The sequence below is a fragment of the Poecilia formosa genome, unplaced genomic scaffold (genome assembly GCF_000485575.1).
Source record: "Poecilia formosa unplaced genomic scaffold, Poecilia_formosa-5.1.2 Scaffold235, whole genome shotgun sequence".
Lineage (NCBI taxonomy): Eukaryota > Metazoa > Chordata > Actinopteri > Cyprinodontiformes > Poeciliidae > Poecilia > Poecilia formosa.
Window position 1 is genome coordinate 842,698 of NW_006800174.1, and position 70,664 is coordinate 913,361.

The window sequence follows — 70,664 nt, forward strand, 5'->3', positions numbered from 1 at the left end:
TTGACATTTAGATTGGACATGTGTCTGCAGTAGTCACAACTTTAATGTTTTTATTACTGACTTTAGGTATCCTAAAATCATTGGATCTCACCTGTGTTATTCTGTCTCATTCGTTTCATCAATATGTCGATGTTGACCTTGAACCATTGCTGCTTGCTCTTTCTGGACTGGGTGCCTTTATCCCAGTACTCTGGTTCAAGATGTTTTGCCATCCAGTCCTGTTTGGGAACTTTAACTTGGTGCTCACTGTCATAGTAGTCAATCATATTGTTATCCAGTAAACCCATGGCAGTGAACTCATGCAGCCCCGGGAGATTCACTGGTTTGGAGAAAGCCGTGTAAATGTAGGTGAGGGAATGTTTTTCTGTAAGACAAAAGACGGAAAAATAAATTGTGTAAGCCCTTGAAATTATTATTTAGGTGAAACTGGGGTCAAAATCTTTGGCTTAAAATGCTCCTGGTATTTAGTCTTTTTTTCAATTTGAGTTTAGACATTCATAATACTTAATATTTTGTTTGTAGTTATTGTTAAAAAAAGTTTATTCTTTCAGAGAAGGAGAGAAAAAAAAAGTAAAACAGATGTACTATACTGCTGGGACAAAAAAAAACACACACACAAAAACCCCAGTCTTGATGGTGCTCATGTCAAAACCATCCCAGTAATGCGGTCTGACCACATTCAGCCAGGCTGCCCCACCTTTAAGCCGTTTACCTGAAACTATCAAAAGGACTGATGCCTTCCTGGAACAACATTTTATGTAATGGTGAAGTTTAAATGTATATTTTTTAGTCTCGTACATGACAAATCTGCCATAACCATTTTGGGCGTCTTAATGTTTCCATTTTCCAAAACATCATTAAATAAGTCGGAGATTAGAGCTCATTAACTAATTTCGTTTAAAATTTTCACCTTTGAAAAATTTTAGGCTATTATTAACCATCCACCGTCAGCATTCTTAACACGTTAACATTTAACGATAACAAAGGCAAGGTTTAGATGAACTTTCTGGATATCTGGGATGATAAATCCTCCACATATGATTCTGGTTTCTAAATTATGAACTAAACACACAAAGCTAAATATCAACAAACATATATTCCAAGTTTAATAGAACAATATATTGAGTTACTAAGACAAATGTTACAAGCCGTTTTACTTTCACTTTAACAAATGCACTAAAAATTGCCAAATTAAAATTAGAAGAAGAAGAAAACTTACCGCAGTTGACCATCATTCCCGTCCCCAAAAGGACAAAAACAGCCAGGAGCGACATTCTGAACCCAAATTAGGTTCCTCTCCTCGGGGTGAACTACTTATGTTCGGCTGTAGGACGTTTCTCCTCAGTGTTTGTCCCAAAAGCTCACCTGTTAGACTGGTTCTGTTTCTTGATGTTGCGTTACTCCTTCAGCTCTGTGCCTTTAGGGACCGTCGTAAATCAGAGAACTTTTTTACTTCCTTTAAAATCAACATAATTGTCAACCACTTGCACATCTGCCACAAAAATAAATAGCAATAGAAATTAAACACGGTAGAGCAGATGCTTTTCAACACATGCCACTTTGATCAAAGACGTCAAGATTTTGCATTAAAATATTTTATTGAAGATATACAACCATAAGTCACTCCAAACTGTATATATTTTTCTAGCAACATTGAAATTCCTGATTTTGTAGAAGTCAACTAAACCACAATCAAAAAAAGCTAATTCACAGATGACAAAAATCATAAAACTGCAAATCTTAAAACATTCAGATTCAAAGCTCAATTTTAAGCCTAATTTAGCAAAAATTATAATTAAAATTAGAATCATAAATAATTATAAAACAAAAAATGGCAGTTTGCAAAATGTTTTGGGTTTGTTAACTGCTACAATATTTCAGTTCTCCAAAATTGTATTGCTACCAATTAACAATCTGTGGATATTTTTCCTCATTTATCAACATAAAAACAACTAAAAAGACAAAGAATCCCAAACACCCAAGTAATCTACAGTAAGATACAAGTAATTGAAAAACACACAAAATTAAATTTATAGTCAATTAAAAACATTTTTAAATATCTCCGAACAAATAGATACATTTGAGTTTGACAACTATTTTTTCAAAATCCTTTTCTAATTGTTGCCTTATTAAAGTGTATCCAAAACAGGCTTGTATTCATTTCTTTACAAGGTCACATATATTTGATGCGCTTTCATTTTATAGCCATTTTGGAACCAGATTCATCTTGATATGTACAAAAATAACAAGAGAGAAACTTATTAAAATGGATAAAAAGCAAAAATATTTTGTGATAATTAGGGCAATATGACTTAAAATAGGATCTCAGATTTTTGTCATACACCATCCGATTTTAATGTATTTTTCTAATTTCTTTTATTAAAAAGGCATTACAAATTAAACTAAATATTTTCAAAAACTTGCTTTTATTTCAATCATCTCTTCTGGGACTGGACCTGACCTAACTAAAATACAAGCAGTAAATCATGCTTGTAAAACAAGATGTTTGGCACTCGGTGGGCTGAGTTCATTCAACTAAAGAAGCCCAAAGAGTACATCGATTACACAAAAAAAAAATCCAGATTTTCCAAAAATTAAATCTTCAAAATAGAAAATCAGATTACTCAATCACATCGATTTATTGTACAGCCCTAATAACAATAATTAAAATTAGCTTTCTTTGGTACTTAAATATCATTATGATTGGATATGAAGACATAAAAATTGTAAAATGTGGCTCATTTGCTTTCATATCAGTTATAGTTTAAGTCGACAGAGTTCAGGCTCAGAAGAAATGTTCCGATTTACAGAGAGCAGTGAACGCTCCACCATGTCTGAAGATGGGGTTGTTTTTACAGTTAGCTACTTCCTTGTATTGTGTAGCAATAATAAGCTCATGGCGCACGTTTAATTTCTCTGTTTTTGTGGAGAACTTTAAATGTTCCTAGAAACTAAAGAGTTTATTTGAAATGTTCCACCCATCTAAACCAAATCGGATTTTACTCCTCTAATCTGGCTGCCAATATCAGTCATTAGTCATCAATACAGTAAGCCAAATTGTCTCTTTGTCTGCTACATTTATCATATTTTACATCTGAAATGCATGACCTCGTTAAAAAATATATAATTAATAAGCTTATTAAAATTTTAGTACTTTAAAGTTTCCAGGAGCCCATTTGAATATTTAGCATTACTGTATTCAACATAAACTGCTTCTTTCCTTGAGTTTTAGTTTCCTCAATTGTATGTACTGACCAAGTTACTTATCTAATGTAACAAACCTCAACCTATGGAAACATAGGTTATTCAATTATGTGATTGACCTTGAATTTCTTTATATATCCGTAACACATTTACTGTACATTATAAAGTGATCTAAAACTTTCTGAGCTACCATCACAGAGTAATGTTCTGAATTTTCACTCGATAGTAGAAAAACCACAACCATAATGAAGGATGCATTCCTGTTAGTGGTTCTGCATTTGAATATGTTTGAAGCATATATACCGTATTTTCTGCACTATAAGGCACACCTAAAAACCTTCAATTTCCTCAAAAGCCGACAGTGAGCCTTATAATCCGGTGCACCTTATATATGGACCAATATTGAGCCACAACAGGTCTAACAATTACGGTAAGCAGACGCCGACTTCATTTTCGTCTGTAGAAGAAGTGCGCGGTGCATGCTGGGATAGTTGTCAGAATGCTGGTTTGTAATCTATTAATAAAGTTTGACTGACCTATCTACCTACCGACCGTCTATAATCAGGTCGTCTGCAGGTCATTTGGCACAACGTTCTCCATGAACATGCTGTGGGCGAATGGAGAAGGGTGACCATCGTCCGGCCACTCCCTGGCCCAGTTGCGGAAGGGTCTCTTCGCCGACCTGAGTCGGACTGTTTTGTTGACATTCCCGTTAGTGCAGCTCCATTTAGTGGATGCATAACGCAACTCCAGCCACTACTGTAGCGTCTATTCTATGCGGCTTATAATGCGGTGCGCCTTATATATGAAAAAAGTTTTAAAATAGGCCATTCATTGAAGATGCGCCTTATAATCCGGTGCGCCTCATAGTGCAGAAAATACGGTACATGTAGAAGTGAAATGTAGCCCCATAAAGAAGTGAAATGTAACCCTATAAGCTTGTGCTTCCCCTGCTGTTTAGAAATATCTGCTATGAAAAATACCAACACCTCAGAGGTTCTCCTACTGATCTTAGAGACAAATGAAAAATCTACTGTCTAGTACAAGTTCTGGTATCATTTCAAGTCTAGGCATGATTTGTCTACTTTCTACATTCTACTACTCTTAAAACTTTTTCTGGAGGCTTCAGTCAGGTATTTTGAATTATTATGAACAAATATTTTGCATGTATTTTCATTTGCTGGTCAGCTTGAGAGAGCATTTTAATCTAAATTCATAATTTTATCTTATTCATTAAGTTTTTAAAAGAAATGGTTTGTGTTTTGTAAGTTTCAGTTGATTTTTGTAACATTTTCACTTTGAGACAGTTCCTAATTAGTAACACATATGGAATTTAGTAAGCTTCCCATTTTTAAAATGCTGTTACAGCTTTAAGGAAAGTTTTTCACAGGAAAAGCTCTACAGTCTTATAGATTTGAATGCAACAGCCCACTCGAAATTTGGTGGTAGTTGAAATGACGCTCTGCTAAACTGAAGTTGAACAACAAATCCACCTGCTAAGGTATCCAAGTAACATTTCAAGCATCAAATTAACAGAATGATTATTGGCCTACATGACAAAGCAGCTTAAAGAACAAGAAGCATGTTTTTTTAAACACACGTAAGAAAAATCTATCGAACTGCAGCTTCCCTAACTACAAAGAGCCTCAGAGGCAAACCAACAGAATAAAAGTGCTCCAAGTTTCCGTGTCATGGGTTAAAAATATGCGCCAAACTGGTTATTCAGGCTGCAGCGACGTTTGCAGTCATCTAACCAGGGTTCAGATGATCATCACTTTCCATTGAACGCTGAATTACTTGACTGAGGAGTCTGCCTTTAATCGCTGGATTCTTTGGCTGATGGGACAAAATAATAAATCTTTGCTCAGTAAATGTGAATTTCCCTGATTTACATAAATACATGGTTTGAATTTTTTAGGTTTTCAGCTACCAAACTAACAGAACTGCATTTAAGCATGAATACCAACAGACTCCCCTTTTACTTTTGGATTACACCATGAAAAAAGACAGGAAGGTTTTCTGTTCTTTCAGAAATTAAAGTTCATGCAGCACAAGTTATGCTATGCCTGTCAGCATTGTGCAGTACTTACAACCAGCTCCAGAGTCATTCGTGTCAAGAGATCCGTCTGAGCCTGAAAACAAGCAGTCAGAATAAAATTCTGGTTTTACTGGTTTGATTAAAAACTTTCACATATCTCTCTGTCTTACAAAGCTAGGACAGATACCCAAAACCAAACTTCATCATTATATGTGTAAGGGCACTCCTGAAGTAATTCTCTCTCATCAAGGTTTGCTGGTACAGTTATTTTCTGTAAATACTTAATATGGATCTGTTACATGCCTGCCAGGCTGTTTGTTTCTCTTTCCCCTCCCCCTATTTTTTGTTCTCTTCACACTACCTGTAGCTTCCCCTACAGGTAGTAGGGGAAAGACTACCTGTAGGGGAGGTAATTTACCTCCCCTACAGGTAGTCTTTGATTGAGCCCCTGAATCAGGGGCTCAATCAATCTCCCCTGATTGAGCCTCTCCAACCAAGGGCCACTTAGCATCCAGGGAGGCCTTATACAAGCAGCTCAGCTGGGGAGCTTAGGAGATCTATCCAACCTGCTGGCTACCTGACACATGTCTTGTTGTTGCTCTTTGTGTGAGGGTTTGTGGTGGGAGTTAGAGGGCGAGGTAAGTTTGGGGTACCCTGTACATGTCATCACGTAGGTGTTTTTCTGTTAGCTACACTAGGTAAGTAGGTGGGTGCCACCCATGTAAAGTTTTGGTGGAAACTTTTGTTAGATTAGGTAGGTAGGGTTTTTGTTTTCTATTTCTTTTCTTTAGCACAGACGGTAGTTGGGTCCTGTTTTTATTTTCTTTGATTTGGCACCACCTAACCGTCCCTTTCTCCCCCACAGTTTGTACGAGCCTTCTGGGATTTTTGTTGCCAATAAATCCCTTTTTAAAACATTCACTTGGACCCTGTCGAATATTTGTGGTTGTCGCGTTACTTCCCTCCTCCTCACAAAGAGGGGGCCGTAACAGCATCTTAGTGGTACTTACTCTTTTTATCCGATTGTCCAGATGAAATCCCACTTTCTGCAAGCAGAGAGAGAAATGTTGAAAGAAACACCATTTGTGTCAGTTTCCCCTTTTCTTTTATTAACTATTATTAAATTGCAACAATGGTTAGAATGTTCCACTAGAGCAGAGGTTCCCAAAGTGTGTGTGGGGGCGGGGGGCGCGTGCCATTGCAGGGGGACGCAGGAAGCCGTCTGGATGAAAAAAAAAAATAAATAAAAAAATAAAAATTCACGCTGTATGCGCTGGGTTTTTACCTTAGAATGGCCAACTCTCTGTTATTCCTATGTCAATTTGATACAGTAGAGGCTTCCACACTTCCCATATTTGTGTCCTCTGTCACTTTTATCAGCAGTTAAAACTGTTTAATCCGTTGTTAACATGTGGTAACCTGTTTTCCGAGCCGCCTTTAAACGCAACATGAGTGTTACGACGCTTATGCTGGGTTTACACCTGAATGGCAGTGAAGGAGACCTGCTGCTGTACAGAGCTACGCAGGTGTGTTAGAATCATGGCAGCAAAATGCAAAGAACTTTTCACAGTTTTTCCCCCAAACTAACAGACTGTTGAGTAAAGCTGCTGGATGCAGGTAATGTTAGCTAAAAGAGGACTAGCTAATATCAATACAGCACCTTAAGCTTGTTAACAAGTAGCTTGTAGGCTACCGATGTTGTCTATGTTCAGCTACGTACATTCTGCCCCAAAAAAGTCGACCTCTCCGCCCCCCCAACCTGTTCTTAGAGACAGGGAGTTTCTAAGAATCCCCCCCTCACACGCATCGTTTCAACCAGACAGCCATTTGTAATCCATAGGGGAGGCCCAGAAAATTTTTGGAAACCACTGTGGGGGCGCAGAAGAAAAAGTTTGGGAACCACTGCCCTAGAGTTTGATAGGCTTACGCTATAATGTTTGACTACAAACTTTATATTTTATATATTTTTGATTTGGTCTTTCATTTAGATAAAGTCATAGTGAGACATAGGGTAGAATCTCACAAAACAGGTAATGTTATTGAATTATTCAACCTTGGCTGCTGTTGTCTCCCTCTCCTCCAGCGTTTCCTGTAAAGAAATAGTTTGTAATGATTTAAGACTACAACATAGGTAGGACAAATAATATTAATGAACTTTATTGAATTATTCAACCTTGGCTGCTGTTGTCTCCCTCTCCTCCAGCGTTTCCTGTAAAGAAATAGTTTGTAATGATTGATAACTACAACATAGGACAAATAATATTAATGAACTTTAAAATAGCCTGTTCAACAAAAAGGGTTGTTTTTTTTTAAAGGTAATCTTCAAAGGAAAACCTAGATCAAAAGCTTCATGAAAATTATATCATTTAATGTCACAATTTTACTTTTGTAGGTTTTACAAATTGTGATTTTAGAAAAACTGCCCAGAGTTTAGTTTATTTGACCAGAATTGGAAGCAAGTTGATTTGAAATGGACACGTTATATTTCACCTTCAATATAAACTCAAATTATGCTCAGAATTGATGCTATATAAGTAAAATGAAATGAAATATACTAAAGGGAATAAATTTACCTTCAGTTTCACTCATGAGGGGTATGATAGTGCTGTGATCGCCTGTACCTGCAGACAGATGTACCAAGGTATATGAAGATCAAATTGCGTTAAAATATTTTTAAACACTTCTATTCTTCATTTTAATTCACCCAGCATTGTCTACCCTCAATCATCCTTTTAGAAGTGCAGGGGAATGGTTCCTATCTCCAACGGTCATTGGGTGAGAGGTGGGGTTCATTTAACACCCCACCAATCCATCACAGGGAAACACAGAGACAAACAACCATGCACACTAACATTTAAAGGCAGTTTACAGTGACCAGTTAAGCAAACGTGTGTCTATCGACTCAGAGAAAGCTGGAGTACACAGAGAATCCACACATGAATGGGGAGAACCTGCAAACTCCAGAAAGGGCCCAGGCTAGGATTCGAACCCAGCACCTCACTGCTACTACGCAACAGTGAAAATACTGCGCAATAAATTCATTACAGCTGAAATTTATTTTTAGAATAAAAGTCTAAAAAATTATCAGGATATTCAATGGTACAAATTATCATTGAATTAAACAATACAAAATGACACTTACCATTGCTATGGGTCATGTGACCATTGGAGCCTGCACAAACAGAGACACAGGTTTATTAACAAGATTGAACTGCTTCACAAACTTGTATATTTTTATTAAATAATCATAAACTAGCAGTATGAGCATAAAGTAGCATTGGTACCCAACTAAAGTAAACATGTTAGCTACGTAATGTATTGCTTTGCACTCCAAGAAATTTCTAATTTCAAAGTACTGGTGAGTTGACATTTATTTAATGTCTATGGTTTACTTAACAGTTGTAACAGTGAATTTATATCTCTACACAAATTAGAAAGAGGATTGGATTGGTTGAGTATATGATGTCAATATGATGTTGAACATAAATGTCTCGGGAAAACTTTCCCATTGTTACAACTCACACAGACACTACGCCATTGCATTTACAGGTATGGTAACTAAACTTCTTTTAATATATTATTTTTCCCCAGTTCAGCATGCCACTCTAAGATGGGATTCAGTTGAATTTTGAGTGATTTCAAATCAAAGCTAGTTACAATAGACTATAACTTTGATTCATATTGACATTTTGGCTTCTAAAGTCTGATTTAGACTTTCACATTATCCACACAAATTACGCAATTATAAATGGATGCAGAAAAATGTATTTGGACATTTGTATAAACTGACTTGGATTACATTGACACCATTGTAGCCTGTACAATAACAGAAATTAGCAGAAATAAAGAGTGAATTATTACAATTTCTTTTTTAAATAACATACTTTAAAAATATTTTTGCTAGGTAACGCATCGCTAAAAATCACTAAAATGTAGCCTATAAATTTCAATGCACTGTTCACATTTTCTTGATTTATGCTTAATTTATCTTTAAATGTATTTGTCCTCTTAGATAACATTTCTGACACATCCTTGTATCTTCTGCACTAGGTGTGAAATGACTAGCCAGATTATAAAGGGGGCTGTGATTGGTTGTATAAATAACATCGGTATCACGTTTAGAATAAATGTCAAGGGCCCACATACACTAGACCACAAGAGGTCCCAAGATCCTGCTTGTATTAGGTGTTTCCCTTCTGCTGCACACCCGGTTTAAATAAATAGGTGATTAACAGGCTTCTACAGCAGTTAGAGCCATGCCAAGGAGATGGTGCAATAATTTGAGTCAGTACAATAATAAAAGACACAAAGATACCCGTTTTGCAGAATAATTTTTGTTTCAAGTCTTTCTCCACTGGTTTTCCACAAAATGCCTACATGTCATATAAAAGAACTAAGCCAATTAACAAAATAAAGAAAAACAAACACCTACCATTGTTTTGGGATTTGGTGGCATCACTGTTACCTGCACAAACAGAGATACATACATTTAAGGTATAATGACTAAACTTATTTTATACATATTTTTCTAAGATTTTAATGCCAATGCAAAGAGTATTTTTATAAACTCCATTATATAGATATACTTACGAAGTGGGCATCTCATCTTTTTGTACCCAAACAGAAAAACAAGAACTCCGCCGACAACAAACAGCAGCATAGATACTGCAACAAATATGATGATGTTAGGACGTTGTTCATCTTCGTTGCAATTGTGATCTATAACAGAAAATTATTTTCTATTATTTTTATATTGAATTCACAATAAACACTGGTGTGATACATGTAAAAAATAGCTGGAACAACTTGACAAAGAACACTTAAGTGGTTGAATTCTTACTGAAGTACTTAAGTAAGAATTCAACATCAAATAATTACATTAAGAATGATTTGGATATCTAAGGCTATATTTTGACAGTTACAAGTGGCTTTGATGCTGCAAGCCAAATTTGACCAGACATACTCAAATATAATGATTAAAAGAAAAAACTAAGTTAACCAATTTTATAAATAAGAAAGAAAGCTACCAGGCCTAATTTATACAAGACTCTCCTTGGACTGCCACCTTATTGTGGTAACCCAAGGATAAGATGTGCTGCCACCTTATCCTTGGGTTAATTTATTTTGAAAATTCATTTGTTTAATGGATTTTTTAAAATCTTTTTATCACAAAAATGGGCAACAAATCTACATCTATATTGTCACCAGTATGTTGCAGACTTTAGTGATAATGTCAAAATTAACAGTAAAGTTAAAAAGTCTGAAGAATGTCAAAGGATAAAGTATGTTAAAGATTCTTCCAAAACAAATCTGACAACTGAGATTTAGGTGACTAGCAATTCTTTCTTAATCATTAAGTTCTTCAGCATATAAATGACATTTAACAGAAACACTCTTTTCAATTTGGATACTGTGCAATTACAATAATACATTTGCAGTATATTGTGTAGTCGTAATTATAAAAAAATAATAATTGAAAAATAAACTTAAAAAAATTATAATTTACCCCATTTCTTTTCAACCTTCATGTGAGAGGCAGGATGAATGACTTCACAGGTGTAGGCGGCAGCATCAGACTTCAAAATCTCCACATGGTCTTTTCTCTGAAAGGTGTCATCCTCATTTGGGAGAACTCCAGAGGTCTGAATCCCGTCCTCTTTAGTTAAGATACGCCCATTTCTTTTGATCTGCAGAATGATGTCTTTTGGATAGAAGCCCGTAGCCAGGCACGTCAAAATTGTGTTAGTATCCGCCTTGGCTTTACGAGTGAACAAATGCACTTCAGGTCTCTCTGGAGAGAAAAGTTCAAATGTCCGTTGTTAAGCACGTAATATTGGACTAATGTAAACACTTATTTTTTATAATAGTGTCCTGTCATTCATGAGATCATTTGAATATTAAAATATGTTTATTCATAAGCACACATCACATGTGATAATTTGTATGTACTAGTTTAAAATGATAGTTTCATTATTTTTTTTTTTTATAATTTTAAGGCCATTAACACACAAATGGCCTCATTAATTGTAAACTGCATAACGCCAACTACTACAACCTTTTATAGTAAATACTATTGTGTTTTTTGATTGATTTTGTTAAATAAGTTATTTTTTAGTTAATCTAAACAAAGCATATTGTTGGCACTGAGCATTTGAAAAAAGAATGCTAAGAATAACTTATTTTTGCAAGAAGCAAAAAAGAAAAACTACCTAACATCATACATACTGGCATTTAAAAGCTGCTCTTCCCCAAAGCCTCTAAACTTGGTCATCCATTCCATGCACTCCTTCTCCAGGTAGCCCTTGGTGTATTCCTTCAGCACCTGGACCTCATCCCACTTCCTCTTGGTTTCTTCTGCTGCATGAATGGGAGCAACCCAAACCTGATGGTTGTCATCAAAGGACAGAAAGTCGCTTCCATCATAGTTGTACATGTCCATCCCACGGACAAACTTCAGTGAGCCATCAGGCTGAGTTTCACCCTCACAGCCATGCATCCACTGAAGAATATGAGTGTCTGTAAGAAAACACAGGAGAAAAAAAAAGTTAAAAACTACGGAATAGAAAAAAAATATTTGTTGGGTTTTTAGACAAGTAAATATTCTGAGAATAAATAGGATGTATTTATCTACCGTTGTTATTCTGTCTCATTCGTTTCATCAATATGTCGATGTTGACCTTGAACCATTGCTGCTTGCTCTTTCTGGACTGGGTGCCTTTCTCCCAGTACTCTGGTTCAAGATGTTTTTCCATCCAGTCCTCTTTGGGAACTTTAACTTGGTTCTCACTGTCATAGTAGTCAATCATCCGGTTATCCAGTAAACCCATAGCAGTGAACTCATGTAACCCTGGGAGATTCACTGGCTTGGAGAAGGCTGTGTAGATGTAAGTGAGGGAATGCTTTTCTGTAAGACAAAAGACAGAAAAATAAATTGTTAAAATCCTCAAATTAGTGTGTGTATATATATATATATATATATATATATATATATATATATATATCTTGGTCAAAGTCACTTAGGACTTGGCATGGGCCAATTACTGGTATCAAAGCTGTCAAATATTTATGGCACACCATAACTGAGTTGTAAACTAGATAAAGTGCAAAAGTGACTGGGGTTTAAGAAGCCTTTTACAGTTTTCCCTCAAATGACAGAAAAAATTCAATCATGTGGAAATATTACCAGCTTTGGTGTTAAAACTTAAAGTACCAAGCATAATACAAGTTCCCCCTCTCAAAGACCAGGTTACTTTAACCTTGTAAAGAATACTACACACTGAAACTAGAAGGTGTTTTACATATCCAAAATAAATAAATAAACTAAAAACAATAAATAAGACAGAAATAAAAAAACAACATACAACTGAAACCATAAATAAAATGGATTATGATGTCGCTCTAAACAAAATTTCCTTTCATAAAATATTAATAATCAGAATTGGAATTACTGAGTTCATTTTAATTGATCGGAAAACTGATGGATTAATTAATTAATCATTTATGGCAACAGGCTTAGTAGCAAACGCATCTATGAAAAAAAGTATTCATTATAACATGAAATGCTAGTTTTCTCTTTACTTTGTTTCAGCTTTCGTCTGTTTCCAATGAGGAAGTTCTACAGTCACACCTCATGTCAGTTATCTAAGCAATGTTGTTTGTCTACATGTTGACTTTCGATGTTAATCTATTAAATACAGAACGTCATTTAGTTAGGTTAAAATAATTTTAACAGTATATCACTAAAGTATTTAATTAGTAAAATCCCTTTTGTTGTGTGTTGAAGTAGATAAGGTGCTATCAGTTACTTAATTTGCGCTAGTGCTATAATTACACAACTGGCTGCACAACCCCCTCAAAACAGCATTTTTCTATTATTGTTTGATGTCTTCTTGTTCCAAAGCAGAATATTCAGGATTTTGAACCATTACAAACCGATGGGTAGATATTTATTTTCACCACTGATCATAGTGGCTCCTTGTTCAGAGACTCACACTTTTCGTCTTTTTGGATAATAGCTTCCCACTGATTTCAATGTGAATTGAAGAACATAAATTGCCCCCAGACTTATGGTTTTATTCACATTCTACATATTACATTAAAATGTATTCAAGGTTCTTTAAATGCACTTGCAGATTAAATTGTTTTGGCATATTTATAACTTGAAAGTAGCTAACATACCCCAGTGACGCATACGTGTTTTCTAACCTTGTGTCTTCCGCATACTTCAAATTGATCTTTGAACACTTGATTTACTGGTTATAAATGACCTCAGTGTGAAAACAGTAGTGCTGAACCAGACAAAAAAAATACCTGAGATATGTTGGGAAGAGCTTATAAAAGGACAGGACGGCGAACGCAGCGGCTTTGTGTGCTGATGAATATGCGCCAGACTTACCGCGACAAAATTCACCTTAAAAGTTCTGGTGTCGGTTTATTTTAAACTGGGTCCACACAGAACAATTGGATTTTACTTAATATTAGCAAACGGGTCTAGTTGTTCGGTAAATAACACAAATTTATCGACAGAATACTTTTTTTTTTTTACGACGTCATATCTGTTTTTAGTTTCACTTTTAACAACCGCGTCAACATGTCAGAAAAAAACAAGGATATTACCGCTGTACACCGTGACTGCTGTCCCCAAAAGGACAACAAACGGTAGAAGAAGCATTCCGAACCAGAATCAGGTTAAGTTCTTCAGCTGAAATGTATTTCTTTTGGATTTTTTTGTTATTTCTTTTGCCCGGGATGCCTCGTTGTACTCAGCTTCGAAAGGCTTTCTTCCTCTGTTGAGATGCTTTTAGGGTTCCTCGGACTTTAGACATTTTAGTTTTTACTTCCAATCGTGGTGCAATTGATTGCAAAAAATAAAATAAAAGTAGTCAAATGCCTTATTTTCAAAACAAGCAAAAAATAAAAAATAAAAAAATTAATAAATAAAAGAGAGCGAGAAAGACAGGGGGAAAAAAGCCATATAGTTAAATAAAGCTTATGTTCTGTTGGTCTTCCTAAACTTAACTGAAGTCTTTCAGAGATTTCCTGAAGTCCATGACCATTTTAAGATAAGCTGCTTTTGTTTTGCTTGTTAAAACTTTTGAAGATCCTTAGAAAGTCTAATCAAATACGTAGACTATTTTGGAATATTAAAATAATTTAATTAATGAGTTATTTGTTTTTAATGTTTTTGTAATGTTATATTTGGAATAATCTGGAAGAAACAGACATCAGATTTCACTCTACTTCATTTTCTTTTTATTGCTGTGTTTACTCTTTGTAGTGCAGTCTTAAGGGTGCAGTGATTTCTCAGCCGCACACTCAAACCTTTGTTTTTAATCTCTGTGATGTGTTTATTTTACCAACGTTACACCTTCCATTTTCTTAAATATAATTCAATATTAAAAAATTTAAACAAAATTTGAAATGGTATTTGTTTCCTTTTCAGAATTATTTTCTTTGTGTGCCGGTTTCGATTAAATTTATCTTCATCATAAACCTCCTATCCATCAGTCGGTGCCAGTTCATGAAATTTTCTTAAATATAAATTTTTGAAATAAACAATATTGTAAGGAACAAACACTACAAAGTTGAATCTGGACTTTTTAATTGTTTTTAATGTAGTGCATTAACATTTTAATGGGTGAAAATATTTTAGGAAACAGATTTGATAGTTTGTTTTTATGACTTCTTCACAGTTTTTTGCTCTTTCCGAAATGAATGTCTGTTGAGCTATGCTGTAATCATGGTTTCTCCATGCTTTCTGTGATTGAATGTTGGTTATTCTATAATAGCCCGTGTGCGACAAGCAGACTTCTAAATTTACAAGGATCCGTGAACGCGACATATACTCTTCCGGATTTCTTGTATGTCATCAGGCTTGTTTTTTTTTTCAGGTGAGGCACTTCCTCTTTTGTTCAAACGTTTTGTGGAGTTTCAAATTAATTTTGAATGACAACGAAGTTGACAATGCAAATAAACCATCGTGTTTTTACTTTTTATTATATGCAGAATTAAATACCTGCACTTCGTGCAGAGTAATGTGCGGTAGCTTTTGTTTTGTTCCTTTAATTGTAAAGTATTAAAATTTCGAGTCTGTAGGTATGAGCTGCTTTTGTTCAGGATCTCTCTCTACTCTCATCGGTTTTTAGGACTGGCAGTGACTAGTTAAGGTACAGTAAACACACCTAAACCCATAAACCGACCTGCGTCAGCCTCAGTGTCTGGCTTCATGTTCAGCCAATCAGATAAATCGTAGTCAGTTGCTAGGCAGATAACAGTATTATGGGTTTGGCTGAAAGACTGAAAGCAAGTAGTAACGACGGTTTTGGAAATGTAAAACCGAAAAGCAAATAAGATATTGCGGTAACCGACAAAGGCAAATTTATTTCTATTTATTTACTCATCCATTCATTGCCTTTTTAACACTCTTTAGCCGAATTACTGGAAGCTTCTGATGTTTAATATATCTGTTGGATATATGTCCTCTTTATTGAAGCAGACTAAAAGTCAAAATATTGCTTTTTTACGATATAATATTATCATGTATGCACATAAAAAATGTCCCCTTCACTCATGGAAAAATGCTGCAGAAGTGGCCATGAGAACAACAGGGAAATAGAAGAAGTTGGTGAATGATTTCAAAATTATATTCTTAAATGCAGGAAAGACAGTTGCAATATTTTTTCAGATAATTGTAATGAATGTCACCCTGTTCCATTTGTATGACGTAACATTTGATCATTTTCGGCATTAAGCCCATTTTTATTCTTAACCAAATCTCATTATTTCTCAAAGTAATGGCTCTGAGGAGTTTAATGGTCAGTTCTTCAAAATGGTAAATGGTTACTTTACAAAATTCTTAATGATATTGCTGATCCAAGAAGTCTGGGAAGGTTTGTCACACAGAGATCTAAAATGATTAGTCAGTAGGGCGCCATCAAGAGGTGAGTGCAGCGTCCTAAAGTTTAGCATGCTGCACTCGTCTTAAATTGGTTCATCCAAGCAGATTTACACTTATTAATGATGGTAGTGAGAAAAGCAGTAGTTTAACTGGTTTTAATGAGATGTGAATCATGATGTATATGTATAGAATGCAACAATATGTAGTTATTTTTATTCTTGTTTAACATCAGTTCACAACCTTTGTTAAATTGTACTTGTACTACAGGTGGAAATTAGCCATTTTTGCTTTGACCTGGTACCATTCATATTTCATTTGAAAGGGTCGATGAACTGCTGTACATTCTCCCTGTGTAAAATAAAAAAGGTCAAAGGCTTGAGAGACAGATACAACTGATGGAAGTGAACTTAACAGTTTGTTTTCATTTGTGCAATTTCATGAAGAGTTAATATGAATTTTAAGGCATGTAAATTATGTAATGTTAAAAGTTTATTTATTAAACAAAAATCTCCATTATTGCCTCGTTTCTTACAACTATAGGCAGTAATGCACAGAGCAGCTTCCTGCAGCTTCTCACTGTGTAAATGCATTAGATGCTACTGGTTGCTTTCTGTTGACAATAAAGTAAAGATAAAAAAAAGAAATCCTGTTTAACCCCACACTTCAGTTATGAAACCTCTCTTCCTGCTTTCTCTTGTCCTCCTCTGTTTTCCAACTCCTTCAATTACCACTCCATCCTTCCTTCTCTTTTCCAGTCGTCTCTTCCTCCCAAAGCGGAAACCAAATCCTCCTTTCTCTCGGCTGACGGCTTGAAGCCCTCCGGCCATAGATGTAAGAGCGTCGTTTCTTTTCCAGCCTTCTTCGCCTTCTCCTCCCTCCTGATAGTTCACGGCCTCGAGAGAGTTATCAGCAGCGAATGGGGAGAGTGGCAGATCCATAACGTCCCCTCTCTGGTCTCTCAGCAGCTGCTCTTCCTCCCAGACACCACCCACTTCCTCGGGCTCTAGAAGAGTTTGCAGAGAGTCTTGAAGCCAGTCAGACCACATTTTAGGGACTTTGGGGTCCTGCAGTGGAGCACTGAGGTCATACAGGCTGGACTCCAGCTCTTGTCTGGGATAGAAAGCAGCAGATGATGGGGGATGCGTGGAAACTGTGTGTAGGATTGGGCAGAGGAGGTTGAGGAAGAGGAGGGTTACCTGTGAGGCACTGATATGGAAAGGCAGTCTCATCTGGACAAAAAGAGCAGCAATGATCATGTTACAGGGAGTTTAAAATCCTTTATTAGATTTCGTTTGCTTTAAACATATTCAATTATGATAAGATATTTAAGGCATTCATAAGATGTAAAAAATAGAAAGCATGCGATCAGATTGTAGAAAACTTAAAACAAAATTTGGATTATTTTTTATTCCTTAATTAATTTTGAGATGGATAAAAATAAAAGCTGTATGTAGCCAGTGTTGAAGGTTTTCAACCATCATTAATATGAATTTATAGTTGTTACTATAAACAAAACTATCAGGTAAAACAATGCCTCTCTCTAAGTATTAAAGTAAGAAATGCAAGTTCTAGATACTTTTCTAACTTTCATGGAAATACATTGAATTTCCACAACAGAATGACACTAAAAGTATCTGTAACATATTTTTTTACATAAACGTTTTTGCCAATAGGTTGGAAACAGTTTTTCTGCCACTATTTACATCCCATACAAGAAAATGTGTCTAACTTCTCTTTGTAAAAAGTTCTTTATTTTAAAACCTAATAGTAAAACCACAATTGTGATTATTCAAAAATGGCATTTCTTGTACTTGATATTTATCAAAAGTTATAAATTGTATTTTTTCAAAAGGTCAGGTAGCATTTGTGGCTGATAAATTTTATTTTGCTTAACTGAGTAAAAATGACTAAAGGTTGCAGATGCTGGTCTAAATGTAAACATTAATTTCAGTCAGTCTTTCAATTTAAAACTGACATGTACACTTTTGAAATAACAAAACACTTCACATAAAACTATAAATATCACTGTTATTCTCTATGAAATATAAAGCGCTAATAAAAGTTTGACTTGGTTTAAATAGTTCATCAAACAGACTTAAGTTTTTACTGTTTATTCCAGAAGATACTCTTAACTTAGTAGAAACCAATTATTTTTTTTATCTTAATTTGAGGTTTTGTCATTTAAACTCTCATGCCTTCTGGCTGTACGTCGTAGCTTCTCTGGACATACACATTTTCTATTAATACAAAAAACTAAAATAATTTCCAAAACATACAAGAAGCTCTCCTCATATCAGATATTTCTTACCTTGTTTCCTGTCAGGCACCTTGTGTCTTCTGTAACATTTGTTGCTTCGGACCTTTTTAAAAACCGCCAACTTGTGTCCTCCGTTCTGCCATCACACATTGGTTGCTCCGCCCTCTGACGCACTAACATTTTCACAAAATACCTTAAACTTCATTCTTATTAGCTCAGCAACATTTGCCTGTGTTAGCACTGAGGCCAATTATGACTGCTTGTTTGGCAAGAGGTGAAATGGATGCAAAAGATTAATTAAGATGTTTCTGATTAGAGAGAGTCTCCGGGATTTCTTTTATGGCTGTGCTTGTAATTAGCATTGTTTCGATAGGATAGCACAAACATACCTGAAAAATGTCATAGTAATCCCGTGACAAATCCAAACCGCAAACCAAATGAGGCCTTTGCTTGAATGAAAATAACATCAATTATGTTCCAAAATATTTGCGGACCCACAAGCCTAATTTAACTGTGAATCAGGTGGTAGCTTCAAGACTGATTGTAAAAAAAAGGCCTTTTTTAAAATCTAAAACCACATTGTTACAGAGGAAATGTTTCCGTGGTACCAGGAAGTTGAGCATGTAATTGAAATATACAAATCACAAACAGGGTTGGATGTAGCCAAGCTGCTAATAAAGGCACTGAGTTTTGTGCCAAACATATTTCACAGAGTCATTATTTATGAAACAAAAACAAAACCAGAATGAAAATGTGTCTGAAAAGCTGCGTACACCCAATAATTCAGGAGCTTGTTTTACCATCATTAGCACAGAGGAACTTGAAGCAGCTGTTTTCTAAACACATTTTTGCCTCTCCATTTTTTTAGCTGCAGCTTCAATGCTTGAATGACCCAATCTCGGCCCACTCTTTGACATTTGGCATATCACATAGTTTCTGACTCTGGAATAAGATCACTGACTCAATGATTGTAAGGGTCATGCAAGTGACTCCAAAGCAGGACTAAATTACCCCCCCTTCTTTTGATTCACTATTTGAATCAAACTACTGAAATAAATTTAGTCTTTTGATTGTTTTCAAAATGATTGAGTTGTTCTGAAAGAAAAAAAAAACTGTCAGGGACATTCATGTTCCTTCAGATTGCATGTTGCTGCATTTTATGACCAAATAATCTTACAAAGAGCAAAGTTTCTGCATGAAAAGGCATTTTACTGAATCACCTCCATGTGGTGATTCAGTGAAGAGAAGGACACCCAACTTTACTGAAGAAAATGTAATGAAACAGCAGTTTATTCACACAGTTAACTAAACTAAACTAATATCTAGCAATCACAAAGCAATCAAAACCATTTTTAAGCTGAACCACTTCTTAAATGTCAACTCCACTTTGTCTTCTTGTACCTAGAACCTTATTAAGGCTGAGGTTGTTTCTCTAGCTGTTTTTAGGACTGGAACAAAAACTGTCACTGCAGAACCATCAGTTAACTGTAATTTGGTCCAAAAGTCTCAGCATCAATTTCTCTCTCCACTCTTCCTTCTTCCTCCTCAAACTCGCGAAGGGGCTCGAGAGAAGGGATGCAGCCAAATGCACTCTGGGGATCGTAGTCCAGAAAAATGTTGGGGCTTTGCAACATCTGGCATGACTGATTGAGGATTGGGCTTACAGAGGATTCAACGGCTGAACCAGTGAGCAAGGACAGCTGCAGCTGGTCGATGGTGCTGGCGGGGAAAGGCTGCGATTGGTCTAGCGAAGAGCAGGAAAGTGATGAGGGGGTGGTTGCCTGGGCAACAGCTCCAGGGGGAGCAGAGGGGGAGTTGGCCTGGGAGTCTTCAGAGTTGAGGGAACGTCTCAGCTTGGCCCGAGCGTTCTGAAACCACACCTGAGGGAATATTATGGAAGGAAGGAAAGCGTACGGAGGATGATAACAGAGACTGAAAACAGCTGCGAAACAGGTTAAAAAAGAGATCATTGGAAAATCCAAACATCTATTGAATGTGAATTTTGAATCACGCTAGAAGAAGACCTTTCTTCTTTCATTCATTATTGGAAGATTGTTCGAGCTTTTATGGAGCTATATCCATTTACCTCTTTAAAAACCTGTCTGATCACCTGCCACAAACACAAACTCCAGATTTAACTATACTTTTCTCGTACTTTCCTAAATGCTCACTTCAAATTATTATTAAATGTCTGTGACCTTTACTGCACCATAAGTACGGGAAATGCATTATTTTCACGTAATATTAGGTGGAGGACTGAGTGATGCATACCTGCAGGACTCTCTTAGGCAGGCCAGTCTTATGAGCGAGGCAAGTCCAATCTTTGCCGTCAGGGTTGTGCTTCTGGGCAAAGTATGACTCAAGTGCTCTGAGCTGCTCACTGCGGAAACATGTCCTGATTCGCTTAGTCCGTCTCCGCGTCCGCCCTCCCACCTCTCTGTCGTCCACTCGTGGTTCTGGACTGCTGACAGACTCCTCCCCTTCACCGGACACCTGGTTTTGACCCGACTCTGACATCAGACAATGATCATAGTGATGGTGTTAGTTAGATATCCTCCTTAGACACAAAGTCAATGAGCTGAAAAAGCTAAACGCCACGTTTCTGACTTGATATTTTCAGGTTCAGCTCAAGTCAGATAAAAGCTCCAATCAATGCAGAGAAATGTATTATTTTATAAACCTCTAACTCCAGTTAAATCTACTTTTGTTCTTCTTGCTTCACAATCGCCCAAGAGATGTCGACATGGAAGGGAGAGTTAAAGTTGTTACACCTGAAATACTGCATATAGAGATATGATAAAAAAAATCAAACACATAGTTGTAGCACAAATTAAACTTGCAAGTGTAACCACCAGATGATCCTGTAGTCTTTGTCTAATCTCTAAAATATAGTTTTTTTGCAGAATTTTATTTATTTATTTTATTTACTTGTTGTTTTTTTAGGGACAGTATTGCATCATGTGACATGTTTAGATTGCTGTAAATGTGCCAGATTTAGCCAATCATATAATTTACACACCATTGCATGCTGAGGATAAAACTCAACTTCATTTGTATTTGAAGCACTATTTGCATTTGGAAAGCCAGAGACTGAGCAGTAACTCAGAGCTCAGTCAGATGTTGTTGGGAATAGGGGAAAATATGGAAAAATATTTTGTGCATGTGCTCATGGCATTTGGGCTGAGTTTTACATTATGCCCCTTTGAGCCTGTTATCCAGCTGCATGTTGTAGCTACATCATCTCACTGGACTGGCTTATATTGCAAAGCCTCAAAAGAAGAATTATTTTAGGTATTTTTCATAAGTAATGGTTACATGAAGCTGAACATGGATAGTGACCTCACCAGTACCACACCTATAGGTACCTCATGATAGGCTAGTAATGCAATAATTGTTAATTCTGGCAACTTAGTGATGAAATTTATCATTGTTTGTGTTTTAATTTTCAAAGTTTTAACCATAACTGAACAACAAAAATGACTCTCAACACAATGTTGTTTTGTGCCCTCTACTGGAGATATTTGCAAAATTAGACATGGCACCCGATGAATTATTGAGACTTGTTTACGACACTACTCCTTTATCTTGAAGCATGAAGGATAAAGTGATGTTTAGTCATTCTTGCTGCCTTGAAGTACTTGGGTTCTGGTCAGAAGACAACTAGATGAATCAACTTTATTTGCCCTGCAGAGGCGAATAAAGGTGGAGTTTTGGAACTAGCTAACACACAACTGTAAAACTGTACCTAAATTTCAGGAAAAGGTTTCAAAGCGATTTTAACGTTTATCATCCCGTCATTTTTGAAAACACTCACAAACACACTGACCTTCTTTTAGATGTGATTGTGAGGGGTCTTGCAGTGGCAGATTGCCTCCATCACCATTATAATGTGACTCACAATACAGGTTTGGGCCCTGCATGCAGTAGAGGTTCCCTGGCATTAATTTTACATCACATTCCTGCAAAATACAAATGTAAAAGGCATGCATTCATTTGTTAATTTGTAATTAAACTAGTAGCTAGTCTGTTAACTAACCTGGCAGGAAAAACAGTGGGGATGGAAGGTCAGCTCACCAGACCTCATGACCAAATCAGTGGGTGGGATTGGCTGGAGGCAGCGAGCACATTGGCCGCCTCCAAAAGTTCTGATGAGAGAAGGAAACCAGATGTCAGAAGCTGAAGTCCCCTGTTAACTCAATGCAGATGTTAGGAAGTGAACTGGTTCAGCATGCAGAATCACTTATACCTGCTGTAGTCCTGCTGGCAGTAAATGTTTCCATCTCTCCAGAAGAGGGAAGGGTGAGTCTGTAGCTCACAGTGGCACTGGCTGCAGCGGAGGCAGATGCTGTGCCATACCCTCCCTGCAGCCAATAGGAAGAAGCGATCACATACCTGCTCGCCACATCCAGCACATACGATTGGCTCTGGAAGGGACACACTTATTGGAACCTGAAAGATGTTTGACATGATCAAAATTAAAGATAAAGAGGGGAACTAAACATTAGGTTTATGGCACAGAGGGCATCCAATCTCAAAAATTTGGAGCTCATCAGCAAAAATAATTCCTTAAAAACAAATAGTACCAAATTGTAAAATATAATTCAATTTATTATTGAGAATGCTATGCATACCTTTAAAAAAAATTACAAAAAAACACTTTTTTTTTCAAATTAAGACTGCTTCAGACATTGCTTTTTATTTATTTTTTAAAGATACCTGTCTAATTATATGTTAGAATCGAACTACTTGCTAAATACAACAAATCTGAGTTTGCAATGGGATTTTTACAGAAGATTACGAAAAAAAATGGACTTTGTCAGAATTGTGAGATTAAAATTAAGATTTTTTTTTTTCATTTTTATTTTATTTTGTGAATTTGAATAATGTTTACATAGTAAGTGCCTAAGTTAAACTAAAAAGTTAGCATTTAACTTTGATTAGTTTTCAGGATGACTTGCATGTGTTTGCTAAAATAAAAATTTTATGTTTTAGACTCAAAAACTTAAAGTATAAATTAGTAATTTATAGAATGACATCAATCTTGTGAGATCTGCTTGTTAGCATGAAGCTCATGTTGCCTGTCAGGAGGTCAAGAAAAACATGATTCTTTTCTAAAACATGTTAAGACACAATATCACATAAGACGTAAAAATATTTAAAGCATAAAATACTTATGCTTTAAATGTAAGTTAATGTTATTGATCTGCCCAGCTGTGCAGAAACTAACCTTGAGGTTTTTCTGCTGTCAACCATCTGAAATCTGTTAAAGCTTCATAAAAATTCAATGATTTTGAGAATCATAATTACATTTTCTGAAGCAGTGTTCTCCTCCACTGCTGCTGGGCCACCGGCCAGCTGTACCACCTCCGGCTTGTCACCGAGGTCGCTGCCATACAAAAGGTCCTCGAGGGCTTGGTCGTCTGGAGACATCATGATTAAGAATTCTGAGAAAGCAGGGGGTAATTAGCAGTGTTCTCTGTAACCACAGGTCTATGTTTCTATTGATAAGCACACAACGATTTCCGGCTGTTTTAAATGTCATATTTCACAAATCTATTTGATGAGCAAAGAGAAAAACAGCTAAAATGTTTAGGTGAAGTAGCTGTTTTTATGTGAACTAAACAGCATGTTATCAACAAACTGAAACAATACTTGAGGGATGTATAGATAGAACAGAGAACTTACCTGTTCTGTTTATTGATTTGATTATTATTTGGTTCCTGCTGAGTGTGTCCAGTTCTAATCATGAAAAACTTCTCTCCAAGGAATAACAAAAGGTGTTAGATCCAGCTTTCCGTTTCCAAGCTTCACCTTTTATCTTGAAAACATTCCTGCTTTATAAAAAAACAAATCTCATCCCTTTCCTTTCAACTGCAAACCACAGTGCTTCCCCTGTTGCAGGTGTCCTTGTAGCCTCCTGTTTTGTGGTTTTGGGATGAACCCACCTCACCTGAGGTCTGCATCTTCACCTTAGCGTTGTCCAACCTCTTTCCCAGCATCCGATCTGTCGGCAGTCCCAGGTGACAAGCACCTGTAAACAAGAAGCCCAGCTGGCTCAGAGGACAACAAGGAAGCACTGTGATTGGCTGCCTGGTGAGCAGGTGAAAGGGTGGGGTAGAGGGCTTTACACAAGGGGCCAATTAAAAAAACAAAAGGTGCTTAAGAGGAGATCTGGGAAATGTGCTGAAAGATGAAAAGACACTTTTACACTCGTCTTTGACATCCAGCTCTTCTCTTCCTTTGGTGTTTTTGTTTGAGAAAATTAAACTCATTGTGTCAACAGTGAGAGGATGACCAATAGAAATATAATAAAACACACATGTGTGACTTCCCCAAGAATGCAACACTAAGAGAAACAAACTGTCTTTTGTGCTTCCAAATTCTTTCTTGCATGACTGGCAAGTCACCAGTAGACTGACTTCATGAAAGATCTGGACTGCCCCAGGCAGAGTCCAGAACTAAATCTAACAGAAAATCTGCAGCATCATCCAAAGAGGGATGTGGACAAGAGATTTACTCACAGACTGATATGGTTAGAGAATCTTTCTGAGGTAGAGTGAGCAAATATTGTCAAGTTGAAGTGTACAACACTGATTGACTCAAAGATGGGATGTTTAAATCGCTGGCGATCCATTACTTTGTGGGTGTTAATATCTATAAAATCAGGTTATTGCAGTTTTTGTCCAGGTTCCAGGGTTCTTACTGCTGTTCTGTTCTGTGGGATGTTTCAGGACAGTCTTTAACCTAAATGTCCTGGTTCACGATGTGCTCTGCAACAACATTTTCAGAAGCTGATCAACAACATCGGACATCCTCCAACATACCCAACAGGTACTATAAATGAATTCTTCATTTTCTGTTGGACTCACCTGAAGTGTTTCTTTCATAAGTAAAGACCAACCAAGAAATAAATATTTATTTATAAAAAAAACAAAAACAATAAAAATTGAAACACATTTTAGGTCCAAATTCCAACGTTTCAAACTCAAATAATTTTATTGTTGTATTTTCTTACAAGGCACCACAGGTAGAACAAACATAAAACATTGATTTGTTTACAAAAAGACAAAGTAAAACAGAAAAGACAAACACAGTGAGGACAGTGATGCACCTGTCATGGCAGCTGAACCACAGCAGGTGCTTTTCTCTTCTTTCTCTGTACACACCGAGAAGCCCAGCTGAAGTGGAAAACTGAACAGTAGGGGGCACTGCTGAGCTTTAAAGCAGGGATGATCAGAGGATAAAAGTTACAGAGGAGAATAAGGAGATGCAATCAGAACCTGTTTCTGGCTTGATATCCAATTTGAAAAAAGAAAAAATATATTTTCAGATTGGCTTTCAACAAGAAAAGATACATACATTTATATTTTCAGTACCGTCAGAAGCAGAAGCACAAAAAAAAAACAAAAAAAAAAAACATGCACAGACATACTGAACTCTGAGCAACCAGTAAGTTTATTTACAGAAGACGGAGAGGAAGCCAAAGAACATAAACTAGCTTAAAATGCTGCAAACAAAACAGTATATGAACAGAACTGTCAACACAGAACTGCAGCCATTTGAAATAACACACAATATTCCACTCATTATCAGCTTTCCACTTCATATTTCTACATCAAATACCAATTATGCTAATAAGTTCAATAATGCTCCTGATTCCAGCTTAGTTTATTTGTAATGTCTTACATTCCTATTTTAGCTAGGCTATTTACTGTAAGGTCTTCAGACCTGCAGCAGCATGCAAACCATTAAATTTGCTCTAAGTGGATTCTTTTTGTTGGATTTGCCTGTGACCTTTCCATTTTTTACTCACTTTTTACTGCATTCATTTTACACATTTATCAGAATTTCTGTGCAGCCAGACAGTCCATGATATAATTTCTAGTTTTTGTATTATATAAAGCTTATAATACTCAATTGACTGTTACATACACTGGAAAAAGTACAAAAAACGTAAAATTTTGAAGGATATGCCAAGTTATACATGAGAAAGCCTTTCAAAAATATTTCGACCGATAATCTTCTGACATTGTAGTAGAATCCAATTAGATTTTTTTTTTATTGAATTGTGGAAACATGTTTAATGTTGCTCAAGAAGTTTCTTTACTTTGACAATAAAGAGAGCATTCTATTCTAAAAGCTGCTGAGAGATAACCATACTGCATTGTTTGTATTGACGAAGTCCTTAAACTTCATAAAGTCAGACTCATCTGGTTTTTGTGTGTGACTGTAAGGGTTTAATGAGAAGCATCTTTATATTTTTAAGCATATAAGCACCTTTTCTAGCTATCAGTTTCATCAATTAAAGATTTTTTACATCCTTTTATGTTATGGAATTCATTGAACTTTCTGTTTCTTTTTATTTTCTTGTTTTTGATTAAGATGGAAAGTTTAGAAACTGCACAGCCAAGCCGTTTGTAGTTTTTAGTGTTTGGAAATATTTTACCTGGGTCAGCTTTAGATCGTATCAATTAAAAACACTAAATTTGGGTTTTGCATTTCTGAAACCTTTAGCTTTTTGAGGTCACAAATGGCTGCTTATTAAGATACCAGCTAATAACTTTGATCAACTGTTTCTGAAAAGATAAAAACTTCACAATATACAGTTACACACTGACAACTTGCTTTGTACACATGAAAAAATAGCTCTATTTCCAAAAGAGAGCAAGGCATTTGTTAAAACATGTGTGTACATATGTTGACACTGTTTCTTTACCAGTTCACCATCCTCTTTCTCACTTTGTTCTGCTGGCTGGAGGCCTGAAGGATGCTGGTCTCATCTTCATCTCTGTAAACTGGATGGAATGGTATTCTCCTTTCCATGACTTCCAGATCAGGCCCTAAGACACAAACAGAGAAATAGTCACATGCTGCCCTACAATCCTACCTTTCCTATTTAATTGTTTACATTTCATATTGTATGCAAAATGGTTCAAAGAATTAATCTTCCATGTAAAAAAGGGAAAACTTGTCTGTAGCTATAGCTGCACAAATAAGTCTCCAGAATGTAACATGCAAAAGTACAGAATGCTCATCTAACATACAGTGCTTTTGTTTTAGCATGTAGTACCAGACATCCGTTCATGTAGAGTTGAATTAATGGGAAGTCTTGTTTAGATTTTAACCTGTGAATTCACATTTGATGTGACATCCTATAAATATTCCAGTCCCGTTTACAGAGTTATCCATATTCTATTTATTGTACAATTTGTCTGATCTTGCTACCTGATGTTTGTAGTCAATTCCATAACGGCCATTCAGATTTGCTTCATGGCAGTTTTTGTACCACCAGCCAGCTTGATAAGAAATGGCACAGCGGGTGAGCCACGGTGCCGGATCCCGGTCTTTGGTGGAGAAGACGCAGTTGTTGTGGTAACTAAGGGAGTCACCTGAAACCAGGGAACATGAGAAATTGAATAGGTTTCCTTTCATGCAGATCATTCAGTCAGGTTTTGGGAGCCAGTACGCCCAGGAAAGCTTTTGAATTTCCATCTCACCTGCAGTGCCGCTGTATCCACCCACACTCAGTTTGTAGTTCCTGTTGGACACCTCAAATGTTGAATACTTGGCGAACACCTGCTCACTTCCGTCTCGTAGGTCGACCCGTAGATTCATCTTCGTCATCTTGGTCAAGTTGTGAATTTTTTCAAGGCCTAAAAGAATGAAATTTGGCTTGCTTGAGACATTCAAGATTTTTTCAAACAATGCATTTCATTAAGCGAAAAATAAAAATTACATTTACATCACAATGCGGTGATGCAAAGACTGACACAGACAATGGTTGAACATTTCTGAACATAGATCTAATTAAGAGAAGCCATATAAAATATGGAGACATTTTTCCCTTGAATAAAACATGCATAATTATGAGGAGCACGAAGGGTAAAATGTTTAAATATTTTAAATCTAACTGCAGCTGAATCTTCATGGTTGAATCACAGCAAAAAAGTCATAGGCAGATACCACTATTCACCATCATGATACAAATTATACGTCTTTTAATTGATTCAGTTACTAACAAAATTGGAATTGAAAAAAAGTAGCTTTTTGCATCAAATATAAATGTTATTAATCAAAGCTCCTATTTAATTGATTTCTAATTGCATTCTACCACAAATATTTAAAAAATTGTGTACATTTGTCACTGAAAAGTGATCTCCAGCTTGAGTTAAAGAAAAATTATTACCGTAGATTACAGATAGTTTTTAGGATTGTCTGTAATAAGCCGTCATGCATTCTGACCTAATAAACATTTCATTACTGTGAAGAGTTTCTCTCACCAAGCCAGAACTCTCCACTCAGATTTCCAAAGCCAGAAACGTAATCCTTCCAACCATTGTAGAATTCCACCGAGCCGTCCTTCCTCCTCTGGAAGACCTGGACATGGATCGGAAACACAAAGAAGGGGAAACTAAACATAACAGAATGTAAGGACATCTTCCCGATTGACAAGTTTACAGTTCTGACTGTACCGTCCAACCGCCGCCGTCCGTCTCCATGTCGCAGGAAACGTTCATCGACTTGCCAAGTTTCCCCTGAGGGAAGATCTCCACCACGTCTGAAGTGACGACACCGTTCAACAGTTCCTGAGAGCAGTCAGCTGGGAATGGGAACTTCAGTGTGCCTTCAGAGAAAGAAAAAGGGGGCTCTGTAATGACACAAACTCTTTATCAGTTAATAATCAGGACTCTTAAAATAACCGGAGGTACCAGTAGTGAATTCAGTGTTGCTGCCGGCTACCAGTTGTCCTCCCCTTATAGGCCGTAGCTCCACAGTGTACAGAGACCCTGGATGCAGTCTGGTCAGCTTGTACTGTGTTAGATCTGAGCCTACAATTATTTCCTGTCAGAATGTAAAAAGTCAAGAGTTATGAGCAAAAGGATGAACAGGCCCGTCGTAAAGAAGAAACTGTGAAATTATATTTTTAAAGCTACAAATTCAAACTCCAGGCCAAGTTTGACATTTTGTACAAAACTGAGATAGAAGGGTATGCCATATAACAACATAGTAAAGTACACTAAATCTCAGTCTACAGAAATTAAAATATAACAAAATAAAACACAAAAAGGCACTTGTACACTGTTAGTTTTCATACCTGCGGGCTTTCACCTTTGATCCTATAAACCAGTATGTATTTATCCACAGGCTTTGACAAAGGTATCCATGACACAACAGCACTCCGAGGGGTCACACTGTTGACCTTTAGATCTTGAGGTTCATTTTGATCTCGCCCTGAGCCTGCAGAGCCCGAGTAATTTTCATTGTCATGATTGATTATTGTCTTCTAAATGAAGTATTTTATAATTAAGAAAATAGCATATAAGCTCTGGCTTAGAAACATATGTTGTGCATGTGTCTGCATGGTGTGACTGGCTACTGACCGCTTTTGGTGGTAAAGCTGGTTGTAGCTGGTGAACTCTCCAGGTTGCCCAGCTGACTTCTTACAGTGACAGTGTAGGTGGTGGATCCTTCAAGGCCGCTCAGCTGCTGCTCAGCTGCATTTCCTGAAATTGTAACCCTCACTTCTGACCCTGCACAGGGAAAAAGCACAACCGTACTAGTTTAAAGCATGAATTTTATTTAAAAAACAATAAATAAATACATCAAAACTGTCAAAAAAAAAAGCCATTTGCAACCATGCCTCTCTTCACAAAAGAAAGTTTGTGCCACCTGTGGATGTCAACATGAAATCTGCATTCTCATTCTCTGATGGACTACAGTTGTTTTTGAGAAATTTTAGCCTGCTTTTAAGTACTTTTAATGTTTGAGTTACTAATCAGGCTTGAGTGTATCTGATGAATTTGAACTCAGCTTTCCAGAACATACAGCCAACAACTTTCAACTCATGACTTTGTAATGGGGTCAAAGTCATAAAATCATTAGTTGAAAAGCAGATGAAATTATGATCAATGTCTTTTAAAACAAAAAATGAATGCAAGAGAACTTGAAACTCAAGCTACAGTTGCCAAATAAGGAAGAAAACATAAAAATGTTTCAGCCTGACACCAGCAGGACTTACCTGTACCTGAGCCATATACAATGGTGTACTTATCAACAGTGGCAAGAGCTGGACGCCACAGTAACAATGCTGAGGAGTCAGTCACATTGACTGCTTGTAGGTCAGTGGGTGGGTCAGGCACTGAGAGTGACAAAAGTGGAAATAATAGCAGAATTATAAACAAGAAAATGCAGTATTTTCCTAAAGATACAAACTTCCACACAGAGGACACAGTCTGGATTTAATCGATCACACCAGCTGTTAGAAAGCATTAAACTAGCCCAGCAGAAAACTGAAATGGATCCAGAATGAAACTCGTAAGAGTACCGACTCGTGCAGACAGTTTTACACGGTCCATTTATTATCAAAAATGTTAAATTGGAACACATGTTGCGACAACATTAATGAAACCATCATGTCCCACAGATCATCATTTCAATGTTCTTATATATTTGAAATGAATTATTGCCATCCCCTTTTTTTTAACTCGTAAAACTCACGTGTCATGACAGTATCTTTAATTGGATCGCTCTCATCCAGTCCGAGGGTGGAGATGACGGTGACTTCATAAGAGGATCCTGGAGACAGTTGAGCTAGATCGAGGGTGGAGTCCCGGGAGCCCACCCCCACCGACACTGGCTCTCCTACGAGACAAAATGATTAGCAATGTTTTTTTGTTTTTTCAGGTAAGAAATCATGTGGTGAAATGAGGAAAAGTCATATTCCAGGTTGTTTTTAGTCGTTTTTTGTGTCTTACCCTCATCTGCATGGGTGTAGGTGACTTTGAAACCATCAACAGAACTTTTTGGTTTTGTCCAAGACACTGTCATGGAGTTTTCAGTCACCTTGCTGAACATTATGTTGGATGGAGGCTCTGGTCCTGGAGGACAAAAACCGGCAAGAGTAAAGGCACATTACAGCAAGGAAGTTGGGACAAACAGTAGAATATATGACGCAGTAAGACGAATTCAGAAACACATATAAGATCATTTCAAGACATCAATAAAGGAATGCAAAGAAAAAGAGGATTTAACAAAGAAAAAGGGGGAAACGGATAAATGGATTATGTGCAAAACCCTTTTCTCAATCATATTTATCCATTCACACATTTTCTTTTGGTGCTCCAGTAAGTTTGTGTGTATATATGTACAGCACAAACATATATACAGTATACAAGTTATACACACAGAGACAGTAACAAATTCAGGCAGATCATGGCTCCTGGGCAGCAGAAAAGGAGAGAATGACAACTTTATGAATCTTTCCAAACAGTAATTAGCAGGTCAGTCAATTCCTGAAAACAGAAGCATTGCAGGAATGAATGATAGACACACAGGAAAAAATAAATTATTTTTATGTTATTTAAAAGGGAACAAAAACATATTTGCATATTAGATTAATACAATAAGCTTGAAATGAAGGATCATATAAAAAGTGTTAGAGGTAATTTGGAGTCATAGTGATATTTCTATTTTATTTAGAAGACAATTAAATGCTGGGACTGGACTTTTTTTAAACTTACTGAGGTCCATATTTAAAATATTTTAAAACAACACTACTCTACCAAGTAAAATCATCCATTTATGACAGACATAACCTGGACCTGAACAGTTTTTACCTTTTCACACCCAAAATGGTTTAACCTCAGAGTAACTTAACTCCTTTGGTTTTCTTGCATTTAAATACAAATGTTAAAGATATAGACCAAATTTGCAACGACCAGCTGTGGTCTTATCCTGGTTTGGGTGAGAGATGAAGGGGTGTCAGTGAAGCTGGCTGTTAGCTTACCCTAAATGAGAGAAGACCAGAGCAGCAGTGAATAAATGGAGTAATGGGGTGACTGTTTTTGATGTCAGCTCAGCTGATGGTCGCATAAAATCAGTCAAGTTGAAAAATGTGTCAGTCAAGACAGAAACTATTTACTAAGATTCGGATATCTAGGCAGAAATACAGAATGTGTACAGGTGTTCCTCAAAGCTTAGTACTAGATCTTTGAAGGTTTACAGTTACTCTTTTATTAAACTGTTATGAAAACAGATCAATCTAGAAATACATTGAAAGAATTGAATTTGCTTTCAAAGCAAAATAAAATGTTTGCTGCAAGAGATTTGGTGTCAATTAAATAGATATATTTGATCTAAATGTTTCAAAGATAATCAAATAGATCATCAAAAAGTAAATATTTGACAATTTGTAGTTTCAGGGGGGGAAATCAATATTGCAATTTCTGGACTTTAGAGTGTTAAATGACACTTTATAGCAATGACTTCTTAAGGTTGACATCAAATAACTCAGATTTTATTGTAAGATGGGTAGTGATTATGGTGTAGTCATTCATGAATATGCATATCTCATATTCATGGAAGCTGGAAAATTAGTGTACAACAGCAACACTTACACATTAAACAGACTATTTAACACCAATGTGTTCAAAAAACAACAGGAACAAAAAAAAAACTGGTTATGTAAGAGTGAACATATGTTCACATGACGGACACAGGAAGGCAAACCAGACACAGTGTACAAGAGTACAACACACTTATGAAACAGAAATGTAGGGAGCATTTGACTGCAAGCAGATATATCCAGTGGTGGTCAAGCAAAGTGACAACTGACGAGATACACTGTGAAGACATGACACAAATAACATTTAACAGGCTGAAACTCATGGAAGGTTCTAGATTGTAAGAGCAAGAGTGACTCTTTGGATCAAGACTCGACAATAATAACAGTGATGTGGTTCTTCTACCCGTCACCATTATTAGTACCTGTACTGATGACAAGCTTGTGCAGACTGGACAGAATGCCGGGACCTTTTCCAAGCAAGGTTATGGTGTACTCCGTCTGAGGAGGTAGATGTTCAAACTGGTGGGAGCGAGCAGAACCAGGCAGCACTTGTCTGAAGGTTTTGTCCCTCTCTGTTGGTCTGCCCACTGCACCTTTGTGGGTAATTGGGACTTGAATATCTTTAGGTACTTTGTTATTGTCCTTGTCACCTCCATTTTCTGGTGAGAATTCTTTGATGTCTTGATCTTTATCTTCTTCTTGTTTATTTTCCTCCTGCTTTTGGCTTTCATCTTTATCAACCTCTGTTCTACTTATAACAAAGTTTTTGTACTTCCCTTCAGGCGAATCCCAAATCACTGTGAATCCATCGGAAGTCTGGTTTGTCACATCAACAAAGTTCAGGGGTTCTCTTTCGCCCCCAGAAGAAGAAACCTCAGAAGCAAGACCTTTTGTCCCTTCAGTTTCAGTGTCAAAAATAGTGTTTACACTGGGATTTGTTTTTGGAAACTCTTTCTTTTGTATTCCATCAATACTTTGGGAACCATGATGCTGATCTACAACAGTTCTGGATGTGGGTTGTCTCTTTGGAAGTGTGACAGGTTTGACAGATATGCTACTTTGATTTGTGACACCAATATCCCTGTCGGTATCATGTCTCTCTTCAACGTCAGAATCTATTGGCGCTTCCAGTTTGATCAGGATATCGTCTCCATTATCTGACTCCTTTGTTTGTTTGTCTTCACTGGTTTTCTGCTCATGCATAAGGACATTTTGCCTTAATATGCCATTTACTTGTTCATGTGGTTGATTAGTTTGGAGGCCATGGGTAAACCTCTGGGTATTTAGGTTTTCTGATTGTGATTCAGGATTCTCACTTGTTCTGTCTTTTCCCAGTTCCTTGGTTTTGACCCCAAAAGTAAGAGGGCCTCCATTTTGCTTTTTCCCCAAGAAAGGTCTGCGTATTGGACCTCGGATAGGATTTTGGCGACGTCTGAAGTTCATAAATGTTTTATTTTGCACTGATTCACCATGTTGGTGTGGGTGACGAAGGTTTGGCTGAAGGGAGGAAGGTGCAACCCTTTCCCTTGGTGTGTGATTGAACTCATTTGAGATGCTGGTTTTGGGGAACCTTATCCCGACTCCTTCCTTTCCTTCAGTTTCAGGCACAGGATCAGATGGTACAGATTCTCCAGAATGGGATGTGGAATTTTTTAACAGTTCAGTGGGAAGCATCTGTTGTTTCAAGGTATCCGTGTCAGGATTTATAGACTGGGAGGGTCGAGTCAAAATCTTTGACATTGGTCTGGTTCTGTTCTGAAGATTTGAAACCATCCGACGTGGGTATGTACCCTTCACAGGGAGACGACGGACAGGGAAATGTCTACGTTCTGCCAGCATCTTTTTCTGGCTTTCTCCCACCTCAGAGGTTACATTTCTGGATATTCCATCTCGCTTTCCGTTTCCATCCTTCACAGGACGATTTCTTTCCAATGAGGGTGTTTTTCTTGAAGCAGACAAAGATGGTGAAGATGATACATTGTTTGTTTCCTTTATTAAGCTGTGGCTGAAATGAGGAGGAGAATGGGTGGGAGCTTTCACGTTTTGATGGCTTTTGTTTCGAAGCAAGTCAAAGTTGGGGTAAAGGCGACGAATGGACCCTAGTTTTGGATCACCATGGTGGAAAGGGGAACTTTCACTTTCTTCTGAACTTGATAGTTCACTATCCTCAGTAGATGCAGAGTCGGAAGTGGAATCCAATTCATTGCTTCCATTTAAACCTAAATCATCCAGGTTGGTGGAGGGGGCTGATGGTGAGGGGAGTGACACAGATGGTTCTTTTGAGGAAGGCGATAGTACTGACAGGTGTGATGATGACGTCAAATCTGTTGGTGAGGAAATTGGTTTTGCATCAGGTGATGATGTCTTGGTGGGTGATAAGTAGGATGATTTTGCAGTTAATGATGAAGTCGTTAAGAGTGACGGAAACCCCTTTAAAATCTGTTTCCTTACCATTTCTGCATCAGCCGAAAGGTTTAGAGGTCTTGCTAGGTGAACTGAAATTGTTGTGATATTAAGCTCATCAAAAGTTTCAGTTATTAGTTTGTGCAAGGAATCTTGTGGCAAATCAAGGCCCTTCTCTTGATTAGGAGGCATTTCCTCTTTACTAGAACTTAGTGCATTTTCTCTCAAACTTATCCCATCCTCTCCACACCCATTGCCTCTGTTCTTTAAAGGCAATCTGAAGTGAGTTACTTTAATTTTATTCATACATTTCTTCTCCTGGCTTCTGATATTCCCAGCTGGCTCGGAAGACACTGAATTAGTATTATTTTCAGCCTTAGCCATGTCAGCATCTGGTTGTCTTTTTGAGCCAGTGTAGAGCAGTTCCTCTGAGCTACTTTCACTATTTGGTTCAGACGGGGGCGACGAAGATTCAAAGTCATTCCCAGGGATTACAGCTGGACTTTGGTTCCCACTCCTCTCAGAGCTTAATATCTCTTCACTGTGGTCTGCCACAGACTCCCGGATGATCTGAACATCTGCTTTAGTTTCATCAATTTCTTTTGATTCACTTTTTTTCAACACCACTGGGTTTTTGTGTTTAGAATCAGGAAAGAAACGTCTTCCTCCAGGCAAAACTCTGGTTGCATTGGGACGGAACATCCCTGCCTTTGTCACCATAGGTCTTCTAGTTTTGGGTCTGGTGTCATTTCTTGCTACCACTTTGCTGACCACAGGTTTAGAGTCTCTGCTTTTGCTGCCAAGGTCTTGTCCTGGTGCTTGAGTAACCTGCATGGTCAAGTCCTCAGTGGTGCCTAAAGATGTGAGAGCAGTGATCATTTGGATTAAGTGTTAAGGTCATCACATGTTGCAGTAATCCAGAAGATGTCATATCTAATAAAGGAAGAAAAGCATGTTTTAGTAGAAATTATAAAATTTTAAAGACATATTTAAGAAATATGCAAGACGTTTGCCGGTTTTACACAAACAAGAAATGAAGGCATGTTGAGGAAGAACCTGCAAAGAGAAAATTAATACATAAACAATGTTTTCCCTGGACAGACTTGGCGTTTGTTCATCTGGTGAGAAGAAAATATCCACACTGAGCTCAGGAACAGATGGAGAGGTTAGGGCATTGCTCTATTAACTTTTACAGACTTTCCTGTAATGTGTTTTATATGCTGTGATGCTTGGAATAATGACGTGTCTGAACACATATAGGTTCACTTCTCAACACCACAGCTGTCTTCACTTGCCTGGGGAAACAAATATTTTACTTGGCTATTTGAAGCTACTGGCAGTTTATACATTGATTAAGGAGAAAACCTTGACCAGATGCCTTTTGCGGTCTTCAACCCAGTAACTTCTTTTACTCACCGGGAACTACCTGGGTAGTTGCTGGCTGGCTACGGACCACTCCCTTCTCCGCCACCAATAAGATGTCGTACAAACGCCCTGCCTCCAGCTGCTGAATATGGGCAGAGTTTTGGCCAGCTTCTATGGTCATTTCCTGAGACCTCCCTGCTCCGTCTTTGGGTGTGATGGTCAAACGGTACCTGTCAATGTCTGCCTGCGACTCCTCCCATTGGACTACTGCTGAAGTGGAGGTGGTCTTAACAACTTGGAGGTTCGTTGGACCAGAGATAACTGAAGATTTTGAAGGAAAAGATAGAGACACAAGTTATAGTTTCTAACTTGTCAAAATATTGCTGCATGTCTAACTGCAGTGTAGTACAGCACTTAGAGTTTTATAATTTAACCTTAATACATTCCTAAACTTCTGCAGCCTCACTCTCCCTCTTCAGAGATGGGGAAGCAGGAAGAAATTGCACAAACTTTTTCTCTAAATTTTGCAATTTGAGCTGATCACAAGAGGCAGTAAGTTAGAAAGAGGTTTCTTTCTCAGCTTGTATGCTCAAAGCTTCATGTTTTGCAGATGGGACATTTGCAAAACATAGGACATTTTGCCTTTGCAAAAATTACAGTAAAATGTATTTTATTTCAAATTCCACTTTGTGACACAATTTTCATTGAGTGGAACTATAAAACAAACATTGACATCAACCTGAAACATGTCCAAAATAGAGTTTAAAAGAACTAAGAAAACATTTAAAGTTGGGAGTCAAAGTGGCTGACATCCTCAATAAAACTGCAAACAAACAGCAGGAATCTTACGGGTCATAAATTCAGCTGTGCTCTCAACTCCCCTTCTACCATTAATCTCTCCAACAATGGTCACGATGTACTCCTGACCGGCTGCCAGCCCCGTTTGAGTGAAGGTGGTCTGGCTTCCATCCACCTGTACAGTGATCTGCTGATCCTTCTCTTTCTGTACGATCAAGACAAAAAGAGAATGGAGTAAGTAAAAACCACAGATATCCCCTTGTTTGAATCTACCTCTTAGAAGTTTAATGACCTTAAATTATTTGTGTACTTCACAGTTATTATTATTATTACTAATTAGGTGCTTATCAAGAAGTCAGATTGTACTCACTTTGTTGCAAGGCCATCCAGGGCTATGCAGGAAACACGGTTCATATTTTTGGGGGATTGTTTTGTTTTATTAGCCAAGTGTTAATCTTTCCACGATGTTTTAAACAGCCACTTTTTTGTTTTGATTATTTGTTGGAAAGAAAGCCATATGCTGAATTGCATAGGGCTTTGCAATGACAATAAATCTAATTTCATCTAGTTAAGATTACACTACAATGTTTTTTTTTATTTTTTTTATCAGAATGTGGATGTATTTGCAGGGTCTGGATAAGTTCTTCTTGTGCATATGAGGAGAGCAGACCACTCCCCATTAAACATGACTGACCATGAGAGTTTCCTGAAAATCCGTAAGAGATCCATGAAGATTAAGCAGAAAACCTCCTCCGGGACACCCTCGTGTTTTATTATTATGCTGCGTAAGACAGAGGAGTATGTAGCAGCGGCAGCTTATCCACGATGTCTGATACGTTGAGCTTAAAACATCCATGACTCACGCGTTCCCTGTTGGACATTACACGTTTTCAAACATCTCTTTCAAAAATCTTTAAGCAGTGATATGAAAAGATGATGATCTGTTCTTGCATCTCAAAACCGCAACACTTTCCATGAATCCGAAGCTGCAATATTAAATAGTTGCTCAGCTGAGTGCAAATGGCTTTCTAATGAATGGATACCGAGCTGTACTCTAAATGGACACCATCTGGTTGTTAGGTTGGCCACTATGCTGGTTGCCCAGATCAGTGTCCTCGTGTCAAAGCAATTCCATTAATGTCCATAATCATGAGGGTGACATCACTTAAATTGAGGCTTCTAATAAAATCAAGACATGCATTAAAACAGAATCAGCCCTGTGGTGTTAAAGTGTTGGCTCAGTCACAGAGAAACTCCACAAGTCAGGCTTTTTCTTTGTTTGAATGCATTTGCATTACTGCAGTTCACGCTAGGTTGTAAGATATAGTTTGCTCAGTGGTAAATATATTTTTTATTTAAACTTATTGATGATGCTTGAATGTTCTTCTGCTCAAACTGCCAATAGTTTTCCCACTTTTGGTGTTGTTTTAGAGTCTTTGAAAATAAAAAAGGATTCCTATAAAATTTTCCACTGGTGACCACCAGTGGAAACTGGCACCGAGTTAACTATAGTTAAACAAAACTGAATGACCTGCTTCTAATGCAAGACCCATGATCTGTTTTTGCTAAATTTAGCTTTTTGTGATTCATCCACATAAAACTTGAAATTTAGCCTGTAATTTGATTCGAATTAACTTTATTTCATTCAGAAAACCAAATTGTAACTATTCCTTTCCTTTGGCATTACCTTGTTCCACTGAGGAAGCTGATGACTCTTCATCACATGAATACATATATACATGGATATTTTTTGATTACATGAAAGGCTGGAAGTTATTATTCATTGGTCATTCCATACATCTATTCCAAATTAATGGCAAAAATATATACATTTCACCCTAAAAGAGCAGGAGTTTGTGAATCGTTCTGCAGTGCCTTACTACTGAACTGTCTTGAACTGTCTATGGGTTTGCAACAAAAAACACAGTGTTACTGTAAAGAGCAAACTAGTAAAATTTAAAAACAGCTCACAATTACAGCTGTTACAAATTATAGGCTCACAAGGCCTATCTAAAAAACACCCTCCGAGAAGATTTTGAAGGGGGAATGTGGTGGTTACACCCAAAAACGAGATGAGATCAGACATGGAAGATGAGACGCTTCTCTTTTTTAAAGGCCGGCTGTTGCACTACATCGAGGAACAACTTCAAAATATCTTCCAGGAAGCAATAATAGTTTAACAAATTTCTTGATTTTCAAAAAAAATATGTGAATAAAACAACACTAGATCAAGTACACTAAATATAATGCTGCACTGTTGTCTTGGCTTTTCTACATTCATATTGGAAACTTTTAAAGAATATTTATTTCTTGACCCTAAACATATTGATTTCTAGTCCAGCTTTAACTTTTGAGTGTGTTTTATTGTGAACAATATGTGTTCCAGAAATAACAATCAAATGTAATTATGCTTATTACATTTGATAGAATATAAAAGGTTTGATTAATTTTAAGGTCATGATACTTTAACATCGCCGCCTAACATAGACACAGTAAAGTGTCTATGTTTTTAGTGAAAAACTGATCAGATGTCGACAAATGAAAAAGATAAATGTTTTTGTATATGTACAAGACTTTAATATTGTTGTGATGCATAAAAAATATTGAACTGATTAGTGTCTTCAGTAATGTGATGGGGTTATTTATTTAGTTTAAGTCGATGTCTTTTGCAAAACTACTGATTCAATGAGGCTTAGTCTAAAGATGTTCTATAACAAAGCTGTTTGTGCATCAAAAATCATTGCAATTCAAATTTTTGTCTAATTCTTAACTGCATTCAAAATTAGATCAGCAAATTTCTTGTGCTAAAAAGTTCTCCAGTATTTCAGTCCAGTATTGTGCATAAATTTGGAGGGAGATAAGCTATTGTTCCATGTATTCATATAAATCACAGTGCAAGCATGTAACTCTGCAGTCGGAAAGACAGGAGATGTTTATGAAATGCAAAAAGAGCCACCTCTTCATCTCTTTAGCTGTTTTTCCACCTGTTGTATGTGTGATTGGTGTAAAATTAGGTGTAAACTACTTGCATCAGTTACTCTTGGCTTGTAAATTCATGAACTTAGCACAATCTGTCACATAAATATATGCAGGTGTGAAGCAGCCACTGCTGTGAAACATGTGCAACAGATTTGCAGAAAATGGAGCATATTGCATTGTTCTTTAAGTTCCCCAGATTATTTACTCGGAGAAACAAAGCCATCTGGGACTAATGTTATAGAAACATTAGTGTTTCTATAATAGTCCCGTCCCCAGGAAAACCTTTAAATAATCAAAAAAAAAAACTATGGAGTGCTGTGGTGACACAGGGGTAGAGAACAAACATGAGTGGAGGTCTTAGTCCTCGATGCGGCTGCCACAGGCTCAAGTTCTGGCCTAATGACCTTTCTGATGACCTCTCTCTCCCCTCTCAAATAAAGGTATCTAAAGCCAATAAAACCTTAAAAATAAAACAAAAACTATACTGTGATGTCATTTTGTTGCTGTTTGCATTAAAGTCTGATAGGTAAAATAAAACAAAGGAAGATTAACGCTGTAACCAGGACACAGAACAGCAGTAAACACAACTTCTCATGTTGCTAAAAGCTGATCTGTTGTTTGCATGATTCTGCAGAGAGCTTCCAGACTGAAGCTGAATTTTTCCTCGACATTTATCTGTAAACGCCGACGGGTTGAAGAATGTTGTCTTTCTACTTCTTTCTATCCGTGGGTCCTGTCCTGTGTCACAGCTGTGCCTTGGCTGTGATGTCATCTCTCTGGCAGCCACCTTGTTTTTGACAGTGTTTACATATTTCCATAACAACAAGCATCTCACATCTGTATTATTTTTTTTCCCTCTGGAGCAGTTCGCGTCATTCATTACTCTTGTTTTTGACTAAATTGCGCTGGACGTAACCTCTGAGTTCAGAGTTCTTGTCCTCCTGTCTTGAATGATAATTTTAGGATCAATTTAGAGGTGATGAAAGCAAAAAAGGGCAGTCATTGACTAATAGTTTAAACACTGTTAGACACATTGACACAGTCCCAGGATACTAGAACCAGGCTAATAATGACCACATTTTTGGACCATAGATTATGCATAAATGACAAAAAGTGACAGATTTATGTTTAACAGTTAAGCAAAGTTTGATTCCCAACTTCCTGTCATTTTCTGCATATCATCCCCTCTCCCTCTTTGCCCTTCCTGTCAAGATACTAAGGAATCAAAATGTTAAATAAAAATTATACATTTTTTACAGTTGATACTCCTTTTATATTACATGTTATTTATATAGAATAAAATGTCTGTTGATTGGAAATAATTTTAAATCAAAATCTACCAGGGGTATGAATAATTTTAGGCTTAACTTTAGTTAAAGTTAATAGCAGAAGGTTGTATTTGGGTCATCCATCCATCCATTTTCTGGTGTATGTTTTTTCTAAACCTATTTGGAGTCTTAAGTCCTCCATAAAGTCACTGCTGGATTGAATACCTCTTGAAAGTAATCACCATACGTGACAATCACTATGATACGGTTTGCATAGGAAGAAAATGTTCAAAAGGAAATAACATGTGCTGTTTGGTGGTAAAATGTCCAGACCTTGTGCAGTAATCTAAAACAGTGAGTGGCTTCCCTTTCATCTTGGTGACAGTTTTTAATTTAAATAATTTAGAAAAGTGAGGTTAAGAAGCGTTTTCTTTGTTCAGTTGCCTTTTCCGTTTCAGTCACTATGTAGTAATTTTCCACTTTTTTAATGTCCTCTGGAATGGATTCATCACACATGTTTATGAACAAATCATGCTGGACAACAACTAATTGTAATGTACCTAATACACAAGCTGATCTTTAACAGCTGCATAAAAAAACGGCGTACAATCAAGATGTTTGTCAGGTTGTCTCTACAAAAGACAACCTGACTCTATAAAAGAAATTGAGATTGTTTGACAGTTTCAGAAATGTTCACCTCCACACTTATTGTCCTTGGGAATTTAGGAGTCCAGATGATGAAGCACAAAAAATGTTCGGCTGTTCAGGGAAGAACATGTGTGGGAATCTTTGAAAACTTGCTGAATGGAAAACTTCAAAGCATAAATTTGGGTTTACTGCTGGTGGCCGTGAAGTTGAAAAGAGACAGAATCCAAGTCTGTTGTGCAGAGATCATGATCAAAAACACAAAGAAAAAAAATCAACTCCTGCCACCATCAGCCTGAAATATTGGAGAGGTTTTCGGCTCTCCTCTTTCATCAGATCTCAGATGTGTTCTCGTGGACTGTGGTGTGGTAATTTAGGCAACTGTTATAACACGGTGAATTCATTTTCATGTCAGAAAACACGACTTCCATGACTTGAGCTAAATTATATGGATTATCCTCCTAGAAGTGACCATAATTCAACACTACTAGACAGAGAATAATATTAAAACAATGATGCATTGGTAGTTACATGCAAGACATCTCAGTGTGAAACATTGTTTTCATGTTTCTTCTGCAAAATGTTGACCCTATTCTGGCCATTCTGCTTCAAGTTTCAATCTGATGCATTTCAGAGTTGATGACTGTAACAAGTGAGCTACTCTTGCCTCTTTCATAGCAATTCCCATTTTCCTCTGACATCAATTTATCATTTTCATCCACATAAATTCTGCTTCGTGGATACTTTTTTCTGACTCAACCTTCGTGCTATAAAATCTCAGTGGACGGCTCATTTCTGAAATACTCCAAACAATCATTACATGTTGAAAGTCAAAATTACGACCCAAATTTAACGTTTTTGTTGATTGGTTTGCATTAAGTAAGTTATATTCACATATTTTGTTTACCACATGTGCAATAAACAGCATTTTTTACAATGATAACATATTTAATCAATTACAGCTAAACAAAGCATATAGAAATGCTACTGCTTTGGCTATGGGAGCAATACAACGGGAAAAGAGGAGCTTTGAACTTCAGCATCAGACTGAGCTGCTTCATCCAGATTCTGTTGCTATGTTTACTTTTATGTTTCCCGTTACAACCAGAGCAGCAGATGGTTTGATACTGTTTAAGCTGCCAGCATTATCACTAAAGATCCCACCCTTTCAGCATGCTAAATCGTAGACAGCTTCTCTGAGTGACGGGAAATGTCCTAAAATCCTAAAATCGCTCAGGAAATGCAACATGTGTTCTGAGGATAGATGAGGGGCTAGTATTTGGAAACAGGTGATCTGACTGCTGAGCTATTCCTCCTGGAAGAAATACCAGTCTGTTGTTGGCTAAAACAAAAAGCGGACATAAGTTTGATGCGACAAAAGACAAAAAACAAGACCAGGTTCTCTTCTTCCCATACCAACTCTTCACAGTAAACACATCCAGCAACTTCTATTGTGAATCCAAAAGTTTTTCTATTATTATTACCATTATTATTTTCATCTGTCTCAAGTTTCAGATTATTTCAGTTTTTTTTCCTTTCCCTGAAGGACCCTAAAGAGACATCAGATTAAAAAAACAATAATCCTTGATTTGGCTCTAATCTAATAACTCTGAATTATTTCTCAGAATGATATAAGAATGTTAAATGTAGGGAAAGAAACTTTAACGCTATTCAGATATACAGCTTTAAGGTTTTTGTTTTTATTATTATTTTTTTTTCGTAAGGCATGCTTAGTCAAAGGAATGAGCAGTATGAGATCTGATGGAGCAATTCTGTGAATTTCTTAGAAAAATAGAAGAATTATGCACAAAAAACCCCCCACTTTTGGATCATAGACAGACAGAGAGAAATGTAAAAATAGGTTGAGAACTTACCTGGCTGGTAAACGTGATATGATAAGTCTCATACTGAACAGCAGGTTGAGTCCAAATCAAAGTGGCAGAAGAATCTGTGATGTCCTGAACACCCAGCTGAGACACACCCACCATGGCTTAAAGAGAAAACAACAATAACTTGTTCAGAGCAGTTTATGTTCATTCCTCTGTGGCTCTAAATAAAAGGGATTCAAAAACAGGACTTAGCTAAATTAGGTATCCCCATTGATTTAGTTCAGAAATCAATTATTCTGTCATTTAGTTTTGTTGTGCCACTTTGCTTATCATAATGTGTCCTATTTAGGGTTCTGGTCATTTAGCTAATTCGCCACTTAGTACTTTATCAGTTGTAGTAGTTTTGTACTTACCTTATTAAGTCTCTTTCCATCAGACCCTCTATTGGTCAATCAATACCTGTCTTTGGGACATTTTCTACTTTGACATATGGGAAATGAGATAAAGTAATGACTGACTGCCATAGTTGGGATCAGAACAACAATCTATGGGAGAAATGCAAACTAGTCAAAAAAAATTATAATTATACTGGACATGAGCATTTTTTCATCATTCTTCTTCACTATTCTTCAACCAAGTGAAATGACTGGCACCAGTTGATTGCATTGGCAAAAGATTAATAATTTTACTGGTACAAAATGACAAAGAACGAGGGAGAAGCAAAAATGGAAATTAAAAACTGGTGAACAATCAGTTTAACTTGGAGACTTTCTTTTCTACAATGCTGGTGAAAAACCAAACTGCAACAAAAAGGAAACATACTAAAGTTTCAGTATCTCTCCAGCCTGCATTATTTGCTGTTATTTCTTAATGATCCTCTTCTCCATCCTTTAACTTTATACTTTTCTTTAACACAGAAAACACTTCTGGGTCCATAATTCAGTCTCTCTTTAGTATGTATTATCCCTCTTATAACCATTAAAGTTATAAAATCAGATATTGCAATTGTAATTGTATTTTAATCATTTAAAAAATTCTGTTTATGCATTAGATGAACATTTCTTTTCTCATGACTTGTTTTGTAATTGTGTGAAAAGCAGAGTACTGTTTTAAACAGCAATAAATGAGAATCAGGAAACATATTCCCTCTGTAAACACCACCATGGAACAAACTGACCTACAGACATGAATTAGTCCCCTCTAAAAATGTACTTAGATGTCTATCTTTACCAAACACATGTGTCAGTAAATGTATGTATTTGCATTAATCTTCAACTAAATCCTAAATCATCTGCTTCTCAGCACATTGAATATAAAACAGTCAAATCTGACCTGTTTGAAAGGGATACAGTTCAGATGATACAGAGTGGTTTTGTCATTAAGAGTCACATCCAGGGTTATGATTTAAAACTCACCAGGGCCGGGTTTTGGATCATGTGGCTGACATTCCGTCGTTGTATTTTAAATAAAACTGGAAATACGCAGATACTTTTACCAGGAGTTGGTTGAATCCAAACCCAGAATAGAGTGAATGTAAAAAAATGAATAATCAGGGGTGCAATAAACATCTCCAGTCATGTGGCTGAGGCAAAAAATATAGACTGTACCCCATCACACTGGACTGATCTACCAGAATAATGGATGGACTAGCAATGCTAACTTCATGCTAAAGCTGCAACCACTTGATGCCAACATTGAGCTGGTAGAACCCCAACTAATTATTGCAACACTGCTGGGTGTGAATATTGGCAAGAAGAAGAAATAAACAATCTTTTATCTCCATACCTATAAATGTAGTGCCACAACTAGGCTTCTTTACAGAGAGGAGTACACACACCTCCAAATTGCACATGTAAGTTTACTGCTCAGAACGAGAGGAGCTGCAGACTGCACATCAAATGTAAAATGCATTTATCAAGCTGAGAAGCCGTGGAGCTGCTGATCAAACTGATACAAACTCTGCTTCTTCTTCCACAGCTAGTCAGAAACGTTTGGAGCTGCAGATACTCCCTTATATGGAGAAACGTTTCAGATTGTAAAGAGGCATTCCAGTAGATACATAATACCAGTAACCTTTTGTTAGAAATCAAGAGTGCAGCACCCTCATGCTGGCTATTTATTTTGCTCATATTTCCACAAATTCTTCAGCTCTCCACACCTACAGAGGACAGATTCAACATCTGTGAAGAATAACTTCACCCAAAGTGCCATCAACTGATTATTGCACTAATTTAGTTCCTTTCACAACTTTAGTGCATTCTAAAAGTTTAGGATCTCTAAACGGTGGAGCCCCCCACTGATGAATAACTGAACAAAACGATGGCTTACTGAGATAATAATTCACAGACTTGTTTTACTGCAGCAAGGCCCTCATAAAAAGAACTGAAAACTCACCACTAACAGAGTATGATGTAATATTCCCCTAAGCAATTATCCAAATCCAACATGAAGATCACTGAAATCTGAAGCAGTTTTTTTTAATCATTCTCCAGTGTCTTCATTACTTTAAATATGTGAAATTCTGGTTAAAAAGCAACCAGATGTACATTTACACCAAGTTTCCGCAGGGAAACAAGTGGGAAAACAGAGACGTCAATCTATTTATTGTCTCTTCCCATTTTGGTAAATATTGAATGAATGAAATGTATATGTAAATATTTTTGAGTGAACATATGAAATAATTCTGATGTTCTAAAAGGGTTCAATCAAGAGTGAATCAATAAAAAATGTGACATTTTCACAAACCAATAAAATCCAGAATTTCTCTAACTTTTTAAACTCCTAACAAAAATCCAAAAACGAATGAAAAAAATCTTGTGAACTAGGATTCGGTTGCGAGTGGCCCCACTGCTCTCATTATCCATTTTCAAGGATTTGGTTAGAAATGCTTAATGTGTTTCCAGAGGGTTGGTGGGATAAACTCTCCATGTGATGAAGATGGCTCCATGAAAGAATCTAATGTCTGGAGCTGAAATCCTTCCTCAAAAAATTTACAAAATTGATTTGGAACTGTTGAACATGCACTAAATAAATAAAGAAAAATATATTCATAATTTATCTGTCAGCTGTGTATGTGAACAAGTTTGTTGTCTACAGTTAGGATTGTGTAAAAAAGTGGATGTGACCTAATAAGTCTCTCTATGTCTTTAGGGAATGTGGTGAAAAGCAGAAAGAGCTGCTCAACCATGGAAACATCCAGGCAAGAACCACTAATGTCCAATATAGTCCAAAACAAAAAGAAGGGTTTGTTAACTGCAATGTTATCTTATTGAAAGATCCAGTCACTGTCATACAGATGAGGCCCTCTGTCAAATAGGGAGGCCTGATGCAACATCTCCACATAACAAGATGTAGTCACAACCTGGAGCGCTATTGTTTACTTAAGGTGAAGATCTCCAGAATCCTATTCACTGTGCTGCATAAAATAAACATCTCCAGCAAGATCTTTTTGTCATGCCAGTTTTATTGGAAACATTCAGGACAGCCTAGTTGTTTTCTTTCTTGTGAGAATAAAACATTTTTATAAGGGAGGACCAAGCCTTGGACTTAGGCTGCAATCAGCATAACAAGTTCAGGCTGAAAATCTGACTCTCTTCATACACTTTAAGCCTTCTTCTGCTCAGCACAAGTAAAACTCTGAGATCCACACTTGAATTTATCTGAGACATATTTTTAAAAATGTTTAATTTTTAATGCATCTAACCATGGCACCAATTGAGCTTCGTAAAAGGACTTTGCTTGTGCAGCTCAACAACCATGAAGCTTTCAAAGGCAGGAATTTGTTTTTTTTTCTTTTACATCAGGTCAAACAAATGTGAATGTCTGTTAGAAAATGACAGCCATTTATTCTCTGGTTGTGACTTTTACTAGACCTATAGTCTGAACCGTTTCATCATCTACTCAACAGTATGTTGGAATTTAAATGCAGTTTTTTGTAGTTTAGCAACTCTTTATTTAGTATTTTGTTTCCATTTGTTCTTTTTGCTTTTTTACACCATTTATAAATGTTTTTGCCACCTGGTTACTGATTTAAACCAAACCTGTAACTGATCTTTCAAAACGCTCTACTGCATATTTAGCTAAACTTTGTCTGCTTGTCTTGTTATTTAGTAAATATGCTTGTGTATTTGCATATAGTTAGGATTACATTCAAACACTACATTACACTCAAATACCTAAAAATAAGTGTGACAGGCTGGACATTTTTTGTGTAAATGTGAAACTTTATCTTGAACAACTATCAAAGGTCAGTGTATAGTTATGTCTTAAAATGTAAGCTTCTTCTTCAGCATTCTTTCCAATGTTTTATGCAGTTGGCCAAGTGTTGATTTTCTTTTCTTTGAGACCGAAGTACTTTTGCACAAATTACAACAACAAATTACATGGAAAGTTTATGCTACCCACTTAGTTTTTCCACCAGAGGACTCTAGATTGTGGGGGATCCCTCCATTAAGTCCTGTAAATGCTTGCACACATTTGGAGAAGCACATTACACACTGAAACACACTCATGTCTTGTGTCAGACTCGAGCATTGCAAACACCCATTACACAGGAGTATGAGGCATTTTTATGGGCAGTAGGTCTTGGTTCTGCTCCACTGTTAATGAAACAGTTCCGTCAGTGGAATGATTGCAGCTTTAACCAGCTCCATGAGCGCTTAGGTGCTAACACACCCTGGCAACATCCCTCGAAAACAACAACAGCAAGAAAGTGCAACGGCACGGGATCAAAGTAACCTGGCTGATGATGATACAAATTTATTCTGGAGCAGAAGGAATTAGGAATTGCAAAATTTGTTGTAGAGAAATTTTGAGGGAAAACAATGTCTGTTGATGTTTGCTCCTTTGCCTAGACGTAAGGTTTCTCACTTTGGATACAAAAGAATTAAAACGTTAAACCTTTTGGTTAGTTTCCTCTTTACACAAGGAATATTAACATGCAATTTCAGAAAGAATGCAGGAAACAAAATATATACATTTGCCTGTCAGTGATTTAATTTGGACTTGATCCCTTTCAGTGCAACCACATAGATGAGTTGTGTGCCAAGTAAAACAGTCTTTCCATTGAGTGTAACTTGCCATGTGCATAAAGAACATCTGATGAAAGATTGATTGTAATGGTGAGGGGTTCTAACTTTTCCCTTAATTGCCCTTGGGCTAAAGCTCTATGTCTCCTGACATCAGGTTGATCATGAGAAGGGTGAGGAATCAGATATATTAGCAAAGAAAAGTGCAGCCATACTAAGGCCTCTTCACACTATTTTAAGGAATTGTAGTAATGAGACCTTTTATCACTAAATGCCTAATCTAAAAAGACTTGGCTCAATATTGGGGAGAATCCCTCTTTTTACTGGTCATTTCCATGAAGGAGGAAAAAAAAACCTTGTACTGTTCCTTGTTTTCTCACACCAAAACCTGCTCTTTAATGTCTTCCTTAAAAAGACATTAAGGAAGACTTATATTTATAGATTACAGTGACTCTGACTTACCAATGTTACAGTTTGGCCCAGTCATGCCCTCTTTGCACTGGCTGCAGTCCGGTCCAGTAAATCCTCGCCGGCAAACACACTGTCCTTTGATGCATCGCCCTTTGTTGCTGCAGTCATTGGGACAACCTCTAATAGAACAGTCCGGTCCGGTGAACGGGACATCACAAATACACTTCCCATTCACACATCTCCCAAGGTTGTTGCAGTTGTTGGGGCAACCTTTTTCAGAGCAGTCTTCACCAGTGAATCCCTCATTACAAACACATTGTCCATCGATGCAGCGCCCCCTGTTTTTGCAGTTCTCGGGGCAAGCATACTCGGAACAATCATCGCCAGAGAAGCCGCTCTCACAGACGCATCGGCCATCAACACATGTTCCACGATTGCTGCAGTTATCGGGGCAGGTTTTCTCGGAGCAGTCTGCACCTGTGAAACCATTGTCACAAACACACTGGCCATTAACACAGCGCCCCCTGTTGTTGCAGTTTCCAGGACAGGCGATCTCAGTGCAGTCAGTACCGGTGAACCCGTTGTCACAGACACATTTTCCATCTACACATCTCCCACGGTCGTTACAGTCATTAGGGCATGCTCTTTCCTGGCAGTCCTTGCCAGTGAAGCCATCATGACAAACGCATTTGCCATTAACACAGCGCCCCCTGTTGTTGCAGTTTCCAGGACAGGAAACCTCAGAGCAGTCATGACCAGTGGAACCGGAGTCACAAACGCATTTGCCATCGACACAGCGCCCTCTGTTGTTGCAGTTTCCAGGACAAGTGACCTCAGAGCAGTCAGGTCCAGTGGAACCGGAGTCACAAATGCATTTGCCATTAACACAGCGCCCCCTGTTGTTGCAGTTTCCAGGACAGGTGACCTCAGAGCAGTCAGGTCCAGTGGAACCGGAGTCACAGATGCATTTGCCATTAACACAGCGCCCCCTGTTGTTGCAGTTTCCAGGACAGGTGACCTCAGAGCAGTCACGACCGGTGGAGCCCGAGTCGCAGACGCATTTACCATTGACACAGCGCCCCCTGTTGTTGCAGTTTCCAGGACAGCCCCTTTTGGAACAATCTGGACCTGTGAATCCAGTGTTACACACGCACTGGCCATTAACACAGCGTCCTCTTCTGTTGCAGTTTTTAGGACAAGATTCTTCAGAACAACTCGGACCTGTGGAACCAGCGTTGCATACACACTTGCCGTTCACACACTTCCCACGATTGCTGCAGTTGTCTGGGCAGGCTTTCTGGGAGCAGTCGGGACCAGAGAAACCAGGGTCACACACACACTCTCCATTCACGCACCTCCCGTGGTCTTTACAGCTCCTGGGACAGCCGGACTCACTGCAGTCCGGACCGCTGTAGCCTGGAAAGCAGACACACTTGCCATCCACACAGCGACCCTGATCACTGCACTCATTGGGACATTCCTCCTTTTCTGGTTTTATGGAGCAGCCAGCACCTAAAGGAAATGGATATACCCAGGCAAAGGTTTCTGTTAGATTTGTCGAATAAAGTTGAACAAATGCAAAAATATATGAATATATATATATGTACAAATGTATTTATATATAATTTTATGTCCTGTATAACCTACAAGTGTGCTATACACTTCATGACCGGGATTCAGCAAACTAGGAGATATCCACTCCGATGATGACCATTAAATGTGATTTAGCTGACTTGATATGCCAGTTGATTTAACAGTTGCATATAATCACACATCCTGTTAAACTTCTTGACCTTTGGAGATAGGCAATGGCTCCCTCCCAAACCTCTCCAGACAAGCAGTTATAGACAACAGGTGGATGTATTAATCTTTTAAATGTCATTTTAAAAGATTAAAACAAAGCAAGAAATGATTGATAAATGTCAAGGCATTAGCCTTTTTTAAATCAAGGTTACCAACAATTGGGGAGGGTATTAAAAGTAAGTGATCGTATTTCACTTATTTAGATTCAGTTCGGATGAAAAATGAGTTGGAATGTGTCTTGCATGAGTTACATGAAACATTATGTTGTGCATTAGGATTTTTTCTTGGGGTGGAGGTCTAATTTTCTACAATTAAGCTGCATACAACCGCCTTGTTTTGTGTGATGAGGCATTTGTGTGTGTGTAATTATAAATACTACATATAGAGGACCACTGCTCCTCTTTTTTTTTTTGCTAGCCTTCTAGGATTTACTAGTTAGAAAGGTACAGTGTGAATTAAGTTTTGGCTAAAGTTAGGCTTAGAAATAGACTAGTAATGCTTATGGTAAATTACTACAATGAACGGAAGTCTATGCAAAGTCCTCAGTTTGTATAGAAGTACAAGGAAGATGTGTGTGTGGGTGTGTGTGTATCTGCTGTTGAAGCTGAGGGTGGAGGAACTCCACTGGTGTGAGAAGAGACTGAGATCACAGTGGGCAACGAACTGAGGGGTAACACACTTTACACACTCACACACAGCAGCAGCAGATCAAGTTGTGTTTCCATAACCTCACAGTACATTTACTTAAATCCTTTCCTGAAGACTAACTCAAACCTAAACTACAACCCAATTAAAAGTTTTGCTTCTAAGCCAAAATCAAGCAAAGTGGGTAATAAACTGAACTGTATTAGCTCATCGCTTGATTTCTGGCAGTTTATCATGTTCTCAGTCAAATACTTCAGCAAGAATTTGGCCATAAATTAAGCTATAGTTTTTAAAGGTCTACTTTATCTTTTCGATGACAAATGTGCTACAAAAAAATGGATAGAAAACATTTTTGATCAATCATGACTGTGTTTTTAAATCTAGATTACTAAATTATCTACAATAATAGATGACCAAGTAAGGATTATTACTTTAAGACTTATTTTGGTAGCTTTAACATTTGACTTAAATATTTTAACTGATTTTTTTAAGTTAAGAGCTCAACCAAGTTTGCAAGGTCAAACACAAAATCTATTAGGTTAGAAATAAATTCCGGTTGGGTTGATTAGGAAAATTAAAATAAACCTCATCATAAGCATTTCATTGCTCTCCACTTACATTCCAGACTTTTTTTTTCTTTCAGAGATTGTTAAACTTTATAGCTGCATAAAATAAATACAACTTGGTTTACTAAGCCTTTTTAAATTTGTGCGTGAGACTGTAAAGTATTCTGGAAGGATCAATAAGCCAAATTGTTCTAGCTTCATTGGTGGCCTCACAAATAAAAAATACACTTCATATGTGAGGCCAGGATCAAAGATTCAGATGTTACAACAATATAACTTATGTTTCTGAAAAAACTATAACTCTGTATCTAAAGTTAGAAACATCTCTCCAATCCGTTGTTTATAACCTTCTATCTAGCCTGGAGCCCATCTGCAGCAGCCATTAGGTGTGAGGTTGGGTACACACTGGGCAGGGTGCCAGTATTTTGAAATAAAAACATATTTTCTTGTTTGTTTAACAAAAGGAGTTTGTCCACTTGTTGATCATGTGACTCGTATGATGGAAAACAAGTGTTTCCATGGCAGTTTTGAGAAACAAGACAATTTTGAATAAGGCCAAAAAAACACCTATCCTCCTAGAGCCAAAACGAGCTGTTCCCATTAAGTGAGTTTGTTTTCCTAATGTCAGATTTAAGGTCAATAGAAACACATTTAGTCATGCCAATTTGCAGCCAAACAGGTAAGCGATAAAAAACACAAACTAGTGTTTTGTGTAAAATAGCTCAATATAACAAGAGAAGATTAAGAAATGAATTACTTTTGACCTGTGAACACATTATTTTGTATCCAACCCCACTTTTCTTAAACAGAACATTTGACTGTTAAAATGTTAAAATTAAAATTTGAGTCTTGGAAAAAAATCAACCCAGCCGACCTTTGCTCTCTGAGGTGCAGCAGTTTCCTCCAGTTTCTCCACACTTCCCCCGAAGGTCAGACACTTCCCGCTCCAGACTTTCTAATCGCTCCCGCAAGGAAGTAAAGTCTGCATCGCATCCACAAGACCCAGAACCTGACCCTGATGGAACCAGTTTGATCTTATGGGTCAGAACCAGGGGAGAGCCAGGTACCAGATCAATTTCTTTACCTGAGGAGAAACATTTGGGAAACGCAAACATAACTGTGATGACTTAAAATAAAGGGGTAAGAAAAACATAGCTTATCATGATATTGTGGTGAAGAATATTAAAAATCTGTTCTTCAACCAATTATATGCACTGTTGTCATAGTGTTAAATATACAGCAGATGCCAAATTAATTAGTATTACCTCCTTGGCTCACATCAGATGAATCCCCCTGAGAGGAACACCCCTCAGAGATCACCACCTGTAACAACAGCACCTGGTTAAACTATCAGAAGATGTATTTTATTGTTGGAATTTCCCCTGTATAAATGCATTTCACACAACTGCACAAATATAAGGGCTGCTGGTTTGTCAATCCATCCTAAAATCTTAATCTAATTACTTCTGTGCTTCTGTTCTGTGGCCACTGAGAGTTGGCAATAACTTAAATCACCTTGATGGCGTCCTGGTCAGCATCCCTCGGTGTTCTTTCACCTCTGACCTGTAGCTCCTTGGAGGTTGATGGGGTCAGGATGGCTGGTCCAGCCAGAAGAATCAGGATGAGGGAGGGGAAGAGGGGAAGCATTACTGGGAACAGACTGGAATCCATTCCAATGGTTAGTGGGAGGAAAAGGGAAAGGAAAGCTGTTGGACAGTTCAGGAAAACCAAGCTCTTTGATTGATCTGGACCTTCTTTTTTCAGGTTCTTTCAGACTATTATCGCCTGCAGGACAGGGAACTCTCAGCTGCTGTCACTTTGCCTCAGCCGGGCTCTTCATAGGTGATGACGTCTATCGTCTTCTTCTCTCCAAGAACTTTCCACCTGGAAGAGAACCAGAAACACAGATTAAAGGTCACGTTAAATTTCATATTAGCTCAGCAGACATTACATTAATTAACACAAATGGGGACCATTAGTTGTTTATGGGCCTGTTAGAGTTGCATGTCGGCCAATGAACCCCATTCAGTTGTCCTATGTCTGGCTTACACACATGCAGAATGCAGCAGACGACTGGCATAATGAGCAGATGTTTTCCACAGCTGTTGATTATTTGAGTCAATTTACATATTTTATTTAAAAGATTTGGTGACAAAGTTTCCATTTTAAGATGCATGAAATGCTTCTCCTTAAAATGACCAAAATTATACTGAATTGCATGTGTAAACCTTAACAAGCTGAAACACATTTGTACTCTAAGCCAATAAACTTTGGGTAAAACTAAAAATCTGTGTTGAACTTTTTCTCTCTTATGAAAACAGGCAAAGAAAAGGGATTAGGAATAGATTTACACCTTTTGTCAGATTTTTGGGCATATATAGGTCTGACTCACTGTTATTTTCTATCCTGTGGGGGGAAAAACAAGCTGCAATATTAGCCCCTTTTATGATTCAAATAATATCTTCCCAACTTCTGAGTTGCATCAAAAAACTTAGTTTATGCATTTATGGACTGGAAACATTTTATTAAATTTTTTAATGCATTCAATGTCTATTTATTTCTCTATAATAGACCTGCTGTTCCTTAGTCACAACTGACAAAGGAAAAATTTAATGACATTGTAAATGGCATTTAAAATTTTTTCATATTTGAGAAAAGCTGCCAGAGAAATCTGATCTTCCGTTTCATTTGACTTAAGTTGTGTTTTCACATCAAAATAAAATGACGATTACAGTCATTAAAAAAAAGAAAAACAAGTCATGTCAGGAGCTGAATTAGAAAATTCTTCAAATTTAAACTTGCAATCAAAAATTATAAGTAATTTCAAAAATATATTCAAAATTCAACTCGTCTTTGTAACTTTGTGCATTGTTTTTGTTTTGTGCAACATCCTGGAGAGGTGTGTAACATTACTTCTCGTTTATAACTGATCATATTTTATACATTTTATTTGTGCCTCCATTCATTTATTGTTCAGAAACATGTTTTCCTTTTCCGTTTCAGTTGCAAAATGAGCTAACATAAAAATGATCTTTCTTTGTGGAATATATCATCTAAGCTTTTTGTGAGTTTTAGAGAATTTCAGCATTCTAAGGGCCATGGCTTAATAATAATGGCTAATTTTAGCAATACAATGCGGCTATATTAATGTTGAGAGATCGTTAAAGTGAATAATTTGATCAAAACCGTAAAATTGAGCAGATGTTTTGTCGCTCTCACTCACAAAATTAGCTAGGCTCACTTCTCTTATTTAGGGTTAAACTGTTTGTATGATGGATGGATGTCTCTTGCAGGTATTGGATGAGATACGACTGCTGACGTGTCATGCCCATCACAGGCAACAAAAAGACAAACAGGACAGACAACCATGCACAAAAGTACTCATACTATAAGGGCAATTTAGAGAAATAAATGTAACGTATAAATGCTTGAAATGTGGAGATATCCAGAGGGAAACCACTGATAAACAAACATGAACATGTAAACTCCATGCAGAAAGACTCCAGGTTTGGATTCAAACCCTGGACCTTCTTGCTGCAAGCCTACAGTGCAGAAACACTCAGACATTTTTCAGACTTTCAAAAGTTCATTTTCTAGTTCTTGCAACATAGCTTTTAAGTCAGTTTTAAACCACTTTCTTCAGGCAAGCCGTATTCACTCAATCTCCTCAGGGATCTACTTTAATCGAAAACCAAGTAAATCCCACCAAATAAAATTTCCTGTGACATGGCCGACAACACAAAAACAGTAGCTGATCACATTCTCATATATGAGTCAGACCTTTAAATTTTTTAATAGCCTGGATCTCCTGTGAGGTTAACAACCAAAGCTAGTTAATATTTGATAGATCGGCTGTTCAAAGCCAAGTTCAGCAGCAGCTTTGAATGGCAAAAGCAGCTGCTGAGAGTTCACAGGAATATAACGTCATTCTTCTTGCTGGTGGAGCAATAAAGTCAAATTAGTGGACAACATATATATAGTTATTAATATCTTAACTATTAAGGCAGGTTTTCTTTGTATTGTATTATGGAAAGTTATTACGCATTTTATAACAGAAGGTATGTTAAGGGAAATTAACACGAATTCAGAACAAAGTTTTTAGCCAAATTTTCACTTTATAGCTTTAGCCTTTATTGTTTCAACTGCACTTCAATTTTATCCCTGCAAGATGATATTTAGCTTTGAAATAGAGAGGCAGGCTTTGGACAGGTTTTCTAATTCAAACAATGACTGCCTGGTATCGAGAGACTTAAAGTGTCCAAGAAAACAAAGGCACACCAGTACAGAACCAGCAGCAGGCTGGACTGTTACCAGAATCAGTGAGGTAAGCTTTAAGTTTCCCTCTGACGGTCAGATTTAGGTGAGCTGGTGCTCACCACCTTCTTAGATTTCTGTTCTTGGCATTTCCTGCAGTTGTTATCACCTCTGTGCCTCAACAATGGGAGAGCTGTGTGTAAAACTGCTTTTCCGCTCACTTTAGCCTTTAAAAATGTTCAAGGTGAGTCCAACCTGTCTAACCTCTGACCTTTCGCTTCAGTCTGAAAAGCTGGAGTTAACTGAATGGATTCTGTTTTTGAAAACCATTCCTCTGACTGTGGTGGAAACGCTGAAGATGACTTGGATGAGAGCCCTTTAAATCAGCCAATCAGACAGTCACAACTAAACTAAATGATTTTGCTAAGATTGAATATTTATACACAGTATGTCAGGTTATGGAGACTACTCTCCGTCTTCCTACATCTTAAACATTTTTATTCTCTTCCACTGTTAATTGATTGTAAGCCGACCCAAAGGCTCAACATCTGTGGTTTGATTTATATCCGTCTGAATCGCAGTCAGCCGTAGAACCTGCACTGCAAAAACCAGCGTGAACAATTAGCTTGAACTCATGTGTGGCAGCTGTCCCATTTGCTATGTCTCTAAGTTTAAGAGGGCAACACATTCAAAACTCCTGACTAGCTCCTTGTCTTCACTTTATCCCTCTGTAAGTTGATGCTTTTTTTTCTTTTCTTCACTTAGGAGTCTGGAGCCAAAAAAATGAACCTGTCATATAATTCTAATAATCCAAAGGTATTCATAAGAGATAAAGATTTTGTCAGCTAAGCAAACTTATTTCTAATTTGCGAAGCAAATGACACCATCTCATTTATACATTGCTCAATATTATTTTTAGCTGATATAAATAAACCTTGAGCGACTTCTGTAACTTAAGAGAGGCAAGTTCCCACAATGCAACTGAGACACCACCTATTTATAGGAATTTGTTTATTTGCAGTTTTTTAAAAATATGTTTGTCCCCTACTAATTTCTTCAAGTTTTGGCTTACTTTCCACACTGAAATTCTTCAGACTCAAAACTTTCAAAATCAAAACAGAAATAGGGAGAATAGTGATTTTATTTGAGGAAAAAAAGCTGTCCAAACCAATGTGGTTGTGTGAAAAGTTGTAAAAGTCAGTCTTTTAAATCTCTGGAGATTTTTTTTTCCTATTTTTCTTACTTTGCAACAAACAAAATTCTTCAAGCATGAGCAGCCCATCATGTCACAACATCAGTCTTAGACTTTGACTAGGTCATTCCAAAAATCGTTGTTTCATTTTTAAAAAGGAAAAGCAAAATATTTGAGGTAAAACATAAATAATTGGTTAAACAGATATATTTAGCAATCCATCTGGATATAGGTTCATATTGCCTCCTGATGTCATAAACACAAAATCATGCCTCTCATGATATTGTAGCTTTACAACAAAATCACAAAAAATTCAAAACACATCTATACAGAAAAAAAAGACTGATAGTAAAGAAATCAGATTTAAAAAAACGTACTTAGTGATTAATAAAATTTCCTTGATCCAAATATGGTCAATTCAATGATTTGATCCATCATTTCTCATGTTCAACAACTGAGATTTAACACCGTTTCAGAAGTCATGACAGGCAGCCGCTGTGAAATCGATCACAGGGCAGAAGGAAAAACACCGCCACAGACCAAGTTCATGAGCAGCACATAAAATCATAAAAAAACTCACAAATCCTAACATGAAGTTGTATTTCCCGCCTCATCTCCTCCAAATCAAAAAGAACAGTCCTTGTTTTTATAGAGGGTTTGTAGGATTTTATATCAAACTCTTGGATTATTTTGTACCATCTTTTTAAATTAAGGTTTTGTCATCAGGAGATGAAAAGGATCAATACTGAAACTTAATTTATTTCCTACAGACTGCTTCAATGAAAAATAAAAAAGTAATTTTCAGTCATTCCTGTAAACAAAATGAACAACAAGTTGATTATAATTTAAGAGTATGTAGCCTGTCCCTGGATAAGACTTAACTGATTATTTTGAATCACTATTTTCTTACTGTAAGACAGTATTTCTAATAACAGAGACAGTTTCTGATTTTTAAAATGCAGAAGTCAATACTGAGTTAACTTGACATGTTTTCTTAAGAGAACAAATCAGAAAAACTGGAATAAGCAAGAATCAAATAAACTGATTCAAATATTTTTCTTTCCAAATTAACCAATAACACAGTCTATAGATTGATATAATATGCACAATGCTTGTGAGAATGTCCAAGATTATTTATTTAATTTAACCGAACACATAAATATTAAAAATGGACTTTGTCATAGAGGAAACATAAGCATCTTGCCTGCTCAGAGATGTGAGGAGTTCCTCTGCCTGTGGTCCAGAAGCCTCTCTGCTTGTTCCTGTAGAGTTTCCTCTTTCTCTCTCCGACTCGCCAGCAGGAGGAGGGGGATGGAGAGAAGGAGAAAGGAGAGAAAAGAAAGAAAGATGAAGAGGAGGGAAGGAGGAGAACAGTGAAGTTTTCTCATACTTGAAGAATTTGTCCTCCCTCTCCTCCTCCTGTCTTTCTTTCCCTTTCTGATGTCATTCTATGTGCTTCACAGGTCCCCACTGGGCGGAGGATATCCGATGGAAAACATCTGAATTTTTAAATGTTTTTAAGGGCTTGAAATTCTTAATGTTTTTAAGGGGTCTCCATCCCCTGCTGCTGGACACTCCCAGAAAGAGGCAGTCTGCTCTGTTTTTCTCTGCTTACTAATCGCCGTCCACCGTGGACGGCAGACCTGCTCCTCCGCTCTCTGTGAGTGGAGCAGCTCCAGGATCTGACATCACAAACAGACATTTGGCTGCATTCACTGTTGTTTTGATCAGAAAGGGAGTGAAACTAAACTATGACATGTGATGGGTTGGGACTTTTTCTTAATACATGAAATGAAAGCAAGATTTTTTTTTTTGGTGAGAAAATGTATCAGGATCAAGTGTGAGAATTTCTTTGGACTCAATTTTGCCTAAAATGATCTGAAATCTATCAGGACCATCAGTTCATCTGCAGACCAGATTGCCTTCATTGGGGACAGGACGTGTATTCAAATCTGAGACTGCAAGCTGCACAGTCTCTGAGGAGCATCTGTTTATTGTGTCTTACTGAGTTTTATGGTTCTTTGAAGCCATATCAATTTGGTCTCATGCAACCATTTTAAATAAAACAGGATCACTTTCCATGTGATTAGAATGGATTCTTTGCTTTTCTAAGTAAAAGTCAGCATGAGCACTGCTGGTTTTTAGACCACACAAAGTGAAGTGCACTGCAGCATGACATGCATGAGCCAAGAAAAGCTAAGTAAGGAAAACCATGGAGGACCGAAAACAAAAGGAACGGCTGCACATCAGAAGACTAAAACACCCTTCACTATTGTCATCCATTGTAAAAACATTTTCGTTATGGAGACTCAGTGAGCCTTGGAGATTTGGTTAACATCCCATAAAACTGTCCTCACTATTTGCACAATAAGTTTCAATCCACCATTTTTATTCTAGCTGTTTGAATCTTTTAAACTGTTGCTCCAGCTGGAGACATTACAAATTTAAGCAAGTAGCTGCTTTCTTGTGGTAAATGTGTGGCTTATGAAGAAAAACATGTATCTGACTTGTTTAAAGAGTGACTAGGACCAACATAAAAAAGCAAACTGGAGATTAATGTTGTTATGTCTGGACCTCCTTTGCGAAACGGCGTATTAACCATCTTTGAGTTGCTAATCGAAGCTTTTATAAAAAGTTGAAACATCAGATCCTGCAGAATAATCAGATTGGAGATTCCACCACTTAGTCTGTGATGAGATCATAATTCTCTCCACCTCATCTGGAAACAGATTTTGTTTACATGAGTATGTAATGTATTTAGATTTAGATTTAAAGGAAATGAGAACTCCTCTGATGCCAAGAATGGATCATCTTAAACTCCATCTTTTAACCATGAACTCCTAAAGTTTTCAGTTTGCCCTTATGACTCCTGTTTGGGGCTTTTGCAGGCTCTGCTCCGAAATAACCGAAATGCTCCAGAAACCACACACATGTGCACAATAAGGCCACAGCTAATTGTACCACATGTGCTGCTGGCCCGGCCCAGCAGGGTCTGCCGAAGCCGCTTTGAGTCTGCAGAATAACCAGAGTGGATTTTGTAAAGCTAGGAAATGCAAATTTAAGCCGACATCTCAAAGCTGATTATTCTGTCACAGATTCTGACAGTTTGTGAGATAATACATGACCAGGAAACAGACACTTCCCACTTTTTGCCTTTTCCGTATGTCTTCCATGGAGCTGTCTGGCAGTTTTTTGACCTTACATGACAAATAAAGAGCCTGAGCACACACAGTGCACTGCTTTCTGTCATTCTTCTGGCAACGGATAAATCTCTTTATCACAAACCTTTAAGCTCAAATTGCTTGAGTTCTGACAATAACTCACAAATGTATTGCTTGCATCTACAAATCTTGTGACGGTGTTGGCATAGAAGATTTTATGTGGCCACAAGTGATCTTTTGCAAATAAAGTGGTTTGTAAATATCTTAGAATATTGTTTTTCTCTTAATTCACATGAAAACATCTAGTGCCAAAGGAAAAGTATCATAGCCATTGCAGAAATTGAGTCATGATACTTTAAGAAGCGGGATACAGTAATTTTAGTTATTTTTCAGTGATGATGGCGGGTCGAAGTGGTTCCATACTTTAATGCACAGATGTAATGATTGTTCCAATCAAGTCTTTTCAATGATGTTCTTTGTGCCAGTTTTTAAGTAGCCTTGTTGTATGAAAGAGCTCAGTGATAGTAGGCCAGCGGCAAAGAGTCAATTACCTAAATTTGACAGGAAGTAACCCTCCAGCATTGGGTTATTATATGACTTACGTGATGTAGCAACCCAAACAATCAGAAAAAAACATTTCATGGCTGGGGTTGGCAACAGATTCTAAACATTGAAACAGAAATACAGTTTCCGATCAAAATAAAAAGGTAACATATTTCCACAGGACACATTGTACCACTAGTAAATTGTGAGCTTTCTTTGAACAACATGCCTTTGTATTTTTTACTTTTTTTTTTTCCAAATTTAAGGGGATGATAAATGCGGATCGAGTCCCGCTGCCCTCCAGCACCAATTTGTTAACCATCTGTTTTGTTTAATACAATGTTCTGAGGATGTTGGTTTTGCACGACAGTCATTTACTGGTTGCCAGTTGGTGATGTTACCCCACAATGTCATTTGAAATTGAGATAAGAAATGAGATCTACCTGAAGGATCTCATTTTTGTTATTCCAAAAAGACGTTATAAACAACATAAGAACTCACTTCTTTTTCTGGGGTCAAATAAAATACAAAAGCTCTGCTTGGTACATGTCCTGCTCTATTATCAATGGATTTGGCTGACACACATTGCTTACGTTCAAATTGCGGCACATTTTCCCACTCTCATGTTCACAGTGACTCACTTATCCAAAGAAGGGTCGATTTACAGACAATTAAAGATTGGAAACCTCCTTTTTCTGCCTTTTGTTTTGTTTCCCTTTTGTGTTACCAGGCACTGACTGCTAGTAACGTCACGCAAATTCCTTCAGCTGCTTCCAGCAGATTAGTTTTAATTTATGAACGTAAATTTCCTTTACAGTCTATGCTGATGGGGTACCCCTATCAAGGCTGTGCATCAGATTCACAGTTACACAGAGAAGAAGGATTCCATAGCAATGGATTAGACTAAACAAATACAGGATCTGAAAGTGTCTACTGTGACCTCCATAATCAATCAATCAATCACATTTTATTTGTATAGCACATTTCAGCAGCAAGGCATTTCAAAGTGCTTTACATAATTAAAATAAAAACAGCATGTGAGAAAGAGAAAGAGATTAAAAAACATAATTAAAATGTAAAAAATAAAAGATAAAAACATTAAAATCACCGAAACAGTGAGAAAGACATTTTGAAAGTAAGTAAGTCTGTGGTGCATAGAAACTGAATCCTGCTTCTGTGATCTAATGTGATCGCCAGCCAAGTCAAGCTGTTTTTTTCTTAATAATCTAATATTATTTTAGTTTGTAGGGACATTCAAATTAGAAATATTAAACTTTCAGTCAATTATGGTCGGGTCACCATTAAGTATGGGAGAAAACATCACAGCAAAAACAATAAAAACTCCCTCTGTCCTGGGTTGTAACTTCAAGCTTCACGTTGACATTTTAAATATGCAAAGGGGCTAAATGATAAACACACATCCTCATGAACAATTGTTCTTCTTGTATCTTAAAGTTGCTCAGCTCTCTCGTTCTAGATCCTGAAGTACTCCAATAGGTGACAAAGAAAATGAAAGAGTCTTTTGTGAGTTGAAAAAAATTTGTTTTATGTTTGAGCCAGATCTGAAGACTTTTCTGTTTACCCAAAGCGTGAGTGTAAGTGAACAATGTGAAAAATTAGAAATGAAGTCGATGACATTCCGTAAGCACAAAAATGGTGTCAAAGTAAGAGTCGTTTGTGTTATGTGGGCCACAGTATACACAGCCACTGCATAAACATACATTTGTCACAGTGTGTGCTGCGTCTGAGCTCATATAAACAACAGACATGATGGAAGGCTGCAGAACATGTGGCCTATTGGATGTTCTGCAAGTAGATTCACTCTAAAAGAGATATAAGCCCTAAAGATGCTTTTTTATTTAATCCCAAAAATGCATGGATGTCAAGTGTAGAAAATAAACATTTGGTGCATAAAAATGACTGCTAAATGCAAACGTAAGTCAATAATAGGAAAAGCCTTGAAATACCTTGCCTGAGATGCATTTGTTATAGAACAAGTGGGAAATATTGTTCAGGTCTGGAGGCTGCAAAGAAGACTCAAAACAATCATATCGTGCTTTGAGAAGGTTTTGCACAGACTTTTGTAATGTTAGAACTACAAAATTCAGTACATTTTAATTTATTTACATTTAATACTCCTAAACAAAGTGTCACATAAGTGGGATAACATGTTTTTAGGGGTAGAGGGAAATATGACGCGCTCAAAAAGAAATGCATAAATTTGTTAAGTAATGCTTTCTATAAACTGCGAGTTCAAATGATTTAGAAAGTGTCTACATGGTGAAGTGGCAATGAAAATAAAGGTGACTGACTTAGTGATTATATAGATGATTTCATAAAACGTTGGTGTAGCATTTTTGGAGAGATGTGTAAGGGCAGATTTGGCTGCAGAATGTTTGTAGAGATGTTGCCGTCTGATGAAGCACTACATTCAGCTTCCAGTAGCATGTTAGCGTTTTCCCATATGATCCTTTGTGTTTAAAGCTGTATGTTCCATTTACAAGCTCTGCAATTTCAAATTTCAACACTAAAGTAGAAGTGAGATCTACTCCTTAAACGAGTCTATTGGTGTAGATATAAAATGACATTTTCAGTCTTTTTCAATCTCTACCTCCACCTCTCTAGTCTCTCCATCCACAGTTTTTATCATTCTTGTTAATTCAGAAATGAAACCAACAAATAAACAAGATCTTCCTTTGATTTCTTCACTGATCGAGTCTTTCATTAACTTTTTCTTCTTTGTTTCCATTTTCACATCAGTTAAGTTGTGGTTCAAACAGTGTTTATAATGTAGCTGACTAGATGATGGATTGTCTGCATCCTGCATGACTGACGATGGTTGTGGAAATCAGGTTCATGTACAACATAACTATGACTGAGATTAATCATAAACAACAACGCTTGCATGTGGCTATGTGAATCAAAAAAGAATATCTGCCTCTGAAGTTTCTTTAATGTGAATGTCTTGTGTTTTATCTGGTTGGCTTGTTCTGTGCACAGATCTAAACATGTTACTTTTCCTCTCATGACTGAGTCAACCTACATTAGTTGAGATGAAGCAGGTGAACCTATAAAAAACATTATGGTAACACAATATGCTTAGAAACTGAATGGAAAAATATGTAATTTAAGAAAGAGAAATGGCAAAAATGTTTGAACCAAGTAAGGGGGTCATTAGGGTGACAGAAGAGAACAACCAAACATCAGAAACATCTGGTTCAAAGAGGGGAAAGTGATTAAAAAAGGAAAATTGGCTTGTTAAGTCAAACATATGCATTCCTGCGTCATTTTTTATGTTTTTGTCTTCAGCTTTTCATTATAAGAATTGAGAACATGTTTCAGTTTCAAAAAAGCCCGTTTAAGACAAACTAAAATGCTCACTGCTGTCTAATCTACAGGCCTCCCCTCTTACAGCTTTTTGAATTTATCTTGTACTTTAAATTTCCTGAAGTCCTTCTAGGATATTCAGTTACACTTTATGTTGTCCTGTTCAATTTATTTGTCCATTTAAAAAAAAAAAAAAAACTCCTGCCAATCTGGCCATGCTTAACTTTCACTCCCATCCAAAGTCCTTTCTATTTTGTTTTTCCACAGCATATTTTATATATGACTAAGCTTAAAACACTCCAGTATCCTAACAGTACACACAATTTATGTCCATCTAATGCATAAAATACTATTTAAAAAAAAATATACAAATTGCAGTTCAAAATATCATTTTAAATGACTACAATAAAGCACTTAAAAATTCATCACAGTCTTTTTTGACAAAAAATCTGTCACTGTACACAAAGACAAATTTTACGCTAAAATTGAAACCAATTACCAGATGTGCTTCATCCATATGACAAATCATAAATTATACAGGTTCATCTATGGAAGACTTGATACAAAGACCACAGTGGCTTTAAGCTCAAATTGCTTGAATAGTTCCTAACCGCTTCACGTCTTACACACAACATGGCATCTCTGAGTCGACTGATGAACGTCACTTTCAATCTTACAAACCATCCTTTGTGAATGAGAGTGAAAGTAAATATGAAAAATATTTCAGAGGTGTTACTTTTACTTTTCCAGTGATTTAATATGTATAAAAAAAATGAAAAGCAACTAAAGCAGTCATTAACGCGTACAATTGCTTCCACAATATTTTTTATGTTTGTGCATAAGGTTGACTTTCTCCAGCTGCAGTGAAATATGACTTCGGGATGAGAATCTATTAGTGATGAGGGGATCCAGCTCGCTCCCTGTTCTCCGCACCGCTCCAATCCAAAGTGACTTCAGCATTACATCAGTAAGGATCAGATTTTCATAGCGTGTACAACAGGCCCAGCAGGACTTGTCTGTCTGGCTGCACGCTTGTCTTTTCAGGACCATGTAGCACACGAAGAAAAACACAGAGGTAAGACCAATACAAAGAATAACCTATAACTCATTTGTCGTACCTGCCAGATCTGTCTTTCTTAATGAAGGTTTAATGGAGGCTGCGAGTCCGATTCAAGTTTAAATGGTACCATGAGTGTCTCTACCCAAACCACAGCAGGAAAGAATGAGAAGAGCAGATTTTAGACTTGTTAACCTGGGCCGCTCTACAATCAGTTTGTTGCATCATACATGCATATCTTCTCATCTACTTCACTTTTAGGAAGAATCTGTTCTACATGCATACAAACAGAAAACGTTTTGACAAATTTAATCTTTCCACCTGCTGAATTTTAAACAACTTCAAATAAAGCCTAAATCTTACATTGTGCAAACCTGGAATAAACTAGGTGCAGCTGCTAAGTCAAGTTTATTCACACAACACATTTCAGCACCAAGGCAGTTGAAAGTGCTTTACATCGTAAAAAGTCACCAATAATGAAACAAGCTATAAATATTACATTTTGTCATATCTCATCATCAAAATCATCAAGCAAATACGCATCAAATAACCTCAATGTCTCACTTGCTAATAAATTTAAATGAAGGAACTCTGTGTTTTGGATGTTTTGCAGTTTTCTAGAAGTTTGCTCCAGATTAGTGCAGCATAAAAAATTTAGGAATCAGAGTAGACTAGAACCAAATTATCTGAGTGATCTGGAAGGTTAATCCATCCATCCATCCATCCATCCATCCATCCATCCATCCATTTTTTCTTCTGCTTATCCGGGGTCGGGTCACAGGGGCAGCAGCTTCAGAAGAGAGGCCCAGACTTCCCTCTCCCCAGCCTCTTCTTCCAGCTCCCGCTGGGGGACCGCCAACAACAGATATTGATGCTAAGCTGTTCAGTGATTTATAAAACAGAAGTATCTTAAAGTCTATATTCTGAATTACTGACAGACATATTTTTTAGCTGCATTAATCAAACCCCTCCTCAACCTGTTACTGCAGATTAATGAATTAATTACCAAAGTTCAACAACAGAAAGCTTTCCAACAAGCTTCTTATAAACTCAGTCATTTGGTCTTTAACTTTCAAGACTAATGCATACATTTTAAATTCAGTTAATCTTTTATTTTTTGTTAATGGGCAAAATTAAAAAGCTAAGGTTTAGTCACTAGTGTCTAAGAGAGTCAAAAAATAAATATGTCCGTGTTTCCAGAAGCAAATCTGCAACTGGAACTTTGACTTAAACTGAAAGCACTGCTTCAATTTTTGTTTTCAAGAAGCTTAAACAAAAATAGCCTTACGCATTAGCATGGACATTAAATTCTCCACAGAGCTACAGTTCCTGAACAAAACTTTAATTGTCTGAACATTATGTTCAGAACATCTCAGCTTTTCCTAAGTCTCTGCAGTGCAGAAAATAATTCCTCACAATGTAACGGGTCATTGTTGCCCAAATATAAAACCTATGTTTAACCCAAAAGTGAGAACTTTTGTGTCATTTTACTGGATTACGGAGTATTTCCATTTCCCCCCAAATAAACAAGTCACACGTGTACGAAGCTGAGCTTTACACAAAAAAACACAAGCTGGAGTTTATCAAGAGTTTGAATGCTTAAAAAGTTAGTCACAGAAAGGGAACTTTTGACTCAAGCCCTTTGCCGGCTCTAAACTACATTATTGTTTTAATCTCTGTTCTGTAGAAATCATTTGGATCAAAAATATTTAATCCCAATACCAGCTGTGATAAATTCCTCATTCTGTTCTAGTTAACAATTGTACCAAAACACATAAACTAAACTAAGTTGTTTTGGATAATGATGTGCAACAGGATCTTGGGTTTTCTCCCAAATCAATCAGCGAGGGATAACAGTAGAAACTCCGATGGAGGCTGATTTCTGTTTGTCATGTAAATTTAACTATGAAACCTTCACAAAACCTCTAGTCAGATTATAGTCAGAAAATATAATAAAGCAGATTCTCTTCGAGCACAACTACATCCACTTAAATCAGAAGAAATCCAGAGCATTTTTGGTTTTTGTGAAAAATGACAAGTTATGTTTAGTTTCAGAAACGTTGAAAGCAAGCACAGACCTCAACTACTACAAATCTCCTAGGTCAGAGTGTGTAAACATATCAGAAGTAGTGCAGTGCATGACTATAACAAAAGCAAACATACATTGAGTAAAAGATGGGCACATGTGCCAGTTTGATCATTGGCTACTTCCTCTGACTCACAGTTTCCATTGACACATAACGGCCAGGCCTCAAGAATGGGAACACGGTCAACCTGAATGCTCCCCTTACCTTAAAGCCAAAGAAAACACATAAAACGGGCAGATGGAGCCACATAAACCCATGTCAAGCAGTAGGGAGTGTATATTAACCAAAGAGGGCAGATGTGGAGCTCTCCTATAAATCAGTAGGCAGAGAAAGCTTTAATGCACCAGGATTTAATGCAGAGTTATGATGGAGGAATGAGAACTTCTCAAATATTTGCTCAGTTGTCTCTTGTTGTTAATGCAACAGCAAGATAATACAATCAATAAGATCGTCCAAAATAAATTAAACTTCTAAAATTCTAACACCAGAATCTAATTTGGCACATTAAGCAACAACATTTTAGCTTATGATGTGCCTCTGACACCACTGTTTTTTCATTTTTGAGCTCTTCAGAGGGAAAAGCAGTGGAAGATCTGTCTACAACATAGGAAAACATGAGAAAGCAACGGTAAGAGTGAACAAACATCTCACCAGAAGAACTGGTGTTAACCAAAACCGTCAGGCGGGGAAGAGGACATCTGCTGGACCTCTTCAAGCTGGAAACTGTTAGGGAAATATTTCACAGGTGTTGTGAGGAGCCCAGCAGCAGAAATGAAATATTAACAATAATTTCCATATTCCTCAGATTAAAAAAAAAAAAAAAACTTTCCCCTGAAAAAGTTGGTTTAGGAATTGTAGTCTTGTCCGAAAGAGAGGGTTAATATAAATGCATCGCTTACTCATGGAAAGTAAATCTACTTTGTTTTTTATTTTTGTCCGTTTTTGTTTAAGGCACTTTGTGGCACAATTTGCACTACAAAGAGGTCCTCAGATAATTATTCTTGCACAGGTTTATTTTTATGCTTGTCTTTTGTTTTCCATTTACACATTTGTGACAGAGCTACCTTAAAAATCTGTTTGTATTTTTTTTATTTCAGAGAGCCTGAAAGAATATCAAGAAGAAGCAAAGGTATCACTTCTCAGAAATGGACAAAAAAGTGATGTGGGGGTCGATTTTACAAGAGACAAAAAAAATAAATAAAAATCTGCCCACCTTTATTTTTCTTTTCCCTTTCCTACTTTTCTTCTTCTCAATCATTCCTTCACCATCTGGGGACACTAACCTCCTGTCTCATAAAAAGGCTGGAGAATAGAAAGTTGGAACCGGGAGATGTGGAAAACACGATCTCTGAGAGAGAAGGAAAAATAAAATACATTCTTCCAGAATAAAATCTGCTTACTTTCATGCATCAGCATATCTGGATTTTATGGTTGAGTTAAAAGGTTACCACAAGTTCAGTTTATGTTTAGAACGTGTTGCAATCTTTCCTTAGTAGAATAAAACAACATCGGCAAAACTACAAGAGACGTGATCTCTCCCTTTTATCCTTTCCGTCTGTTGAGGAAATATTTCATTTGTATTGTTAAAGGTTAACAGTTTCCCAGCGATATGATGCTCGGCTGCAGATCTGGATGAACTCCAGTGGTGGGGGCAGCCTTTGCTTTGGCTGCAAAATCCAGTTCCAGTAGGCTGATACATAGATGCTTGTGAAATTGCGCAAATGTCACAGAAAGACAGACTGTTGTCAGCAGACAGAAGTGTCGAGACGGTATAAACCCCCGCTTGTACTGCAGCCAGGAACAAAATTAGGTATTTATCTGTTTAGAGATATCTATCGAAGATAAATTGTAGAGCATGTCGACTGACAGCAGGTCTATGACTCCTAAAAACTGACATGGCTTTGGTTCAGACTCCAAATGAATAAATTACCATCAAGCGTTGATAAATGACTCAAAACAGCCATGACAATAGTAAGAATTTAGCAGCTTGTGCAAATACAAAAACATGTTTGCAAAAGATGAAATCTAAATTAAAAACCATTAAAAGATGATCATATATAATTAAAAATACTCAGAATGATGCCTACACATTAATGATGTGAATCTTCTGTTCCACCACATTCCAAGATCTGAATCATCGGATTCAAATCTGGAGCAAATTGTTATACGTCACTTTCCATGCAAAGATTTTGATCTATTATAAAACCAACTATAACCAGTGAATGCAAACTCTGACTTATGTAAACACTTGTTTTGGAAGCAGGGTAAAGTCACCATGTAAACTTGCACTGATGAGTTACTTAAAAAGAGTATTTTTCTTTTGCAAAATGGGCTTTGTTGGGATAGTTGGTGTGTGCTTGTGTTGTGTGGAGTTGTCAGAAAGAGAGACTTGCACGGGGTCCCATTCATGCAAGAACCCCCACTGCTCAGCTCAAAATGTGAAATAGCATTCTGTCTGAAAATTTTTTCTTATCAACTCAGAAGCAAAAACAGGCCTCAGAGAAAAAAATGACACATCAAAATGATGTTTTCCTGGTGAGTGTGACTCAGAAAAAAACAGCCCC

The 70,664-nt window shown here is 37.1% G+C and overlaps 5 protein-coding genes and 1 long non-coding RNA gene across 12 annotated transcripts in view; 1 reads left to right on the forward strand and 5 right to left on the reverse strand.

Annotated features, from left to right (window-relative positions):
• Window positions 1-1,461, reverse strand: part of LOC103149743 (HLA class I histocompatibility antigen, B-38 alpha chain-like) — a 30,603-nt gene extending 29,142 nt beyond the window's left edge. The window contains exons 1-2 of the mRNA XM_016680171.1: window positions 1,220-1,461; window positions 92-364 (exon numbers count right to left, since the gene is read on the reverse strand). Coding sequence (XP_016535657.1) covers window positions 92-364; window positions 1,220-1,274 — 328 coding nt within the window. The 5' untranslated portion in view covers window positions 1,275-1,461. The remainder of the gene's footprint in view (window positions 1-91; window positions 365-1,219) is intronic.
• A 3,080-nt stretch (window positions 1,462-4,541) lies between these two features.
• Window positions 4,542-14,054, reverse strand: LOC103149742 (H-2 class I histocompatibility antigen, Q10 alpha chain-like). 3 transcript variants are annotated; one of them, XM_007569052.2, is made up of 14 exons: window positions 13,859-14,053; window positions 11,874-12,146; window positions 11,468-11,758; window positions 10,749-11,033; window positions 9,833-9,961; window positions 9,675-9,707; window positions 9,026-9,058; window positions 8,385-8,414; window positions 7,816-7,863; window positions 7,416-7,451; window positions 7,296-7,331; window positions 6,253-6,288; window positions 5,295-5,336; window positions 4,542-5,040 (listed from the first exon to the last, which is right to left on the reverse strand). In XM_007569052.2, exons 1-14 carry the CDS (start codon window positions 13,911-13,913, stop codon window positions 5,021-5,023), a joined length of 1,347 nt encoding a protein of 448 aa, XP_007569114.1. In that variant the 5' UTR covers window positions 13,914-14,053; the 3' UTR covers window positions 4,542-5,020. The 3 variants fall into 3 exon arrangements, with proteins under 3 accessions (XP_007569114.1, XP_007569116.1, XP_007569115.1); XM_007569054.1 differs by lacking the exon at window positions 7,296-7,331 and having other exon boundaries at window positions 13,859-14,054; XM_007569053.1 differs by lacking the exon at window positions 9,026-9,058.
• A 2,556-nt stretch (window positions 14,055-16,610) lies between these two features.
• On the reverse strand, window positions 16,611-18,870 carry qrfp (pyroglutamylated RFamide peptide). Of its 2 annotated transcripts, XM_007569059.2 has the most exons (3): window positions 18,786-18,870; window positions 18,448-18,569; window positions 16,611-17,368 (listed from the first exon to the last, which is right to left on the reverse strand). In XM_007569059.2, the coding sequence occupies exons 2-3, from the start codon at window positions 18,544-18,546 to the stop codon at window positions 16,790-16,792; spliced, it is 678 nt and encodes a 225-aa protein (XP_007569121.1). In that variant the 5' UTR covers window positions 18,547-18,569; window positions 18,786-18,870; the 3' UTR covers window positions 16,611-16,789. The 2 variants fall into 2 exon arrangements, with proteins under 2 accessions (XP_007569121.1, XP_007569119.1); XM_007569057.2 differs by lacking the exon at window positions 18,786-18,870 and having other exon boundaries at window positions 18,448-18,725.
• A 628-nt stretch (window positions 18,871-19,498) lies between these two features.
• LOC103149768 (LIM/homeobox protein Awh-like) lies at window positions 19,499-25,136 on the reverse strand. The gene is made up of 7 exons (XM_016680172.1): window positions 24,082-25,136; window positions 23,704-23,840; window positions 22,643-22,845; window positions 22,433-22,541; window positions 22,223-22,355; window positions 20,668-20,906; window positions 19,499-20,276 (listed from the first exon to the last, which is right to left on the reverse strand). Exons 2-7 carry the CDS (start codon window positions 23,827-23,829, stop codon window positions 19,878-19,880), a joined length of 1,209 nt encoding a protein of 402 aa, XP_016535658.1. The 5' UTR covers window positions 23,830-23,840; window positions 24,082-25,136; the 3' UTR covers window positions 19,499-19,877.
• Window positions 24,402-25,881, forward strand: LOC107838280 (uncharacterized). Its single transcript, XR_001664339.1, has 2 exons — window positions 24,402-24,489; window positions 25,128-25,881. It is a non-coding gene; the product is annotated as an uncharacterized LOC107838280 (long non-coding RNA).
• On the reverse strand, window positions 25,550-54,360 carry LOC103149769 (tenascin-like). 4 transcript variants are annotated; one of them, XM_016680169.1, is made up of 20 exons: window positions 54,231-54,360; window positions 53,995-54,139; window positions 53,745-53,802; window positions 53,354-53,563; window positions 49,517-50,977; window positions 44,073-44,188; window positions 37,358-37,511; window positions 36,560-36,829; window positions 33,163-35,997; window positions 31,152-31,274; window positions 30,895-31,038; window positions 30,416-30,535; window positions 29,778-29,927; window positions 29,492-29,634; window positions 29,106-29,238; window positions 28,869-29,020; window positions 28,677-28,773; window positions 27,894-28,049; window positions 27,622-27,785; window positions 25,550-27,236 (listed from the first exon to the last, which is right to left on the reverse strand). In XM_016680169.1, the coding sequence occupies exons 2-20, from the start codon at window positions 54,124-54,126 to the stop codon at window positions 27,132-27,134; spliced, it is 6,723 nt and encodes a 2,240-aa protein (XP_016535655.1). In that variant the 5' UTR covers window positions 54,127-54,139; window positions 54,231-54,360; the 3' UTR covers window positions 25,550-27,131. The 4 variants fall into 4 exon arrangements, with proteins under 4 accessions (XP_016535655.1, XP_016535656.1, XP_016535654.1 ...); XM_016680170.1 differs by having other exon boundaries at window positions 49,517-50,154; window positions 50,341-50,977; window positions 53,995-54,360; XM_016680168.1 differs by having other exon boundaries at window positions 53,995-54,360.
• Between the last annotated feature and the right edge of the window lie 16,304 nt (window positions 54,361-70,664).

Excerpts from the sequence above, each read along its gene's own strand:
- LOC103149742 (XM_007569052.2), bottom strand. The coding sequence starts at position 13,913 with ATGCTTCTTCTACCGTTTGTTGTCCTTTTGGGGACAGCAGTCACGGTG. Across the intron at positions 12,147-13,858 it reads AGCAGTCACGGTGTACAGCG|AAAAGCATTCCCTCACTTAC; the intron begins GTAATATCCTTG and ends TTTGTCTTACAG. Across the intron at positions 8,415-9,025 it reads CAATGTAATCCAAGTCAGTT|GCTCCAATGGTCACATGACC; the intron begins TATACAAATGTC and ends CTGTTTGTGCAG.
- qrfp (XM_007569057.2), bottom strand. The coding sequence starts at position 18,576 with ATGTTAGTGCGTCAGAGGGCGGAGCAACCAATGTGTGATGGCAGAACG. Across the intron at positions 17,369-18,447 it reads GGTGCCTGACAGGAAACAAG|ATGAGACTGCCTTTCCATAT; the intron begins GTAAGAAATATC and ends CTTTTTGTCCAG.
- LOC103149768 (XM_016680172.1), bottom strand. The coding sequence starts at position 23,829 with ATGATGTCTCCAGACGACCAAGCCCTCGAGGACCTTTTGTATGGCAGC. Across the intron at positions 22,846-23,703 it reads AGAACACTGCTTCAGAAAAT|GTTCCAATAAGTGTGTCCCT; the intron begins GTAATTATGATT and ends AACATCTTTCAG. Across the intron at positions 20,277-20,667 it reads TGCCTAAGAGAGTCCTGCAG|GTGTGGTTTCAGAACGCTCG; the intron begins GTATGCATCACT and ends ATATTCCCTCAG.
- LOC103149769 (XM_016680168.1), bottom strand. The coding sequence starts at position 54,150 with ATGGATTCCAGTCTGTTCCCAGTAATGCTTCCCCTCTTCCCCTCCCTC. Across the intron at positions 31,275-33,162 it reads CAAGCTTGTCATCAGTACAG|GACCAGAGCCTCCATCCAAC; the intron begins GTACTAATAATG and ends TTTGTCCTCCAG. Across the intron at positions 31,039-31,151 it reads CTACACCCATGCAGATGAGG|GAGAGCCAGTGTCGGTGGGG; the intron begins GTAAGACACAAA and ends TTTGTCTCGTAG.